This window comes from Hypanus sabinus, chromosome 29 (assembly GCF_030144855.1).
Source record: "Hypanus sabinus isolate sHypSab1 chromosome 29, sHypSab1.hap1, whole genome shotgun sequence".
NCBI classification, from domain to species: Eukaryota; Metazoa; Chordata; class Chondrichthyes; order Myliobatiformes; family Dasyatidae; genus Hypanus; species Hypanus sabinus.
In genome coordinates, this window is record NC_082734.1 from 30,615,809 (window position 1) to 30,687,897 (window position 72,089).

The 72,089-nt window shown below is 43.1% G+C and overlaps 2 protein-coding genes across 2 annotated transcripts; both read right to left on the reverse strand.

Annotated features, from left to right (window-relative positions):
• Nucleotides 1-29,508: 29,508 nt before the first annotated feature.
• LOC132383194 (histone H3) lies at nucleotides 29,509-31,466 on the reverse strand. Its single transcript, XM_059954083.1, has one exon. It carries the CDS (start codon nucleotides 30,872-30,874, stop codon nucleotides 30,464-30,466), a length of 411 nt encoding a protein of 136 aa, XP_059810066.1. The 5' UTR covers nucleotides 30,875-31,466; the 3' UTR covers nucleotides 29,509-30,463.
• Nucleotides 31,467-31,690: 224 nt separating this feature from the next.
• Nucleotides 31,691-32,968, reverse strand: LOC132383192 (histone H1-like). The gene has a single exon (XM_059954080.1). The coding sequence runs from the start codon at nucleotides 32,919-32,921 to the stop codon at nucleotides 32,298-32,300; it is 624 nt and encodes a 207-aa protein (XP_059810063.1). The 5' UTR covers nucleotides 32,922-32,968; the 3' UTR covers nucleotides 31,691-32,297.
• Between the last annotated feature and the right edge of the window lie 39,121 nt (nucleotides 32,969-72,089).

Sequence of the window (72,089 nt, forward strand, 5' to 3'; positions counted from 1 at the left end):
ACTTACCAATCTGTAACTGTGCAACAAGATCACCTACAGTGGCAGAAGGTTGTAAATTTAGTCAGCTCCTTCTGGGGTACTAGCCTACAAATTACCCAGGACATCTTCAAGGAGTGGTATCGCAGAAAGGCATCGTCCATTATTAAGGACCTCCAGCACCCAGGGCATGCCCTTTTCTCACTGTTACCATCAGGTAGGAGGTAGAGAAGCCAAAAGACACACTGGCAACAATTCAGGAACAGCTTCTTCCCCTCTGCCATCCGATTCCTAAATGAACATTGAACCTGTGAACATTACCTCACATTTTTTAATATATATTATTTCTGTTTTTGCACAATTTTAATTTATTCAATATACGTATACTGTAATTAAGTTATTTATTATTTTTTTCTATTCGTCTATATTATGTATTGCATTGAACTGCTGCTAAGTTAACAAATTTCACGACACATGCTGGTGATAATAAACCTGATTTTGATTCTGACCTTATTCCATATACTGCATGCTTTCAAATATAACACCTTCACCCAACAGTGTAGAGGGGAGATGCCTGGGTTAAAGGGGTGAGAGAGGGGTAAGGCACGGGGTAGTAGGTGATTGCTGGAGCCAGGTAAGAGTGGTATAATGGGCAAATAGAACCAGCTGGGAAGGGGCTAGGAAGGGTAGACAAGGTCAGTAGGTGTCTGGGTGATGCACATGAGCAAATGGGAAATGTGAATAAGGGGAGAATAAGGAGAGGAGCCATAGGGGTTGCGAGTCACTTTAAGTTGGAAAGTTCAGTGTTCATACCATCAAGTTTGAGGCCACTTTTGGCTAGGGCTGAGGAATTGTCATTATTCTTGTAGTTTAGAGTCATAGTCTCAGAACACTACAGGTAGACAGGCCCTTTGGCCCATTTAATACCCTGAATCATTAATCTACCTAGTCCTATCAATCCTCACACAGGACATAGCCCTCCATACCCTTCCCATCCATGTACCTATCCAAATTTCTCTTAAATATTGGCATCAACCCCACACCCACCACATTCTCTGGCAGCTCATCCCACAATTTCACCACCTTCTGAGTGAAGAAGTTCCTACTCAAGATCCCTTAAGCATTTCAACTTCATCTTTAACTCATAAACATTAGTCGTACTTTCACCAAACCTCAGCGGAAAAAGTCTGCTTGCAGTTACCCTGTCTATACCCTTCATACTTTTGAATACCTCAATCAATCTTTCCCTCAATTATCTCCGTTCTAAGGAATAAAGTCTTAACCTATTCAATCTTTCTTATAAATCAGGTCCTCCAGTCCTGACAACAACCTTGTAAACTTTGTCTGTACTCTTCCAATCATATTTACATCGTCCCTATAGATAGGTGACCAAAACTGCACAAAATACTCCAAATTAGGCCTCACCAATGTCTTATACAACTTCAACATAACATTCCATCTCCTGTATTCGGTACTTGATTTATGAAGGCCAATTTACCAAAAGCTTTCTTTTTAACCCTATCACCTATATGTCATTTTCAATTAATTATGAACCAGTACTCCCAAATCCTTTTGTTCTATCAGTGCCCAACCATTCACTATGTAAGACCTACCCTATTGGTCCTACCAAAGCGCAATGCCTTGCATGTCTGCATTAAATTCCATCCACCATTTTTCAGCCATTTTCCCAGCTGATCCAGATCCTGCTGCAAGCTCTGGTAGTCTTTCTCACTGCCCACTAAGCCACCAATCATGCAGTTATGTACAAATTTGCTGATCAAAGTAGCCACATTATCATCATTGATATAGGTGACATCATTGATATAGATGACATACAACAATGGATCCAGCGCTGATCCCTGAAGCACATCACTAGTCACAGGCCTCCAGTCAGAGAGGCAACCCTCTACTATCAGTCTCTGGCTTCTCCCACAAAGCCAATTTACTACCTCATTTTGAATGCAAAGTGACTGAACCTTCTTGACCAACTTCGCATGTAAAACCTTGTCAAAGATCTTGCTGAAGTCCATGTAGACAACATCCACTGCCTTGCTAACTTCCTTGAAAAACTTTCTTGGTTTCTAGCTTGCACCCTACCATGCACAAGTCCTTGTTGATTATATCTAATGAGCCCCTGTCTATCCAAATATTTCCATATCCAGTTCCTTAGAACACCTTCCAATAACTTTCCCACTACTGATGTCAGGCTCACCAGGCTATAATTTCCTAGCTTTTTCTTAGACCACTTTCTTAAATAACAGAACGACATTACCTATCCTCCTATCCTCTGACACTTCACCCATAGCTACGGATGTTTTAAATATCTGTGCTAGGGTTCCTGCAATTTCTACACTAGCCTCCCACAGGGTCTGAGGGAATACCTTGTCGGGCCCTGGAAATTCATCCACTCTAATTTGCCTCAAGACAGCAAATGCCTGTGCCTCTGTAATCTGTATAGAGTCCATAACCTCTATGCTGCTTTGCCTCACTTCTATCGATTCTGTCTCCTCAGTAAATAGGGATGCAAAAAAAATCCATTTAAGATCTCTGATCTTCCAGAGGACCAATTTTGTACCTTGCTATCTTTTTTACTCTTAATATATCTGTAGAAGGTCTTTGGATTCTCCTTCAACTTGTCTACTCGAGGAACCTCATGCCTTCATTTAGCCGTCCTGATTTCCCTCTTATGTTCCCTTGCATTTCTAATAAAGTAACTCATTTTTTCCTGCCTATACCTGCTATGCACCTCCTTCTTTTTCTTAACCACAGGGGTCAGTATCTCCTGAAAACCTGTTATCCTTGCATTTTATTCCAACCGGAACATAAAAAATTCTGTACTCTCAAAATTGCACTTTTGAAAACCTCCCACTTACCATGTACACCTCTGCCAGAAAAAAAGCCTGTCCCAATCCACACTTACCAGATCCCTTCTGTTACCATCAAAGATGGCCTTTCTGCAAAGTAGAATTTCTACCTGAGAAGCACACCTGAACTTTTCCATAATTACCTTGAAACTAATGGCATTATGATCGTTAATTGCTAAGTACTCCCCTAAACAAACGTCTGTTACTTGCCCTGTCTCATTCCCTAATATGAGATTAAATATTGCACACTCTCTCATTGGGACTTCTACGTACTGATTAAGGAAACTTTCCTGAACACACTTGACAAACTCTATCCAATCTAGTCCGTTTGCAGTATGGGTTGATATGTGGAAAGTTAAAATCACCTTACATTTCGTGAAACAGGCTGGGATCCCTCTACAAATTTTCTCCTCTAAATTCCGCAGCCTGTTGGTCTATAATATGATTCCATTAACCTGGTCACACCTTTCTTATTTCCACCCACAATGCCTCAAAAGACGAGTTCTCCAGTCTGTCCTGACCGAGCACTGCTGTGACATTTTCCCTACTAGCAATGCCATCCCACCCCCTTTAATTCCTCCTGCTCTGTCATATCTAAAACAATGGAGCTGGAGAATATTGAGCTGTCAGTTCTGCCCCTCCTGCAACCACGAATGGCTACAATGTCATAATTCCATGTGTTGATCCATCCCCTAAGCTCATCCACCTTTCCTACAATACTCCTTGCATTGCAATATAAGCAGCTCAGAACATTAGTCCCACCATTTGATTCCTGACTTTGTATGTAGGCTTAGCAACATCCTTCTCCACTATTTATTCTGGTGCTCCAGTTCCCATTCCCCTGCAGCTCTAGTTTAAACCCACCCTGTGCTGCACTAGCAGACCTTGCTACTGGGATGTTATTGCCCCTCCAGCTCAGGTGCAAACTCTTTCTTCTGTACAGGACCCACCTTTCCTGGAACAGAGCCCAATGAGCCAAGAATCTGAAGCCCTCCCTCCTGCACCATCTCCTTAGGCATGGGTTAAACTACATGATCTTCCTGAATCTGGCCTCACTGGCACAATCCTGAGATCACAACCATGGACTACCAACCAATCCATAAATCTCAGAATTTCAATAACATCTCCAAGAGCATTGGAACTCAGGACCTCTCTGAAGGCAGCGCCCACTCCAGGAGAAGCAACACGAGCCAGCAGCCAATCTGCGGAAAGCAACTGGAATCAAAGGGCAGCGACACAAATCAGGGGCCTCCCTGAGGCAAGTGACTCAAACCAACAGTCCCTCTGAGGGACTTAACTCAAACCGGTGGCCCCTCAGAGGGCAGCGACACAAAGAAGAGGCCTCTCTGAGGCGAGTGACATGAACAGGTGGCCACCTTGAGGGAAGTGACTCGAATCTGTGGCCTTTCTGAGGGAAGTGACTCGAACCAGTGGCCTTTCTGAGGGAAGTGACTCGAACCAGTGGCCTTTCTGAGGGAAGTGACTCGAACCAGTGGCACCGCAGAGGGCAGTGACCTGAATAAGAGGCCTCTCCAAGGGCATGGACGTGAATCAGAGGCCCCTCCAAGGGCAGTGAAATGAACCTGCTGCCACTTCAAGGGAAGTGACTTGAACCTGTGGCCTTGCTGACGGAATTGACACGAACCAGCGGCCACTCTGAGGGTAGAGACCTGAATCAGCGGTCTTTATGAGAGCAGTGACACAAACCTGAGGCCTCTCTGAGCAAAGCAACACGAACCAGTAGTCTCTTTGAGGGTAACAACTCAAACCAGCATCTCCTCCGAGGCCGGTGACATGAGCCAGCGGTCTTGCAGAGAACCAATGAAGTGAAGGCACACATCACTGGAGATGGAACCTTTGAAAGGAGAAAGATGGTTTCTCATCAGCCACCTGGACCGGAAGAGACTGAAATGATCTTGAGTCCCCTTATATCATCATCCAACGAGTGAGTCCAATGAATCCAGCTACAGTGTAGCTGCTACACTGTTATCATAAGATGCAGACTATAATGACCATGACTATGCAGGAATAATAATAATTTGAATAATAATTCATTGGAAGTGGTGTTATTGGTAGGATCAGAATCAGAATCAGAATCAGACTTTAATCGCCAAGTACCTGTACACATACAAGGAATTTACTTCCGGCAGATGTTGTCTCTCTGCTCATAACAGATGATAAATATAAATGAAAATATAGATTATACATACAAGTAGTGCAATCCAATTAATAGTTAGCCAACAATTAACCAGCAGTTCACTGTTCAGCAAAGTGACCGCAGTAGGGAAAAAACTTCTCCAGTGCCTATTAGTCTTAGTCTGGAGGGATCTGAAGCGCCTACCAGACGGAAGCAGTTCAAACAGTCCGTGCGCAGGATGGGAGGAGTCCTTTATGATGTTCCCCGTCCTCTTCTTCAACCTGGAAGAGTACAGGTCCACAATAGAGGGCAGGGAGGCTCCAATGATGCGCTCAGCAGTCCTCACTGTGCGCTGTAGTCTGGTTCTATCCTTTTGGCACATTGGCCTTCATAAATCAAAGTATTGAGTACAGGAGATGGGATTAAGATATTGGTGAGGCCAAATTTGGAGTAGTGTGTGCAGTTTTGGTCACCTTCCTACAGGAAAAGTATACATAAGGTTGAAAAAGTACAGAGAAAATTTACAAGGATGTTTTCAGGTCTGGAGGACCTGAGTTACAAGATCGAATAGGTTAAGATTTTATTCCTTGGAATGTAAGAGTGGTTATAGGTAAGGCTTTTTCTACTGAGATTCTTTCAGCAGGACTGGAAAGGAAAGGGAAAGGGAAAGATAGAAAGGGTTTCGACCCAAAAAGTTGACTCTACTCTATTCCACAGATGCTGCTTGACCTGCTGAGTTTCTCCAGCGTCTGGCAATGGTTTTGATTAAGCATGCACATTTAATTTCATGTAACTCCATGTGCTCCATGTGTCATCACAAATTCACTCAGGTGGTCAACTGTACCTAATGCACAATGGCAGGTCATGCTTACAGCAATTTGCAGCTCTACTGCCTTAACTTTATCATTATCTTGCCTAGGAGTCTTTGTTACATTAAGTTGCATCTGGCCTTTTGATGGAGTTCTCCGCTTGTGTTTCTCAAGAGTTTTCACGATTTGAAAGTTTGCAGTGGCATAATTTTCAATAAGCTCCATCAACAGCCTTTCCGACCCATAGAAATATTTCTTCCCATTTCCTACTGTACTTACGATTGCTATCGTAAGAAGCTTTCCACTTCTTTGACGACATGCCCATGGGTGTTGATAATAAATGATTTATAAAAACAGCCGAAGGCGTCACAATTTCACCACAAAACGTTATGACGTATAGAAAGTACACTTCACGGTCGATTTGTATGATTATCAATCACATCCAAACACTTCGGAGGTCCAAGACCAACTGGCCCCGGACGCACGTAAACCGTGTTGCCGACTTGGCGCCTTCTTGACCTCCCAGACTCAGTTGGTGGCAGAAATATTGCCAAATGTAACTGACCAAAAAACATTTTTCTTAAAGGCAAATGTTTTATGAAAATGACAGTATGTAATTTTCGTGCAGATTATTTTAACATGTAGACAAGCCAGGAAAAAGCCCAAAAGCCAAATGAATTTTATGAAGCCAACCAAACTGGAAAAAGCCATACCTGTATTTCTGGAATTTCGCTCCGAAAAAAAGCCAATTTGTTAACCGTGTCATCCCCCTTCTGCTATTGGCTAAGGAGCAGTGAAAGGGCGGGATTTCAGAACATGCTGCTTGTCTAATGGCCAGAATACACGTCGCTCTGGTTGAATCTCCGCTCCGTTTGACCGACAGATGTATCAACCAATGATATGAGGAAATAAGGTGGTTCTGGACTGTGAATGGTCGAGTGGAAAGGAGCTACGTGCTCCGCCTCTCCCACACCGCCGTTCTACAACTGCGATATTGTTCTGTAAGTTGCTACTGCCGGTGTTGGCCTGCCTCAGTGTATACAAGAACAGACATAGTTCTCTTTCGACAGTTCAGTTGGTTATCCGGAGCGGCGTTGTTTGTGGGGGCTGAGGAGGAATGTTAAAGATGGGAGCGAGCGTGGTTGCTGAAATTAGGACTACAACTCCCAGATGGCCCCGCGGCATGAGGGTTTCGCCGGCTGGTTCTATTTTACCGCACTGCCTGCGGGGTGTTGCAGTTCTCTTCATAAACAGGCGGCCATCGTGTCTGACGGCGAGAGCGCGGCCTTCCAGGGGTTTTAGATTAATATGGAAGTGCAGACGGATGTGGAACTAATTATTCAAAGTATACAGGATGCAGCTGCTGTCAAGTGACATATGTGTCTTGCAAAGGGAAAGGGATTTGCAACCGCCATTTTCCGGGATCATTGTCACAGTGGGGCAAGAGCGAGACAATTCATGTGCACCTTCCTCAGTTTTGTCATCACAATGGGGCTGCAATGGCGGAGGGGGACAGTGTTGCCACGTCCCCATTTCTGGGATTGGTGCAGGAACTGGGGAAAGAGTGGGTGATGGGAAATTACATGCTACATCACCTTCCAGGTCTAGGATAATGGGGCCTGGAGTGGGAGAGGAAGAAATGGAGAGCACAGCCACCCCTCCCCGCCCCCCATTTGGGATCATTGCAAAGTGGAGCGAATTCACTGTTGTACTGTCCCCATTTCAGGGGTCCTTGCATTGTCACTGGGAGCCTGTGGTGTGTGGGCAAGGAATTTAGTGTTGCACTGTCACCATTTCTGGGATCAGTGCACAGGTTAGGGTTCTCCTGTCTCCTTATGATTGAAGCTTTCCATTCCTGGCAACATCCCTGGGAGTAAGGATGAGTGCATTCACCCTATATGTGCTCATCATGATTTAAAATCATCTATAAAATCACTTCTCCTATACTCAGAATCGGATTTAATATCACCAGGATGCATCATGAAATTTGTTGTCTTTGCAGTTGCAGTGCAATACAATACATAATGGGAAAAAAAAAGTGAATTGCAATAAGTATTTCTCCTGCAACTCAGTACTTCAAGTCTTTTCTAAACTGTTTTCAGTTCTGTAACACAACATAGCAACCGAAATGGAACACCAAGTTCTGAAGAAGAGTCTCAGCCCAAATTGTCCGCTGGTTACTCCTCACCATAGATGCCTGGCCGACTGAGATCCTCCAGCATTTTGTGTCTATGTTGATTTGGATTTCTGGCATCTGCCGATTTTCTCATATTTGTGACAATAATCAAATCATGGTATCACCATTGTCCTGCACAACCACGCCATCAACTCCCAACGTTTATACTCAATGCCCTGACTGATGAAAGCCAATGCCAAAAACCTCCTTTACTACCTGTGATTCCACTTTCAGTGAATCATGTATTTGTACAGCTCAGTCCCTCTGTTGCACAACACTGTACTTGGATCTGACCTTGCAATGATCCAAATTAAACTCCATCTGCTATTCCTCGGCCCACATACCCAATATGATCAAGACTGCCCCTGTAATTTTTGATCCTTCTCCACTGTCCGCGACACAACTGGTTAGAACGTTGCTCACGCTCCCCAGTCTCTGCTTCACAATGCTGGGGGATGGATCCAGGTCCTTGGAGTTGGGAATTTGAGGAGGTGCTCTGATTGAGGTTGGACAGGATGTGGAGCAAGCAGAGGATGAGGGAGTGGAACAGGAGGAATGAAACTGACGGTCATAGCCCCTCTCCCCCCCCCCAACCCACACTCTGTGTAATAAATAAAATGAATCTTGCCCTTTCTCCTTTGAACGTATCCCTCCCACCTTAAATGCACTTCCTCTGGTATTAGGCATTTTAACCGTGGGGAAATGTCTGCTCTAACTATGACAGTTGTGGACATTATAGAAATGTTGCTAAACAAGATAAGAGCTCATGTTATTACAGGAAAGATACCAGTGTGAACAACAGATTAGCTGACCAGCAGATGGCTATGAGTGGGGATAAAGGGGGCCTTTTCAGGTCAGTAGCCAGTAATTAGTGGTGTTCAATATGTCCCTATTGAACAGAGATGATGAGGAAATTCTTTAGCCAGAAAGGTGAATCTGTGGAATTCGCAGAAGGTTGCTGGGTTCCTGTTTATCAGGGGTGCCAAATGTTACAGGGTGAAGGCAGGAGAATGGTTGAGAGGGAAAATAAGTTAGCCATGATCAAATACTGGTGCAGACTTGAAGAAGCAAAAGGACTAATTCTCCTCATGTGGTTGATGTAGATTGCTGAGCAGTGGCCTGATAAAGGTTTAAAAATTCATAGAATAACACTGCACTAAAACAGGACCCTTGGCCCAACTTGTGCATGCCAACCCAGATGCCCACCTAAACTAGTCCCATTTGCCTGCATTTGATCCATCCCCTTTGAGACATTGAATTACCTTGAATGTACATCTCAGACAGCAAGGACATACAGCCTGAAAGGCCCCTTTTCCCTGCTGTATGACTCTGACTAAACCCTTCCTATTGCTGTACAAATCCAAATGTATGTTAAACTTGTTTACTACAGGACCACAAAGGAAGTAGTGTTGAGTCTTTAAAAGAACATTAGGTTGTATAAGTACCCAGGGCCTGATGGGATATACACCTGATTATTGATTGAGGCACGGGCTGAGATTGCTGGGGACTTCACTGATATCTTTGTGCCCTCTCTAGCCGCAGGTGAGCTCCCTGAGGACTAGTCAGAAGTTGATGATGTTCTATTATTCAAGAAGGGGAACAGATAATCCTGGAAGCTGTGGACTCACATAAGTGGTAGGCAAATTACTGGTGACGGTTTTTAGCAACAGGATGTAGCATCATAGAGAACTATAGCAAAGAAACAAGCCCTCCATCCTGTCCAGAACATAGCTCTCTGTACACCTCCCATCCATGTACTTCTCTTAAGTGCATCCGCCACTCCTTTGACAGCCCGTTCTTTTCCCACACCACCCTCTAAATGAAATTCCACCTGGTTCCCCTTAAATATTTCACCTTTCACCCTAAACCCGTGACCTACAGTTCTAGGCTCACCCAGCCTTTGGGGGAACAAAATATTTACTCTGTCTATAACCCTTATAATTTTGTATACCTCTTTCAAATCTCCCCACATTCTCCCATGCTCCAGGGAGTAAAGTCCCAACCCATTCATCCTTTCCCTATAACTCAGGTCTTCAAGTCCCTGAAATGCCCTTGTCAATTTTCTTTGCATTTGTTCTAGTGATATATTTCCTGTAGATTGGTGACCAGAACTGCACACAATATTCCAAATTCAGCCTCACCAATGTCTTACTCAGCTTCAACATAACATCCCCTCTCCTGTACTCAGTGCTCAAATTGTGTCAAAAATTCTCTTTATGAACTGTGATATCACTTTGAAGGAATTGCGGATCTCTATTTCCCAATTTCTCTGTTCTACTGTACTCCTCAATGCCCTACCGTTTCCTGTGTAAGTCCTACCCTGGTTTATCCTTCCAAAGTGAAATGCCTCACATTGATCTGCTTTGAATTCCATCTGCCATTTTTCCACGCATTTTTGCAGATCGTCCAGATCACGCTGCAGGCATTATTTTATCTTATTAAGCAGCCTCATATGAATCACCTTGTCAAAGGCCTTCTGAAAACCCAAGAACACAACATCCACCTATTCTCCTTTGTCTATCCTGCTTGTGATTTTCTCAAAAAATTCCAACAGATTTGTCAGGCAAGATTTTCTCTTACAAACCACATTGACTTTAGCCTATTATATTGTGTGCCTCCAAGTACCCCCAAACCAAGTCCTTAACAACGGACTCCAATATCTTACTAACCACTGAGGTCAGGCTATAACTTAATCTCTTCTGCCTCCCTCCCTTCTTGAAGGGTGGAGTGACATTTGCAATTTTCCAGTCCTCCAGAACCATGCCAGATTCAATTGATTCTTGAAAGATCATTACTACTCTCTCCACAATCTCTTCAGCTACCTCTTTCAGAATCCTTGAGTTGTAGTCCATCTAGCCTAGGTGATATCTACCTTTCGGCTTCACAAGCACCTTCTCCCAATAATAGCAATTACACTCACTTTTGTCCCCGACACTATCAAAGCTCCGACATACCACTGGGGTCTTTCACCCCAAAGACTAATGCAAAATACTTAATTTGTTCATCCACCATTTACAGTATGGGAGTCCCAGTCTATATGTGGAAATTACCTACAATCACAGCCTTATTTTTCTAGCAGCTGTCTGCTATTTCTGTACAAATTTGCTCCTCTGAACCCCACTGCCTATTGGAAGGTTTATAATGTAAACCCATTAACCTCATCATCCCTTTCTAAATCTTCAGTTCCACCCATATTTCCTCAGTAGACAAACACTCCAGCCTGTCCTGTCTGAACACTAATGGCTACATCATAATTCCAAGTAATTGTCCATGTTTTAAGTTCATCTGCGTATCTACAAAACTGTAGAAAATCCAGGTGCAGTTTCACTAACATCTTGTATAACTGCACCATAATGTCCCAACTCCTGTGCTCCTCAGCTGACGGGTTAATTTTTGTGCTTTGCAGTTGAGTGAAAATAAGGGTCTGATAATGGGTGGCAGGGCTGATTTGTGATGTGGGGAGCTGAGAAAAGGAGCAGCTGGTTCTCACAGAGGGTCCTGCCACAAATCTTCCGCCTGTCCCATCTGTGGAAGAAGGGTTTGAGGTTGACTCCAAGCCCTTTTGAGTATGAGCAGGAGGTGAGGGTAGTGATCCTGTCGAGAATGCAGTTATTCCCTTTGATATGCTGTTGCCAGCATACAGAAACCGGCCAGGTTCACAGAGTCCTTCTGGGCTCTGTCCTCCATGCATGGCCCCATCCGTCCCTTCAGTATCGGTTATACCTCACCCCTCACTGTATACCGGTGTGGGCATCAAGTGTTCCTGGGTCAGGGACAGCAGCCACCTGTTTTTTATCGATGCACCACAGAAAGACCAGAGGGCATATGTACAAAATTAAGGGAGGGAAGTTTAGGGGAGACATCAGGGATAAGTTTTTTTACACAGAGGGTTGTGAGTGCCTGGAATGACTTGCCAGGGATGGTGGTGGGAGCTAAGACATTAAGGGTATTTAAGAGCCTCTTGGACAGGCATATGGACGAAAGAAAAATGGAGGGTTATGAGGTAGTGTGGGTTTAGTACTTTTTTAAGGATTGTATGGGTCGGCACAACATGGAGGGCTGAAGGGCCTGTACTGTGCTGTAGTGTTCTCTGGTTCTAAAGCTTCCTACGTGGATCTATCACTGTTTGCTAGTGTAACTACTCTATCCTAGACCACAAGAAACTGCAGAGAGTTGGCCACATGACTCAAAAATTCAAAGTTTGAAGTAGTTTTTTTATTAAAGTATATGTATGCCACAATATACCACCCTGAGATTTATTTTCTTGTGGGTGTTCACAACAGAACAGAAAAATACAATAGAATCAATGAAGAACTACACACAAAGACTGAAACAACCAGTGTGCAAAAGAAGACAAGCAGTGAAAATACAAAAATATAAATCATAATAATAAATAATACTGAGAACAAGTTGTAGTGAGTCCATAGGCTGTGGATTCAGCTCGGTATTAGGGTGAGAGAAGTTATCCACACTAGTTCCTGAATTTGTTGGTATGGGAACCTGAGACCTCCCCCCTGTACCTCCTTCCCGATGGCATCAGTGAGAAGAGAGGATGACCTCGATGGTGGGGAGCATCAGGGGATCAGAGGTAGAGAGAGTCAGCAACTTTAAATCCCTTAGTGTCATCATTTCAGAGGGTCTATGCTGGGACCAGCATGTGAGTGTCATTACATAGAACACCTGTACTTTCTTAGAAGTTTGCAGAGATTCCACATGTCATCTAAAACTTTTCCAAACTTCTGTAAATGCACGGTGAAGAGTATAGTGACAGATTGCATCATGGCTTGATATGGAAACACCAATGCTTTTGGGTGGTATAAAACTGCAAAAGAAGCGGATGCAGCCCGGTCCATCACAGGTAAAGCCCTCCCCAACATTGAGCACATTTCACAATTTTATAAAGGGAACATGTAACAAGAAAACAGCATCCATAATCAGGGAGCGCCACTATCCAGGTCACTGGTAATTTTCGATCTCTGGGTTGTTTTAGGAGTTCCGGAATGAGTGAGAAACTTAAGATTCCTCATAAACAAAGATACAGAGCACTTGAAACTGAGGAGCTGAAAAGCAAAGCAGAGATTAAAGAGATTCAATAAATTTAACATAATAAAAAAATGGCATCTCTAAAATATCTACGCAAGGTAACAAAAATTCCTTAGATGGAGATAAACCAATTAAAAGGCTACACAATTATAACAAGTGTATAGTGTGCTAATATTTAGCCAATTTAAAAAAATGAAAAGGTATATATAATGCAATACGTACAACATGCTAGAGGAACTCAGCAGGTCGGGCAGCATCTGTGGAAACAAGCAGTCAACGTTTCGGGCCCAGGCTCTTCATCAGGACTGAAGAAGGAGGGGGCAGGGGCCAGGGGGCAGGGGCCAGGGGCCCTATAAAGAAGGTGGGGGGAGGGTGGGAAGGAGAAGGCTGGTAGGTGCCAGGTGAAAAACCAATCAGAGGAAAGATCAAGGGATGGGGGAGGGGATAGGCAGGAAAAGTGAAGAAGGAATGTAAGAGGAGGCAGAGTGAAACTAGGATGGGGGAAAGGAGAGGGAGGGAATTACCGGAAGTTGGAGTTCAATGTTCATGCCAAGGGGCTGATAACTGTTATACTGCCTTCTGCCGGTAAGTGGAGACAAACTGCCACATACTGTGAAACACAATTGAATTGAATTGACTTTTATTACATCCTTCACAAACATGAGGAGTAAAATATTTACAAAATTTGTAAAAAATTTACAAAATTTTGTTCAATAAGCAATCATAGTAATTTATAATTATTTATAATAAATAGAACAGTCAGTTTAATATAGAAATACACTCAAATCAGCATGGGATAATCAGTCTGATGGCCTGGTGCAGGAAGCTGTCCCGGAGCCTGTTAGTCCTGGCTTTTCTTCTGTGGTACCATTTCCCAGATGAGTTTGCTAAAGATACAAATAGTTAAAAATACAAATTTATATCAATAAAAAAGAAAATACAGTAAAAGTACAATTTTAGTCTTGCATTAATTCAACTAATATCTTACAAAAAGTATTTTTTTAAAAAGCAACCAATTCCAACACTCTCTTCTCACTGCTCCCAGGAAGAAAGAGGCACAGGGACCACAAGTCCCACTCTGTCAGGTTCAGGATCAGTTATTACCCCTACACCATCAGGTAATAGAGGAGATAACTTCACTCACCCCACTGAACTGATTCCACAACCTATGGACTCACTTTGAAGGACTCTACAACTCATATTCTTGATATTTACTAATTATTATTAATTTTCTGTCTGTATTTGCACAGTTTGTTGTCTTTTGCACATTGGTTGTTTGTCCATCTCTATCATGAACCTCCTTTGGATCCTCTCTAACATCAGCATATCCTGATAAGGAGCTCAAAATTGCTCGCATTATTCCAAATGTGGTCTGACCAATTCCTTATAAATGCACTACATCTTTGCACAAGGGTTCCCAAGTCCATTTATATCTCTGATTGCCAAATTTTCTTTCCAATTAGAAAATAGTCTATGCTTTTATTCCTTCTACCATACACATTACTCCATTGATTTCATTTGCAGCTTTTTTGCTTATTCTCTTAATCTGTCCAAGTTCTTCTCCAGATGTCCTGCTTCCTCAACACTACCTAATCTTCCACCTATCTTTGTGTAGTCTGAAAACTTGGACACAAAGCCAACAAGTCCATCATCGGAAGTGGTCCCAGCACCAACCACTGTGGTACACCACTCATCACTGACAGCCAACCAGAAAAGGCCCCTTTTATTTCCTCTCCTGCTATTCACCAACCTTCTGGGCATGCTAATATTTTTTTCCTGTAATAGCATGGGCCTCATCTTGTTCAGCAACTTCATATGTAAGCACCTTGTTAATGGCCTTTTGAAAATCTAAGTAAACAACATCCACTGACTCTCCTTTGTCTATCTTGCCTGTTACTTTCTCAATTCCAACAGATATGTCGGGCAAGATTTCTCCTCAGGGAAACCATTATGACCTGGGTCTATCTTATCATGTGCCTTCAAGTACCCTGACACATCATCCTTAATAATGGACACTAATATCCTGCCAACCTCTGGTCAGGACAACCAGCCTATAAATGTTCTGTTGTTTGCCTGCCTCTCCTTTCTTAAAGAGTGGAGTGACATTTGCAATTTTTCAGTCCAGAATCTAGTGATTCATAAAAGATCACAACTATGCCTCCGCAATCACTTTAGTGGCCTCTTTCAGAATCTCAGTGTGTCCATCTGGTCTAGGTGGCTTGTCCACCTTTAGACCTCTCAGCATCCTAAGCATCTCCTCCTTAGTAATAGCGACTCCATTAATTTCTGCTGCCCTCCTCCCCAGCCCCCCACCCCGCATGCTCAAATATCTGCCTTACTGTTGGTGTCTTCTACAGCAAAGGCTGATGCAAAATACTTACTAAGTTTGTCCGCCGTTTCTTTGACCCCATTACTACCTCTCCATTGTCATTTGCCTGCAGTCCAAAATCCACTCTTGCCTCTTACTCTAAATATATATGAAAAAAACCTTTTGGTAGCCTCTTTTATATTACTGGATAGCTTCCCTTCATATTTCATGTTTTTTCTCATTTTTTTAATAGTTGCATTCTATTGTTTTTTTTCACGAGCTTCCTAATCCTCTACCTATGCACTAATTTTTACTGTGTTGTATTCCTTCCGTTTTGCTTTTATGCCGTCTTTGAATTTCCTTGTCAACCATGGTTACCTCATTCCCCCCTTAGAATACTTGTTGTTTGGGATGAACCAATCCTGCACCTTCCAAATGAATTCCAGCCATTTATTCTCTGCCATCATCCTTGCTAGTGTACACTTTCATTCAATGTTGGGCAGCTCCTCTCTCAAAGGTTCAAAGGTATGTTTAGTATCAGAGTATGGATACAGTATACAACCTGAAATCGATCCTCTTCACAGACATCCATAAAAGTAAGAAACCCCATAGAACAATAGGAACATCATAGCCCCAAAGCGTCCCGCGCCCCTTCGCACAAGCAGCTGCAAAAATATTGACCCTGTCACCCACCAGGCAAGCAACAGCAGAAGACCCAAGGAGTCTTTGATCCAGAGTTCATCAAGCTGCAGTCCACAACCAGCACTTAGGTTTTTCAAACAACAACACACACAAAATGCTGGTGGATCACAGCAGGCCAGGCAGCACCTATAGGGATCTATAAATGCTGCCTGGCCTGCTGTGTTCTACCAGCATTTTCTGTGTGTTGTTGCTTGAATTTCCAGCATCTGCAGATTTCCTCGTGTTTGCTCCTTAGGTTTCTCAAACAGGCTCTCCCAGTGAGGAAGAGACATCACTCCTGTAGCAACGAGAGTGGAGACCAGCAACTCAGTGTAGAGGTGCTACAATCTTCTGCAAGTCCCCTGTCTCAAGTACTGACAGGCTCTCACTCACCGTCCAAAGGTGGTGGGGGGGGGGGTCATTCGAATACAGGGACCTTCCTCCAACAGCCCCCGGTGATTAATAAACACATTGCTCACTGTGTCAGTGTTCCAGTCGTGATGTTTCATTCTCCTATGGCATTTCAGTCAGCGATATCAGCAAGCAACCAGGCCATCCATGGGGATACTTCCCGAATTCCAACCTCCCAGCCCCAGAAGTGCACATCTTCCAGGCTGTTCCTGGAAGTAGCAAAGTGCTAGGCCACACAGTGGGTTTGAAAACCCAGTGCTTGCAAAGAACCATACTTTGAACTGTATATCATGGATTCTGACAGAACCACAACCACCTTTAAAAGAAAGAAAAAGACATAAAGAGAAATAAGCTTTTGTGTACAAACTGGAAGAAGTCACCTGGGTCTGCAGAATCCACTGGCACCATATTTCCTTAGCAAACACGAGGAAATCTGCAGATGCTGGAAATTCAAACAACACACACAAAGTGCTGGTAGAACACAGCAGGCCAGGCAGCATCTATAGGGAGAAGCACTGTCGACGTTTCAGACCGAGACCCTTCGTCAGGACTAACTGAAAGGAAAGATAGTAAGAGATTTGAAAGTAGTGGGGGGAGGGGGGAGAAGGGGAAATGCGAAAAGCGAATGATTTACGAATACTGATACATCTGATTTTATCTTCTCTTGCCCAAACTGCAGGGTGAATTCTATCATATTATGATCACTGCCTAAACGTTCCTTTTCCTTAAGGTCCCTAATCAAATTTGGTTCAAAACACAACTCCCAATCCAGAATTGCCTGTCCTCTGGTGGGCTCAACTACAAGCTCCTCTAAAAAGCCATCTCATAGGCCCTTTACAAATTCCGTCTCTTGGGATTCAACCTGATTTTCCCAATCTACCTGCATACTGAAGTACCCTATGACCATCGTAATATTGCCCTTTTTATACACCGTTTCTATCTTCCATTGATATTTATATTCCACACCTCAGCTGTTGTTTGGTGGATTGTACATAACTCCCATCAGGGTCCTTTTACACTTGCAGTTTTTTAACTCGACCCACAAGGATTTGGCACCTTTTAGACCATAAGACATAGGAGCAGAATTAGGCCATCTGGCCCCATCAAGTCTGCTCTGCCATTCAATCCTGGCTGATCCTTTTTTGTCTCATCAACACCAGTTCCCGTCCTTCTCCCCGTAACCTTTGATGCCGTGTCCAATCAAGAACTTATCAATCTTTGCCTTAAATACACCCAACGACCTGACCTCCTCAGCAGCATGTGGCAACAAGTTGTACAAATTCACCACCCTTTTGATACTATGTCACCTCTCTCTAAGGATTTTATTGCATAATTTTCCAACAGAGCCACACCACCACCTCTGCTTCCCTGCCTGTCCTTTCAATACATTCTGCATTCTTGGATGTTAAGCTCCCAACTATGATCTCCTTTCAGCCATGATTTAGTGATGCCCACAAGGTCACACCGGCTAAACTGCTCCACAAGATCATCTACCTTATTTCATATACTGAGTGTATTTAAATATAACACCTTCAGTCCTGTATGCATCACCCTTTTCAATTTTGCCCCCATATTCACTTCAATTCATCTCATTATCTGTAATTATGCCCTATCATCTTCCTCTCGGTCTGACTACACAATGCATTGACTTGTATATCACCTGCCCCATCCTCAGCCTTATCACTCTGGTTCCCACCCAACTAACAAACTAGTTTAGATCCTTCCCAACAGCTCAAGCAAACTTGCCCACAAGGATTTTGTCCCCCCTCAGGTTCAGGTGTAATGAGTCCTTTTTGTATAGGTCATAGCTTCCCCTGACGATCTTGTCCTACCAAGAGTGGCTGGATGACTTTAGGACTAGGATTAGGCTAGGACTTCCAGACTCAGTAACAGCTTCTTTCCTCTGGCCACGAGACTAATGAATACCCAGTCTCCACTGAGGTCTCATCACTAGGACAGTGAGCTGTTTACTGTACCTCTATCATGTTTGAAACAATGGGACCCCGGAACACTGAGCTGCCATTTCGCCCCCTCGTGCAACCAAGTCCCACTAACAGCTACAATATAGGATGAAGTTTCGGGGTACTTGGAGGCACATAAAGCAGGCCGATGTCAGCATGGTTTCCTTAAGAGTCACTCCACTCTTTAAAAAGTGAAGGAGGCAAAATAAAGGAAATTATAGGCCAGTTAGCTGGACCTCAGTAGTTGGGAAGATGTTGGAGTCCATTATTAAGGATGAGGTTTCAGGGTATTTGAAGGAATGTGATAGAATAGGCCAAAGTTAGCATGGTTTCCTTAAGTGGAAACTGTGCCTAACAAATTTGTTGGAATTCTTTGAGGAGATAACAGGCAGGATAGACAAATGAGAGTCAGTGGATGTTGTTTATTTGGATTTTCAGAAGGCCCTTCAAAAAGGTGCCGCACATGAGGCTGCTAAACAAGATAAGAACCCCCCCCTCCCCCGGTCCCATGATACTTTCCCTTCTCCAGCTCTGTATCACTTTCGCCAATCACCTTTCCAGCTCTCAGCTTCATCCCACCCCCTCCAGTCTTCTCCAATCATTACGCATTTCCCCCTCCCCCCCCACTACTTTCAAATCTCTTAGTATCTTTCCTTTCAATTAGTCCTGACGAAGGGTCTCGGCCCAAAACGTCGACAACGCTTCTCCTTATAGATGCTGCCTGGCCTGCTGTGTTCCACCAGCATTTTGTGTGTGTTGTTTGAATTTCCAGCATCTGCAGATTTCCTCGTGTAAGAACCCATGATATTAAGGAAAGATATTAGCATGGGTAGAATATAGGCTGACTGGTAGCAGGCAGATTGGGAATAAATGGGTGCTTTTCTGATTGGTTGATGGTAACTAGAGGTGTTCTGCACTGGTAGGTATTGGGACTGCTTTTTACATTATATATCAATGATTTGCATGGCAGAATTGGCAGCTTTGTGGCAAGTTTGTGGACGAAGGGACCTGTGCGGGATTCCCTAGAGGCAAATGCAATGTTGGCATTCATTTTGAGAGGACTAGAATATAAGAATAAGGATGTATTGATGAGGCTTTATAAAGTATTGATCTGATAATATTTGGAACATTATGATCAGTTTTGCACTCCCTATCTAAGAAAGAGTGTGCTGGTATTGGAGATAAAATTCAGGAGAGTGATCCTTGGAAGGATGACAAGGCTAATGTGTGAGAAATATTTGAAGGCTCTGGGGCCTGTACTTACTGGAGTTTAGAAAAATGAGAGGGAACTTATTGAAACCTATTGAATATTGAAAGGCCTAGATAGGGTTGACATGGGGAAGGGGGTGTCAAAGACCAGAGAGTACAGTCTTAGAATGCAAAGCAGAATCTCTGTCCCTTTAGAACGGAGATAAGGAGGAATTGCTTTAGCCAGAGGGTGATGCATCTGTGGAATTCATTGCAACAGATGGCTGTGGTGGTCAATTCATTGGTTATATTTAAAGCAGAGATTGGTAGATCCTTAATTAATAAGGGAGTCAAAGGATACAGAGAGAAGGTAGGAGAATGGCATTAAGAGGGATAGTCAGCCATGCAGAGCAGAATCGATGAGATGAGTTGTCTAATTCTGCTCCTATGTTTTGTGGTCTTATAGGTGAGGATAGCTAATGTTTTAGCTTTGTTTAAAAAGGGCTGCATGGATAAGCTAGGGAACAAGTCAGCCAGCCTAATGTCAATGGTTACACAATTGTACCCAAAGAAGGCCAGTGTGCCAAATGTGCCCTTCATCATTCTCTCCATCTGCGATGCTGCCTTCAGTGGATTAAGCATTTGTATTCCTTGATCCCTCTGTTCCATTAAGCTCCTCAGTGCCTGTACATTTGTAGTATATGCAAGTCCTGGTTTGACTTTTCAAAATATATCATCTCACATTTATCTGAATTGAAATCCATTTGCCAGACCTCAGACAATTTCCCTAACTGATTAATATCCACCTGTAATTAACAACTGATCCTAATTTTGTGTCCTCCACAAACTCACTGATCAAGCCTCAAATGTTTGCGTCCAAATCATTTATGTATGTTATGAATAACAAGAGTCCCAACACCAAATCCTGTTGTACACCACTACAAACCAGCCTCCATTCCAAGAAACATGGTTAGACTGTAGGTGACACCAAATTTACTGGCATAATGGACAGGGATGTTTTTCCATGGTACAACGGGATTTCAGTGAACTGATGAGGGCAAGGAATGGCACATGGAATTTAACTCAGAAAAGTGTGAGGTGTTTTATTTTGAAAGCTTACACCAGGGCAGGACTTCCACTGCAATTGTTATGACCCTGGAGAGGATTGTTACAAAACAGGTTACAAAAAAGCACATAGGAATATATGTATATTGTTCCCTGAAATGAATGATTTAGATAGACAGGATGGTGAAGGCAGAGTATGGAAAACTGACGTTCATCGCCAGTGCATCAAGCAAAGGAGTCAGGACCTCATATTACACAAGTATGTTGTCAGTGAGACCACAATGAATATGCAACAGTTCTGGTCACCCAACAATAGGAAAGATGTCAGTGAGCTAGCAATGGTGCAGCAAAGATTCACAACAAACTTTGCTGTGTGAACTCAGAATTGGCTTGCTCACTGAAGGCATGGAATGTATTCTGGAGGTATGAGACCAGTGGTATTCTGCAGAGATCTGTTCTGGTACCCCACCTTTCTGAGAATTTTATCAACAACTTGGATGAAGAAGTGGAAGTGTGGGTTAGTTTGCAGATGACACTAAGGTCAATGGAGTTGTGGATAGTGTAGAAGGTTGTTATAGGTTACAATGGCATATTGACAAGATACAGAGCTGGGCTGAGAAGTGTCAGATGGGGTTCAATCCATAAAAATATGAGGTGATTCACTTTGGAAAACTAATTTTCAAGTCAGAAATCAGGATTAATGTCAGAATTCTTAGTGGTGTGGAGGAACAGAGGGATCTTGGGTTCTATGTCCATAGATCATTCAAAGTTGCCACATGGGCTGATAGGGCTGTTAAGCAAATGCATGGTGTGTGTTGGCTTTCATTAGTTGGAGGACTAAGTTCAAAAGCCACAAAGTAATGTTGTAGCTCTCTAACATCCTGGTTAGAACACACTTGGAATATTGAGATGGCCTCTGGTCGCTTCATTGTAAGTAGCTTTAGAGTTGGTACAGGTTTATCAGGAATATGTCTTATGAGGATAGGTTGAGTGAGCTAGGGCTTTTCTCTTTGGAGTGAAGGAGGATTTGTTATGTTTGCTCTTGATAAAAGACGAACAGTGTAGGTAAAACTCCAGCAATGGGTTCAGCCAGCACAAGTGCATGCAAGTGACCAATTCAGCAACGTCACTTCTGGTTCCGGGGTCAATTGCCCGCAATGCCCATTGAGAACTGAGGTTCTTTATTATGCACATACATACAGTAATAACACTTTAAAGAAGTACCCCTTTAAAGAAATGCTATGTCCAAGAAATAATAACACTTTCCAATAAAGATATTTACATTAACTTCAACTGTAATGAGCAAATGCAGACTTTTATTCACTCAGCTAACTTTCCACCTGTCTCTGTGGTGGATTGATGATCCCTTTTGGTCTGGTATTTGTTTCCACTGATGTATTGCTTTTATTCGCTATATTAATACTAGTGTATATTTGAGAACTCTGATCACTACGTTCATTTCTTTCGTGTCCTTCTGCCTAGATCCTACCTGTTCGTCTCTGTTCCTGTTCTTGCCATGTTCACTCCACACCCTCATAATGGAGCCCTACATCCACGTGATCTGTGAGTCTTTGCACAAGTTCCAACTGATTCTGTCTCATTTATTTCACAGTGCTCTTTCTGTTGGCTGCATATCATAGACAGCAACTTCTCCTGTTTGTCTTGAACTGTTGCTGTTGTTCTGGGTCAGTGTTCCTTTTTTGTTTCTCATCTTCAACTTCGCAGAGGATCATAGAGATATTCTTGATTTCCGCCTTTAATTATAAGTCGACAAGGGGCAGATTTTGAACCAAAGCTGCATGATGTGGAAGCAAGAATGACAACCTCTTCATTATGATCACTGGCATCCTGGACTGTCATGCTGGTGTATCTGGATCAGATGTCTATAGACTGTGGTATTCTTGTGCTTCTCTTGCATAATCTCTCTGGAGCTCTCATGGATGCTGTTACAAGTATCCCAAGTTGCATCAGGTAAGCATCTGAACCCCTCAAAGACATCTGCACAGCCTTCCTTGGGTGTTGCCTGGCGACTTTTGGTCAGTGAAGCCACTACGAAAACTCTTTTCACCAGGATGAGCTTTACACATGCACTCAGACCTAATATTGGCTGTACTCAAATTTCAGCAATCAGTAGCTTTTTTTACTGGTGCCTTCTTTCCAGTATAGCCTGTATTTTTTAAACTTCATTTGACAAATCTTGCTCTTTACTTTGAGAGTCTTGTAATCATTCATGGATAAAAGATTCACCTGGGCTCCATTATCAAGCTTGAATGGAATTACTCTCTCATTCACAGTCACTGGAACAATCCATTCCAATTTACCAGCACCCATAGTCTGCAGAGAATCTACAAAGACTTCTTCTTTTTCTTCAGCAACCGAGTGCACGTTTCTCTTAGTAGCCCCAGCCTTGCAGCACTTTGCAAAAGGATTCCTCTTCCCAAAATTATTGCGGGACTTTCCATCAGCAGGACGCATCTTTGGGATGTGTCTACTTCCTTATTTGCCTTTTTCCTCTGAGGACATTATCTGGGATTCCACAAACTATTTTTTCTTTAACTAGTGAGTCTCTCAAATCTACAAACTCACAGGACTTATTCAGTGTGTATAGCTCAGCAAAGTATTGGTCAAAACTAACACCTTGTTTCTAGTCACAGGAAAAGAACAAATCTTTCAAATGTGATGTTTTCACTTGGGACGAAATAGTCCTCAAATTTTGTCAACAGAGTGTCCAGTGTAAAGTCTGGCTCATCAATTTAAAAGCTGCCCGGTACATCTTCGCCAATTACATGTAGAAAGATAGATGCTTGCAAGTGTTCATCAGCCCCTTTGACTCTGTTCATAGAAACATAGAAAACCTGCAGTACAATACAGGCTCTTCGGCCTACAAAGTTGTGCCGGACATGTCCCTACCTTAGAAATGACCAGGGTTACCCATAGCCCTCTGTTTTTCTCTCCATGTATCTATCCAAATAAAAGTCTCATATCCACCTCCATCACTGTTGCTGGCAGCCCATTCCACGCACTCACCACTCTGCAAAAAAAACTTACCCCTGGTATCTCCTCTGTACCTACTTCCAAGCACCTTAAAACTGTGCCCTCTCATGCTAGCCATTTCAGCCCTGGGAAATAGCCTCTGACTATCCACACGATCAATGCCTTTCATCAACTTATACACCTCTCATCCTCCATCACTCCAAGGAGAAAAGGCCGAGTTTGTCATGGTCCGGTCCTGAGCCCGCATTCCGGGTCTTGATCTGGTCCGCGGACTCCAGACTCCGGGTCTTGCAGCCGTCCCTCCCGCCACCCTTAAGCCAATTAGGATCCTCTTGGCTTAAGGAGGCACACCTGTTGCCTTTTCAGCTGGCAGGTGTTTATAAGGGGATCTGGGACTGAGCCCGGGTGGGGTGGGGGGTTGTCCTGCTCTTGACCTGTTACCCTGCTTTGAACCTGTTTCCCTGGTAGGTGCTGGTCCTGTGGTTCCGTCTGGTTTGCCTTGCTCGCGCTGTCTGACTGTCTATCCCGTTTTGACCTCGTCGTCCTGTGTTACACTGGTTGCCCTGTCCTCCCTGTTCTGACCTGTGCATCATGTTTGTCCTACTGGTACCGTTCGCCCTGGCTTGGAGTACCTGCCGCTAATCAACGAGTTCTGTGAGTCAGTCTTGGAGTCACCCTGACCTAGTCCCTTTCCTACCCCTCGCCCCCATCGGGCAGGTCAGGCCAGATTGCAATTGCCTGGCAGGGGACTCTGCCCCTTTTCCTACCCCTTGCTTCCGACGGGTGGTACTCCACACCTGCCCAGGTTTCCCGCGTCTTACCTCTGTGGCCATGCCTGGGAGGCAGCCCTGCCAAGGAGTTATATGACCCACCCAAAGGACTCTGCCCCTTTCCTACCCCTCGCCTCCGTCAGGTAGGTCAGGCCATATTGCTGTTACCTAGCGGAGGACTCTGCCTTGCCTTGAACTCCGGGATCCCGCCTCGCCAGCCTGAACCCCAGTGTTACCCCTGCACGCCACGTTCCCCTTGCACACAATGGTCTCCCCAACTTGTTCTATCCTCTAGTTATTCCTGTCCTGCCCCTAGTACTTCAGTGCCTGCATCCTACACTTGGGTCCATTCCATGTCCCCTGTGACAGAGTTCACTCAACCTGTTTTCATAAGGGATGCTCCTCAATCCAGGCAACATCCTTGTAAATCTGCTCTGCCCACTTTCTATGGTTTCCACATCCTTCCGGTAGTGTTGGATGCTGAATATATATTGAATCACTGTTTGAAGTGTTTCCAGCTATCAGTTGGATTCCCAGTAACCTGTATAGGTGCGGGAGGACTTGGCTTATCCATGCCCAAATTTTCAGGCTCTTCCCAGAATAACTTTTGGTGATTTGGTGAACAACAGCAGCTTCAGAGCACAATGATAGGAAGGCTTATGGAATGCTTCTTTTTATTAGTCGAGGTATTGAGTTTAAAAGTCAGAAGGTTATGTTGCGCCTTTATAAATACTGGTTCGGCCATATCTGGTGTAGAGTTCTGGTCGCCCCACTGTAGGAACGATGTCACAGCTTTGGAGAGGGTGCAGAAGTGCTTTACCAGAATGCTGCCTGATTTAGAGGACGTGTGCTATCGTGAGAGACTGGATAAAGTTTGATTGCTTTCTCTGGAGCATCGGAGGCTGAGGAGAGGTCTGATGGAGGTTTATAAGATTATGAAAATTTTAGATAGAGTGGACAGAGAGTGTCTGTTTCCCAGGGTTGAAATGTCAAATACCAGGGGGCATACATTGAAGGTAATGGGGGGGTAGATTTTTTACTCAGAGATTCATGGATGCCTGATATGTTGTTAAAGGCAAATACATCAGAGGCTTTGAAGAGTCATTTCAATAGGCATGTGGATATAAGGAAGATGGAGGGATATGGACATGGTGTAGGTAGGAGGGATTAATGTTTGGGTGTTTTGATTTGGCTGGTTTGGCACATTATTGTCAGCTGAATGGCTTGTCCTTGTGCTGTACTGTTCTATGTATATATACATATATGTATAATCACATACATATAGACACGTATATATACACACAAACAAACTTGTCACATAATTGGTCAAAGCTTTGATAACTGGGACATTGAGGAGGATGTGAGAAGGACAGGAGTGGGACAACCTTCAAGGAGGGAGCACAGTGACTGGGTCTCTAGCAATGAGTCTGACCAGAGGGATGAAGAGGACTGCAGTGTCAATCAGAGATTCCACAGTCAGAGTAACAGAGATGAGATTTGTGGCTCCGATCGAGACACCCAGATGGTAGGTGCCAGGGTCAAGGATGTCGGGTCCATGACATTCTCAGGGGAGAGTGTGAGCATCCAGAAGTCTTGGTGCGTATTGGCACTGATGACATAGATAGACATGGTGAGGAGGTCCAGAAGAGAGAGTTTAGGGAGCTAGGTAAAAAGCTGAAAAACAGGGTAGTAATCTCTGGATTGATGCCTATGCTACATGCCAGTGAAGATGATTTGGCAGCTGAGGAACTGGTGCAGAGGCCAGGGGTTCAGACTTGCGGATCATTGAGATCTCTTCTGGGGAAGGCATAACCTGTACAAAAGGGACCCGAAGTGGTGCATTATCCTTGTGGGCAGGTTTGCTAAAGTTCTTCACGAGGGTTTGAACTAATTTGGCAGGGGGATGGGAAGCAGAGTGATTGTACTGAGGATGAGGTAGTTGGCTTACAAGCAAAGGCAATGCGTACTGAGACTCCTAGTATGGAGTGACTGATGATAGGGCAAAATTGCAGTCAATAGGATGAGTTCCATTGTAAAAGTGGACAAAAGAAGGGTGAAGACTGAAGGTGTTTTATTTGAAAGTGCCTACTTTACTGACTAAGGTAGATGAACTTGAACTTGGCATGTATGATGTTGCAGGCATCACTGAATCATAGCTGAAAGAACATCACAGCCGGGAGCTTAACATCCAAGAATACACATTGTATCAAAAAGACAGGCAAGTAGGCAGAGGGGGTAGATGAGACATAGGGTTAGAAGGTGTTGAATGATTGTGGGTAAGGAACTACAAGGGTAAAAAGGCCCTGATAAGAGTTATAAACAGTCCCCCAAACAGTAGCAAACGTGCTATACAAATTACAACTAGTAATAAAAGGAAATGCATGACAAAAGGGCAATGTTATAATGGTCATGGGGATTTCAATGTGCAGGTAGATTGGGAAAATCAGGTTGGTGCTGGATTCCAAGAAGGGAAATTTCTAGAATGCCTGCTGGATAGCTTTTTAGAGCAGCTTGTGGTTGAGCCAACTAGGGGATCAGCTATTCTAGATTGGGTGTTCTGCAATGAACCAGAATTGATTAGAGATTAGAGAGCTTAAGATATAATAACCCTTAGGTGTAAGTGATAATAATATGATCAAATTCACCCTGAAATTTGAGGGGAGGCTAAAGACAGATGTATCAGTATTACCGTGGAGTAAAGGGAATTACAGAGGCATGAGAGAGGAGCTGGCTAAAATTGGTCAGAAAAAAACACTGGCAGGGATGATGGCCGAGCCACAATGATTGAATTTCTGGGAGCAATTCAGAAGGCACAGGATATATATATCCCAAAGAGGAAGAATTATTCCAAAGGTAAGATGGTACAACCATGGCTAGCAAGAGAAGTGAAAGCCAACACAAGTGAATCTCCAGATGCTGGAAATAAAGAAAAACATAAAATGCTGGCAGAACTCTGCAGGCCAGACAGCATCTATGGGAGGAGGTAGTGACAACGTTTTGGGCTGAAACCCTTCATCAGGAGTGCCAGGTAAAGCCAAAGAGAGGGCAATATAATAAAGGAAAAATTAGTGGTAAGTTAGAGGATTGGGAAACTTTTAAAAACAAATTAAAGGCAACTTAAAAAGTCATAAAAAAGGAAAAGGTGAAATATGAAAGTAAGCTAGGCAATAATATTAAAGAGGATACCAAAACTTTCTTCAGATACATAAAGTGTAAACAAGAGGCGAGAGTGGATATCGGACAGCTGGAAAATGATGCTGAAGAGGTAGTAATGGGGGACAAGGAAATGCCAGACAAACTGATTAATTATTTGGCATCGGTCTTCACTGTGGAAGACACTAGCAGTATGCCAGAATTTTGAGTGTCAGGGGTCAGAAGTGTGTGAAGTTGCCATTAATAGACAGAAGGGAAACTGACAGGTAGATAATTCACCTGGACCAGATGGTGTACACCCCAGGGTTCTGAAAAAGCTGAGCGAAGAGATTGAGGAGGCATTAGCAATGATTTTTCAAGGAATCATTAGATTCTGGAATGGTTCTGAAAGACTGGGAAATTACAAATGTCACACCACTCTTCAAAAAGAAAGAGGGGCAGAAGAAAAATTATAGATCAGATCATCTGACTTCAGTAGTTGGGAAAATATTGGAGGCAATTGTTAAGGATTTAGTTTTGGGATACTTGGAGACACATGATAAAATACGCAGTAGCCATCATGTTGTACTCAAGGGAAAATCTTGTCTGACAAACCTGCTGGAATTCTTTGAAGTAACAAGCAGGATTGACAAAGGAGAATTGGTTGATGCTGTGTACTTGGATTTTCAGAAAGCCTTTGACAAGGTGCCACACATGAGGCTGCTTAACAAGTTAAAAGCCCGTGGTGTTATATTAAGGATTCCAGCAATGGCTGATTGGCAGAGGTAAAGAGTGTGAATAAAAGGAGCCTTTTCTGGTCAGCTGCTGTTGACTAGTGGTGTTCCCCGAGAGTCTTTTTATGTTCTATGTCATTGGCGTGGATGACAGAATTCATGCTGTATTGCAAAGTTTGCAGATGATATGAAGATTAGGTGGAGGAGCAGGTAGTTTTGAGGAAGTAGGCTACAGAAGGACATAGACAGATTAGGAAATGGGCGAAGAAGTGACAGATGGCATAGTATTGGAAGTGTATGGTCATGCGCTTTGATAAAAGAAATAAAAGCATAAACTCTTTTCTAAATGGAGAAAATTCAAAAGTCTGGGGTGCAAAGGGACTTGGGTGTCCTTGTGCAGTATTCCCTAAAAGTTAATTTGCAGGTTGAGTTTGTGGCGAGGAAGCCAAATGCAATGTTAGCATTCATTTTGAGAGGACCAGAATATAAGAGTAAGGATGTAATGTTGAGGCTTTATAAAGCAGTGGTGAGGCCCCGCTTAGAGTAGTCTGAGCCAATTTGAGCCCCTTATTGTAAAAAGGATGTGCTGATACTGGTGAGCGTTCAAAGATGGTTCATGAAAATAACTCCAAGATTAAATGGCTCTTCATATGAAATGTGTTTGATGTCTATGAGCCTGTATTTACTGGAATGAGGGGTGACCTAATTGAAAACTTGAATGTTGAAAGGCTTTGATAGAGTGGATGTGAAAAGGATGGTTTCTATGGTTTGGAAGTCTAGGACCAGGACACAGCCTCAGAACAGAGGGGTGTCATTTTAGAAAGGAGTTATTTCTTAAGCCAGAGTGGTGAAGCTGTGGCATCTTTACGTCTAATTCAGGCAGAGGTTGATAGATTCTTGATTGTTGTAGGCATAAAGAGATACAGGGAGAAGGCGGGAGATGGGGCTGAGAGGGAAATGAAACAGACGTGATGAAATGGAGGAGGAGACTCGATGGGCCAAGTTCATAATTCTGATCCTATATCTTATGGTTATGACGGGGAGAGTGAAATTGCACATTTTGGCAGGAAAATATGCAATGAAGCATGTTGTCTAAATGCTGAGAGATAAAAGGGGCTGGAGGGGCAAAGAGAACTTTGCATGAGAGTTTATTCTCATGTGTGAATATAATTAGGAATGTGAACAGAATGTTATCTGATAACTGACCTTCAATATGGAACGCGTACGTCTGCAGGTTTATCCGGAGCGCGGGCTTTTTGCTAGGTTGTGGTTAAACAGTTAGAAATTGGCCGTTGCGGAGATGAATATGAGAAGCCGCCCTCTGTTCTGTCCATCCCTCTGACTGACTCATCCACTTCCCGTCACTCTGACTCAGCCTCCCCATCTCTCACTGTGCGCTTTTCTTTGAAATGTTAACTCTTTATTGGAGGATTAAAGTTCAAAGAAACGGGTGGATTAGGTAATTATCCTTGGGTAATTATTGAGAATTATACCACCGTATTGAAACCGCTCCGAACGTAGATTGATCTATCGGTGTTACATGAAGGGTCTGGAGATGAAATTCTCATTCACTTCTGATGAGTGCAGTAAGCTAATCAGAGAGCTGCCTTGTTCACCAGTGAACAGAGAGCAGAAAGAAAAAGCGCCGAGAGGAACTGTCAGGTCCCCGGATGGCCGGAAAATGTGAAAATCCCGCCGAAAATTATTTATTGATCTGTAGTCAGCAAAATTATGCATTTACTCATTACTTCGATCAAGATTTATTTTACTGTAACATTATTTAACTCGCAAGTTTGAATGTTTCTGGTTATTGAGCGGCCGGGGTCGCCTATGTATAAAGGTCATGAACTTCTTGTTCTTCTCAAACTGCGAACTTGCAACGTGAAAAAAATCGAATTCCAGCATCTGCAGACTGTTGTATTCCCGGGAACATATGGACTCGGCCAGAAATGGGACTGGTCACTATGAACTGCATTTATTAAAGGAGATCTCCAAAACGGTAACAACAGCAAATGGCTGGAAACTTAACCACAATAACCAACTGGGATTTGAGAGAAGCTGTAATGTCTTATTGAACAAAACACCGACAAGGAAAGGACGGAAGGGAATAGCGTGATTAACAAAAGGTTAGTGAACAGGAATTGACAGCCCTTTTCCTGCCGGATTGGTGGCTCTGAAAAGAGCCTTTTGTTGTGCTTGGTGCCGAGGTCGGGTTTAGGCGCGCTCCCCGCGGATACGCCGGGCCAGCTGGATGTCTTTGGGCATGATGGTGACTCGCTTGGCGTGGATGGCGCACAGGTTGGTGTCCTCAAAGAGCCCCACCAGGTAAGCTTCGCTGGCCTCCTGCAGGGCCATGACGGCCGAGCTCTGGAAGCGCAGATCGGTTTTGAAGTCCTGAGCGATCTCCCGGACCAGGCGCTGGAAGGGCAGTTTGCGGATGAGCAGCTCGGTGGATTTCTGGTAGCGCCGGATCTCCCTCAGAGCCACGGTGCCGGGCCGGTAGCGATGGGGCTTCTTCACTCCGCCCGTGGCTGGGGCGCTCTTGCGCGCCGCTTTGGTCGCCAGTTGTTTGCGGGGAGCTTTCCCACCGGTCGATTTTCGCGCTGTTTGCTTGGTGCGGGCCATTCTCCTTCAGCAGTCCGATTGCAGCCTGAAATATCAGGATTGCAGTGTCGGAGCAGACGCTGGGACTGGCTTTTAAAGCGTTGATGAAGGGCCGCCCTGCTCCCTCTGGTTGGTTGGAATGAAGATGTCCATTATAGGGTTTCAGCGGTGTGATTGGCTGCCTTTCCTTAATCAGTTTGACGCTGCCCGGCGGTGGGGGTGGGAATTATTACCAGTTACCAAATATGGAAGCTGGTGACAGAGGGTCACTGTTCAGCCAATCTGACTGCAGAGGTTGGATCACCGGTCAATTTCAAATCGCCCGCCAATTTCTAGAGCAACTGTGACTAGTTTCTTGCAATTAATACAATCGTAAATTATCAAATTCCATATTGATTTAATTTATCGTTTTTAATTCCCTCGTTTTTCAATTCTGCCGGAAACGGGAGGTCAGGCAGAAAGAATTGGAATCTATTTTATTTACTGCATTTCCTAAATTGTTTCGATGAGAAACAAAGCCGCAAAATATACAGGAATCTACACTGAACTGAACTGTCTATAGAAAGATCAATTGCAAACAACTAATTCTTTCTCTTCACGCTCCAAGTCACTGCTCAAAGATAAACCGATTATCACTGTCTCCTTTTAGACACAGCGCCCTGACCCGCCCGAGAGAGACGGTGTCGGAGTAACAGAGCAGAGTCCTCTCATCTTCCAGCTCCGACCCAATACTCCGACCGCTAATTTCCAACGCTTAATCTGAACATAGAATGGAAATACAGCGCTCCGCGCAATCCTCCAGAAGCGCCAATCCTTCACTGAATCAGATTTCATATCACCGGCATATATCGTGAAATTTATTAATTTAGCGACAGCAGTACAATGCAATACATGATAATACAGGAAAAAGTAAATAAGTAATCAATTACAGTAAGTATATTTGTACATATTAAATAGTTCGAGTACAAGTAATGCAAAAACAGTCATAGCATGTTACCGGGTAATTTCATCCCTCTCCAGTCCCACGCCCAGAACCTGCTCCTTCTCCTCACACATAGCAGTTTAGTCATATTAACCATTAACTGGGAAACTTCCATGTTGGCCTTTGAGCTGTGAGACAGGGATTCTCCGGCAGTGCCACCATCTCCCGGCATCAAGTGAGAAAGAAACGGCCCTTTGAACGGAGACTGAAGCGGAACACATCCATGTCCGATTGAGCCTCGGTCCGGATATCCCATACTGTTTTATTTCAGTTACTAGGGAAGGAACAGGGACGGCAACGCCGAATGTCAGCGGGGCACCGGGGATGGCGGGTTTTCTGGAAATAGTTCGTACTGGCATCTAAACCGACCAGGATCTGGAATCGCGCGATTCAGGATCAGCTCTTTTCTGGGAGATGTGGGTGGCTCTTAAAAGAGCCTTTGGTTTCGGGTTTTTTATGTATTTACTTTTTGGCCGCTGTCTTCTTGGATTTCACAGATTTTGCCTTCGGCTTGGGTTTTGCCGGTTTCTTGGTCACCTTGGGGGCTGCGGCCTTCTTCGGGCTCTTGGACTTCTGCGTCGTCTTCTTGGTCGCTGTTTTCTTAGCTGCCGCTTTTTTAACCGCAGTTTTCTTAACCACTTTGCGTTTGGCGGGAGATTTCTTGGCACCTGTTTTCTTGGCCGCAGGTTTCTTGGTCACCGCCTTCCTGGTCTTAGATGCCTTGGTCGCTGGTTTCTTCACTTTTTTCACGACTTTCCCCGCGCCTTCTTTTTTAGGGACCTTCAAGGAGCCGGAGGCACCTTTGCCCTTAGTGTGAATCAGGGAGCCGCGATCCACTTTCCTTTTAATGGTCAACCTGATCTGACTTCTCAGCTTATCAACATTGACGCCGCTGGCCGCCAAACTCTTCTTTATCGCGGCTACGGACATCCCTCGCTGGCTGTGGCAATCGGCCACAATCTTGTCGATCTGGTCGCCCAGTTTGGGACCGGTTGACTTTTTCCGGACGGCCGTCTTCTTCTTCTTGGCAGCCTTGGGTGTGGCGGCGGGTGCCGCCGGTGGAGCCACTTCTGCGGTCTCGGTCATGGTCGGACACTGCACAAACTCTGTCGAAGTGAGTGAGAAATGAAGCGAGAGGCGGCGGTACAGAGCAATTTAAAGGCAGCGAGCGGACGGGGCGGAGACATCCTGCAGTCCTCTCCTGGCCGTTCCGTCTCCCTGTGTTTCTCTCTGCTCAAAAACTCTCCGATTCCAATCAAACTGGGACATCTCCAAGACCCAGACCGCTGTCTGTCTGTGCCCAAGGCCGTATTCTCTACTGCAAAGGAAGTTTGGTCCAAATTAAAGGCAGCGTTTCCCATATTTACCGGTTTCCCTGCTGCACTGCCCTGGATTTCTCCCGCTATCTTCGACATGTTCGCTGTTTTCCGACTGAAATATTGAAATCAACTAAAATCTCGCGGTTAATTCCCACTTTGGGACTCAGCTGGGAAGCTGTGCCATCCCGTAGCAGGCAAATTGTTTTATTTTCTCTAGGTGGGGATGAAAAATCCAGCGATGTGACCGGACTCACAAACACAGTGATACCAGTCTAAGCCGTCAGGCCTCTTAGCACACTCTCCCTGACTCGCCGTTCAGATCTGTACATCCACAGCACCAACTGTTGGTCCGGAGCACAGTTCCCAGCACAGGTTTTCCTCTCCGCTCGACCTGCTCTCCGGATTATCGCGTGTTATTCGTAGATTCCCAGCTGAGTAACACCCCGAGGCCGGCGCTGTTCACAGCCCTGATCCCCTGGTTAGGGTTGGGTTAATCTCCGCTTTACGTGGGCTACATTTTCGGCTCAAACAGGAGACCAAGACCGTTGCGGTCTCCAGCTGTTTGATCAACAATCTGGGATATAATCGACCTCCCTACTTACTTGTTCAATTCCTCAGTTAATCTCCCAAATCTGTTCTAGTCTTTAAAGAGGTAACCCAGAGAATTGATGAGGGTATCACCGACACATCGTGTTAGAGACGCTTCATTCAGAAGAAAAGCATCAATGGAGTATAAATTAGATATAGTCCGCATGGAACTGCAGTCTGGAAGGTTAGATGACATGGGGTCCAGGGAGAGGTAGAAGTGGATAGATACTCGGCTCCACGTTACGAGACAGAGGGTGATGGTCGAAGTTTGTTTACGGGACTGGATCAATGAGCAGTGACGTGTTACAGGGATCGGTGCCGGGCCCATTGCTTTTCATCATTCATATAAAGAGTGTAGAAGACATGGATAGTCAGTTTGAAGATGACACTAAGCTAGGTGGTAGAGTCACAGAGCAACACAGCGCAGATACCATGTAGACATAACCTCGCAAATCCCAGATTAAATGCCCTGACTGACACGTCTTTCACTGCCCGGTCTGCCAGTGATGCCACTTTTCTCAAGTCTGAACAGAGAAATGCCATTTTTATGCAGAGATTGTCTCTTTGGATACATATATTGATCAAATATGTATACTTCTGAATTCCATCATTTAAGTATCAATCATAATACATAGTTCAAGAGTTCATAAGCAATTAACTCTGCATGTTATTTGCCAGTAATACTAGAGAATCAATAAAATAACTTTCCACAATCTGCTGTTTGTGCAACAATCCTGCGTTTGCATCTTTATCTTGATATTCTTGGTCACCTTGGTTCTGAAGCTTGAACAGAAACGTTTTACAAAGTGACGCCCAGCTCTCAAAGATTTGGTTCAGCCTCTGACTGTACAGTGTCTGACAGTACACCAACTCCAGTGAAATGGAGGTGTGCTCAGACGCAGTGTCTTCTACAGCCTCAACCAAAGATGTAATAATATATTCAGTATTCTGTCTTTTAAAATATTTTTTTATGACCACAAGACAGTGCTGGACGTTAAGAACTTAAAGTACCTTAGGGCTACCCCCATCAGTGAGTTGCTTGTCGGCAGAGAAAGTGGAGGAGCTGGACTTGATGTGAGTTGTGCTGCTGACTGAATCAGAGAGGTGTTGGAGAGATTTGGTGCGGTGCTGTCTTGTAGTGAGTAAATCTCTTAGTCACTTTTCTTGCCATCACATTTAGACATTGTTAATGTGGAATGCTGCAAGACAAATTTATTCTTTGGTTTATTGGTAAGTATTTGGGGGAACTGTGTGGGCTCGATCAGGCCTCAAGCTGCAGTGTTGCCTGTTTATCGTCACTCTGGGGAGGTGTCAGAGTTGAACACTCCACTGGAAAGCCAGAGGCAATGTAGCAAGGTGTCCATGCTGGAGTCATTGTTCGCTCAGCAGAAGACAAGTGTGAGGTGGCTCATTTTGGTAGGTCAAGTATGATGGCAGAATATAGCATTAATGGTAAGACTCATGGCAATGTGGAGGGTTAGAGGAATCTTGGGGTCCGAGTCCAGGTTGCACAGGTTTACTATGTGGTTAAGAAGGCATACAGTGCATTGGGCTTCATCAATTGTGGGATTGAATTTAGGAGTGGAGAGGTAATGTTGCAGCTATATAGGACCCTGGTCAGACCCCACTTGGAGTACTGTGCTCAGTTCTCGTCACCTCACTACAAGAAGGATGAGGAAACTATAGAAAGGGTGCAGAGGAGATTTACAAGGATGTTGCCTGGATTGGGGAGCATGCCTTATTAGAATAGGTTGAGTGAACTCAGCCTTTTCTCCTTTGAGAGGCAGAGGATGAGAGGTGACCTGATAGTGTACAAGATGATGAGAAGCATTGATCATGTGGATAGTCAGAGGCTTTTTCCCCTGGGCTGAAAAGGCTAACATGAGAGGGAACAGTATTAAGGTGCTTCAAACTAGGTACAGAGAAGATGTCAGGGGTAAAATTTTTATACAGAGAGTGGTGAGTGTGAGGAATGGGCTGTTGGCATCCATGGTGGAAATGGATACTATAGGGTCTTTTAAGAGACTCCTGGATAGGTACATGGAGCTTAGAAAAATAGAGGGCTATGGGTAACCCCAGGTAATTTCTAAGTAAGTACATGTTCAGGACAGCATTGTTGGCCAAAGGGCCTGTATTGTGCTTTAGATTTTCTATGTTCTATGTTCTAAAATTCATGAATTATATTTTACTGAAATATTATATATGCTATATGTAGCATGTGCTGTGTGTGATTGTTGATACTATGGTTTGCACCTTGGCCCCCAAAGTAACCCTGTTTTGTCTGTAATTCAACGATACACATGAATAAAGCCAATTAAACTTGAACGTGAATCTTAACCTTGCCCTACAGAAACTTCCACAAAAGTGACATTACAGATGGGCAGGATGGTGAAGAAAGTATTTGGTACACTGGCCTTCAAGCAGTGAAGACAATTAGTATAGGAGCTGGAATGTGATGTTCTTTTTATACAAGACGTTGGTGAGTCCAACCTCGAATATTGTGTACTGCTTTGGACAACTCATTCTAGGAAAGAAGTAATCAAATTGTGTGTTCAGGTGCCTTGCCGTTCAGCGTGGGCAATCATGTCTCTCCATCCATCACAGTCCCGGACCCTCTGAATCGTAGTTGTTGCCTCCCCTGTTTCTAACCATGATGTTAATCCATCTATCATTCTCATTCTCTGTCTGTCTCTGCTTCTATTTCCTTCCAGCTTTCCAGTTGTAACTAAATATTCTAATGCCTCTCTTTGCATGATGCGTTCAAAGAATTTTGATTGCTGTTTTCTGATTTTTTTTTAAGTAATGCACGTTTTATTTTTGTTCTCTGTAGAACTTCTTCATCAGTTATCCTATGCATAGCATTCTTCTGAGGAACCACATCTCTGCTGCATTGATTCTTTTTTCCATTGCATTTGTGATGGTCCATGACTCGCAGCCACACATCAATATAGGAAGAATAGTCTAACCTTAAACAAAAAGAAAACTGAAGTAATGGTAACATCAAAGAAACCTGATATCCTAAATTGTAGGATTGGATTGGGAAAAGAAAAGAAATCCTGAAACAAGTTCACAACTTCAAGTACCTTGGATCATGGGTAATTAAGTTACAGAGAGTGTAAAGAAGATGTAAAACAATAATGGTGGCAATCAAGGACTACGTTACAGAGAGAGGTTGGGCAGGCTAGATCTTCTATCCTTGGTGAGTAGTAAACTGGGAATTGACATTACAAAGACATATATATAATCATGAAGAGATGAGTGCATGCAGTCTTCAACCTAGCAATAGAGAATCAAAAAGCCAAAGGGTATAGATTTCACTCACAACAGGCCTTCAGTCATAGAGGAAACCATCTACTACCACTATCTAGCTTCTCCCACAAAGTGGTGTCTATTCCAATTTACTACCTCTTTGAATGCCGATTGACTAAACCTTCCCGACCAACCTTCCATGCAGGACCTTGTCAAATGCTTACTAAAATCCATGTAGACAACATCCAATGTCTTGTCTTCATCAACTTTCCTGATAACGTCCTCAAAAAACCCCCTAAGATTGGTTTGACATGACCTACCGCGCACAAAGCCATGCTGACTACATTATGACATGCACCTTACCATGCCAGCCTCAGGGGTTTACATGCTGTAACTCTCTGGAATATCGATAGCTGGTATGGGCTCTTTAAATATTCAGGGCCTGCCCTGCTTTGGTGTCAAGATTTTAATATTTAAAGAGCACCCGAATTGCGTTTCAGTGCTCAGTCATCAGCGCAACTTCGGATTATCGTCTAACATCTAGTTTAGAACCCTGTCTGCTTCAGTCTCGTATCATATCTCAATTCTAGTATCGAATGCTACTGTACAGCCTGGCCTCACAACATTTCAGTTCAACTTCCCGACCTCATCTACTGACCAGCCTGTCTCCTGCTCAGAGTCCCATCGAGTCCATGCAGATTGGTTGTACAAGACTCCGTCGATGAGAGGTCCCATCATTGGAGCTGAAGTTGCTGCTCTTACTGCGGGGAAGCAGGTCACCTGCAGGTCGAATGTTCGGAGCTGCAGACCATTCAGTGTTGCGAAGACTCTAACAGAAGTAGCCACTACTCCCAACCCTACTGATTCTGGTTTCATACTGAAGGCGGAGATTTCCTTAGGGTAAGAACTGACGAGAGGTGAATGCCTTTGTGGACTCTGGGGCAGCCAGTAATTTCCTGGACTTGGGGACCATCCATCAGCTCAATGTACCTCTGCAGGAGTTGAGCCAGCCCATGGCCATGTCCGCAACAGCTCTGGACAGTTTTCCTCTTGATTCCGGGCAGTTGCTGCATCGACATCAGCATTGCGGATGAGGATAGAGGAACGTGCAGTCAGGGCCGGATTATGCTACAGGCCCCAGACTAGCTTATGTTATAAAGGGGCCCCAAATTTTAAAAATGCATGGAAGTATTAAAAACATAAATTATTTACTTGCATAGTAAAGTAGTTCAATTTTTTCATTTGCTATACAGCCAGATAATACGACAAATGTCTGACACTTCAGTAATAGTATTACTTACATGTATCAATTTCAAATGTCAACAGTAACAAAACTACAATTTAAAAGTTACATTTTCTAGATTTAGCATGAGCAAATTTGTTGATGATACTGTAAATGTCTATCTCACACAGAAGTTCATGATCAATGCTCATCAGAGTGAGATTGTTCAATCTGTGACTCATGGTGCTCGTTAGTGCATTTTTAATCCTTTTCAGTTTTGAGAATGAGCGTTCTCCACTGCAGTTGGTAACCATGAGTGACAAATAGATGCTCAAGGCATTTTCTACATTTGGAAAACATGACTCCAAAGAATTGTCAGTTATCAAACAGTACAACTGTAACTCTACAAGGTCTTGTTTGGCGCCAATATGAGAAGCAAGATCAGCTTTCAGTAGTTCAATAAACTGCACAAATTCTTCATCAAAACTTTCTTCCAGAAATTCCAGATATGATTTAATAAGATTTGATGACCTCTTTACGATCTGTTCAGGTGTAAATGACTGAAGGAATCCAAAAACACCTTTAGATAAGCTTTCTGTCTTTTTGACAGGGCAAACTCTCAATAATGGCAAGAAACGTTTGGCTTTTAAACTTCCAAGAAGGCGTTTGAGATTCAACAAGTGGATCAAGAGTGCTGGAACCACGGAAATCACCATACGCGCGATTTCACTTGTGCCTTCTTCGATTTTGCTGTTAATAATCTTCACGCTTAGTCAAATCCTTGGCTTTTTGCTCAATGTCAGAAAAAGTAGACCCCATAGCTTGAATATATCCACACAAGGATTCATGACGTGCACAAGCTGTGTTCAAGTCTTGGCCAGAAGATTGCAAAGAAGCACTGGTCATTTGAAAACGCTGTAATACTTGATCCCACAATACGACCATTATTTCTGTTTCCAACTTCATGGTTGAAAGTAGTCCATGAGCCTGTTGTCGACACTCTGCCTTCTGATCATTGTTATTTGAAATGTCGTCCAAGACTTGTTTTATTGCAGTAAAGCTGTGTAAAAGTGCTTTTGCTGCCTCTACACGAGCTGACCACCTGGTATCTGACATTCTTTTCACAATGGGCAAATGAGCTCCACCATCAGATAATGCAGCAGAAAGGAAATCCCACCGATAAGTAGAAGCAGAAAGAAATGTTTTCAGGTTTTCTACAAATTGAAAGAAAATTAAGGTTTCTTGACAACATTCAGCAGCACATTTTCCAACCAAATTTAGTGAATGTGCAAAACATGGAATGTAATCCACACACTTATTCAGCTCTTTAATTCGTGCTCGTAAGCCACTATACTTGCCACTCATGTTGCTGGCATTGTCATAACTTTGGCTACGGCAGTCTTTTATATCGATTTCATTTCCCCTTAAAAAGTCAGGGAAACTTTGAGCGAGCCAAAAACTTCACAAATCTTTCAAGTGGTCCAGACGGCAAAACATAGCGCGCAGTCAAAGTCAGCTGGTCCACATCAGATATATCTGGAGCAGAATCACACCGATAATGTGATCCAGTATGTTGGATCCAATCAGATTGATGAGTTGCTCACATGTTGTTTTCAATACATGTTGTTTTACATACCCTTCCTTGGTTTGCATGAGCATTTATCTGCTCTGCCAGAATATGGTCAAACTTGGCCAGTAATTCTAACAACCCTAAGTAATTTCCATTATAAGGACAGCCAACAGTTTCATCACTACCATGAAATGAAAGGCCTCGTTCTGCTAAAAACTTTACAACTTCAATTATTCGCTCTAGAAGTTTGCACCAATACTTCTGTTCGGTCTCTGTTTTTTTCCCCATAAGGTGGGAATCGACACGTTTAACTTTGCTTTTGTGCATCGACAGGGAAATTAAAGTTTGTCTACGAGACTTATTTCAATTGGGAAATACAGGTTGAAATCAGTCTAATCCGATCTTGTATCGGAACCTGAGCTGGTTCAGACTACCTAAAATCAGGAAAAAAGATGAGCAATCATGAACTGGTTTAGCAGCAAGCTTTGGAGGTGCCCAAGCTGTTTGGAGCTCTAGCAGTCAGACCTCATGGATCCAGTTACCAGGTACTGTGTGAGGAAACACACAGCAATTTTCAATAGAATTGACACCAAACCACCCTACTTTTCTGTTCAATTCCTCAATTAATCTCAGTTCCTTGAAGAGTAATTTCGAGTTCCTTGAAGAGGTAACCCAGCATTTTGATGAGGTCATCATAGACACATTGTATTATATCATTCACAAGAAAAGTATCAATGAAACATAAATTAGACAAAGTTCCCATGGAACTGCAGTCTGGAAGGCTAGATGACATGGGAGTCCAGTGAGAGGTAGAAGTGGATATATATAATCGTCTTCATGTTCGGAGACGGTGTGATGCTCGAAGGTTGTTTCGGGACTAGAGAGCAGTGAGCAGTGACGTGTTACAGGGATCGGTGCCAGGCCCATTGCTTTTCATCATTCATATAAAGAAATCGGATGAGAGTGTACATGACATGGATAGCCAGTTTGAAGATGAGACTAAGCTAGGTGGTAGAGTCAGAGAGCAACAAAACGCAGATATAATGTCGACATAACATCTAACTCCCAGATTAAATGTGCTGACTAACACATCTTTCACTGCCCGGTCTGCCAATGAATAATGCTCTTGTTCTCCTCATCCCTCTCTCCAGTGACACTCCCTAGTTCCCCACCATTCCCTGGTTTGACTTTCCAAAATACTTCATCTGAACTGTAATCCATTTGTCAATCCTCAGTTACACTTCAGTAAGTCGACAAGATCTCCCTGCAAACATCTTTACTATCAAAAATACCTCCTCGTTTTGTGTCTTCCACAAACCTTGATTTTTTTTAATATGGCATTTATATTAAAAAAGAATAACAAGTGTGCCAAGACTGACACCCGTGGCACATTAGGCATTCCCAGCCTGGATTCCTCACACACACAAAGCCATGCCAGCTCCTCCCAGTCAGACTCCATCTGTCCAAGTACTGGTAGATTCTGTCCTTCACAATCACCTCCAGTAAATTCCCTCACCTGATGACAGGCTCAGTGGTCTGTAGTTCCCTGGCTTATCCTTGATGCACCTTTTAAACAATTGATTGACAATAACACATTCTAGCTTCAGCAGCTTCACCAGTGGCTAATGATGAAGCAAGTGTCTCCACAAGGGCTCCATAATTTCCTCTCTATTCTCCCACAAAGTCCAAGGAAGCCTGTCAGGTCCTGGGCTTTTACCCATCTTAATGTGCTTAAGGCTACAAATACCTCCTCCTTGGTAATATGAATGTCCTACAAAAGTGTCACTTGTTTCTTTTATCTCTTGAGCTATGATTTTCTCCTTGGTAAACATTGAGGAGAAATAGTCATTACAAATCCCACCCACCTCCTGCAGCTGAAGATCTGGCAAGCTGTGCTGATATCTAAGGAGACCTAATCTCTCCCTAGCCACCACTACAGCTGAAGAACCTCTTGGGAGATTCCTTAACCTTACCTGCCAGATCCACCTCAAACCTTATCTTTACCCTCTGGTTTCCCTCCTAAGAGTATTGTTCATCTTCTAATAGTTATCAAATGATGCTAACCTCCTAAATGAAATGTATATTTCCTTTTGGTCTTGACCTTAACTTCAATATCTCTCGTTAGCCAAGGATGCCAAAGCTTGCTAGGTTACCTTTCATCCAAACATTCTTGGACACTTGCCGTTCCACCTATAAACATTTCCCACTTGACATTCATTCCTTATCTTTCATACAGTCTCTTCAAATTGACCTTGGCTAGATCCAAACTCCACCAGCATGACCCTGCTGCAGTTTGCAGCCCTAACCTGTGGAGCTGACCTAGCCTATCCCATCACTAATTTAAGCTAACAGCGAGACTGAAGAAGGTATCAGAAATTACAAAGGAGTCTTGGCCAATTGTGTAAATCAGCTGAGGAATGATAAACGGTGTTTAATACAGATGAGTGAGGTGTGGTAATTTGTGAAGTCATATCAGAGAAGAACTTTGTTAATACAGTCCAGTCTATCAGAAATATGAGCCTCCCTTCCATTGACTCCAGCTGCATTTTCCACTGCCCCAGGAAATCAGTCATGATAATCAAAGATCCCTCCCACCCCTATCATTCTCTCTTCTTCCCACTTCCACTGGCCAAAAGATTAAAAAAGGAATGAGAATACACACCACCAGGCTCAAGGACAACTTCTGTTCAATGGATCTCTTGTAGGTTAAAAGATGTACCTTGATCTGTCAATTTATCTCAACATGACCCTTGAAACTTGTCTACATAGAATGTAGTACTGCAGTGCACAGGCCCTTCTGCCCACAATATTATGCTGTACTAATTAAACTAATAATTAAATGTTGAACTAAACTAATTTTTATTCCATATACAATGGTGTTATGCCTCCATTCTCTGCACATCCATGTACATCATCTCAGATGCCTGTATTATACTAATCCCCATCACGAACCATGGCAGTACATTTCAACTGTCTGCTCACCACTCTCCATGTCAAATAATTTCCCTGAACCATACATTTGAACTTTCCCATACACATCTTAAATTTTTGTCCAGTCATATTAGATATTCCCTCGCTGGGGATATTGGCTGTCTGCTCTGTTCATGCTTCTCATAATCTAATAAACTCTGGCAGGTCTCCCTGAAGCTCTATCTCCCCGGAGAAAACAACCAAGTTTGTCTAAATTCTCCTTATAGCACATGCCTCTAACCCAGGCAACATCCTGGTAAATGCACTTTGAACTGTTTACAAAACATTCAAATCTTTCCTATAATGCAGCCACCAGAGTTGAATGACGTATTCTGGAGGAGGCCTAACTAGACTATTACACTCTATTCCACAGGAGGCCTAGACTCTACTCCAGATGAGGCCTAACTATACCTTTGGACTCTTTTTCAAAGGAAGCCTAACTAGTCTTAAAGATTCCATTCCTGATGAGGCCTAAACAGTACTCCAGATAAGGCCTAACTAGACTTTTAGACTCTATTCCAGTGGAGGCCTAACTAGAGTTTAAGACTGTTCTCCAGAGGAGGCCTAGACTCTACTCCAGATGAGGCCTAACTATATCTTTGGACTCTTTTTCAAAGGAAGCCTAACTAGTCTTAAAGATTCCATTCCTGATGAGGCCTAAACAGTACTCCAGATAAGGCCTAACTAGACTTTTAGACTCTATTCCAGTGGAGGCCTAACTAGAGTTTAAGACTGTTCTCCAGAGGAGGCCTAGACACTACTCCAGATGAGGCCTAACTGGACTTTTAGACTCTACTCCACAGGAGATCAAGACTCTACTCCAGATGAAGCCTAACTATACTTTTAGTGTCTATTCCAAGGGAGGCCTAGACAATACTCCAGAGGAGGCCTAACTCGACTTTTAGACTAAGTTCCTATATATTATCATTTCAGAGGAGCTGTCCTGGGTCAGCACATAAGTGCCTTTATGAAGAAAGCAATATAGCACCTCTACTTCCTTAGGAGTTTGTGGAGATTCGGCATGACATCTAAAACCTTGACAAATGTCTATAGATATTAAGTGATAAGTGTGAGGTGCTACATTTTGGTAAGAATAATCCAAATAGGACATACATGTTAAATAGTAGGGCATTGAAGAATGCAGTAGAACAGAGTGATCTAGGAATAATGTTGCATAGTTCCCTGAAGGTGGAATCACATGTGGATAGGGTGGTGAAGAAAGCTTTTGGTATGTTGGCCTTTATAAATCAGAGCATTATAGGATTTGGGATGTAATGTTAAAATTGTACAAGGCATTGGTAAGGCCGAATTTGGAGTATTGTGTACTGTTCTGGTCACCGAATTATAGGAAGGATGTCAACAAAATAGAGAGAGTACAGAGAAGATTTACTAGACTGTTACGTGGGTTTCAGCACCTAAGTTACAGGGAAATATTGAACAAGTTAGGTCTTTATTCTTTGGAGCGTAGAAGGTTGGTAGAGGTATTTGAAATTATGAGGGGGATAGATAGAGTTGACATGGATAGGCTTTTTCCATTGAGAGTGGGGAGATTCAAACAAGAGGACATGAGTTGAGAGAGGGCAAAAATTTAAGGGTAACACGAGGGGGGAATTTCTTTAATTAAATTAAATTTCTTTAATTTTACTCAGAGAGTGGTAGCTGTGTGAGCTTCCAGTAGAAGTGGTAGAGGCAGGTTCGGTATTGTCATTTAAAGTAAAATTGGATAGGTATGTGGACAGGAAAGGAATGGAGGGTTATGGGCTGAGTGTGGGTCAGTGGGACGAGGTGAGAGTAAGCGTTCAGCACAGACTAGAAGAGTCGAGATGGCCTGTTCCCATGCTGTAATTGTTATATGGTTATATATGTGTGGTGGAGAGTATATTGACCGGTTGCATCACAGTCTGGTATGGGCCCTTGAATGGAAAATCCTACAAACGTAATGGATACAGCCCAGTCCATGATGGGCAAAGCCCTCTCCTCAATCAAACACATCTACATTGAGCACTGTTATAGGAAAGTAGCATCCATCATCAAGGACCTACACTACCCAGAACTGCTCTCTTCTCACTGTTACCATGAGGAAGGAGATACAGAGGCCTTAGGTCCCACACCACCAGTTTCAGGAACAGCTATTACCCTTCAACAGTCAGGCTCCTGAACTAATGTGGATACATTCTCAAGGATTCTGCAATTCATGTTCACAGCAGTATTATCATTACTTGTTTCTTTTTGTATTTCCATGATTTGTGTGTAGTTTTTCATTAATTTTATGCTATTTCTTTATTCTACTGTGAATGACTGTAAGGAAATTAAGCTCAGGGTATTATCTGGTGACATATACATACTCAGACAATAAAATTAACTTCATACTGTACAAGATGTTGGTAAGATTGCACTTGGGGTATTGTGTAGTTTTGGTCCCCTCGCTACAAGGACCAATGTGATTCAGCTGGAGAGGGTGCAAAACACATTCGCAAGGATGCTACTAGGATTGGAAGGCTCAAGTTATAAGGAGAGGCTGGAATAGGCTGGGATAGGCTGAAATGCAGGGAAGTGAAGGATATATTTAAAAAGATATATTAAATCAAGAGGAGCATATATAAATATAAGTCCCTTTGTAGCATCACGCTGTGTAATATCCTCCAGTCCCTGTGACCCTCTGAAATGTCTGCTGTCCTACATTTGTGGATCATTTGCATCCTCACTTCCTTTTGTCGGATTGGAGGCCTGTGACCAGTGGTGAGCTGTAGGGGTGGATCTGTGCTCTGTTGTTTGTCACAGACATTGATGGTTTGGATAACAATGTACATGACATGATTAATAACATGGTAGAGAACACCAAAGTTGGTGGTGGTCTACTGGACAGTGAAAAAGTTGTCCAAGTGTACAATGAGATATAGACCAATTAGGAATGTGGGTTAGGAAATGACAGATGGGATTGAACTGAGACAAGTGCATGGTGAAGAATTTTGGTCATTTAATTCAGGGCAGGGCTACATAGCAAATGGCAGGCAGGGCTCTGAGTGTTGTAAAACAGGGACAGAGTGGTGATACAGGTAGATAGAGTGGTGAAGAAGACATTCAGTGTGTTTGCCTTCATCAGACAGAGCACTGAGTTTAATACCTTGGATGCCATGTTACAACTGTACAAGATGTTGGTGAGACTCCACTTGCTGGACTGTGTGCAGTTTTGGTCACTGAGCCACAGGAAATATGTATTTCATCTGGAAAGGGAGTAGGAATGATTAACAAGGATGTGACTGGAGGGTTTGAGTTATGTGGAGAGATTGGATAGAATGGGTCTGTTTTTCCTGGGGTGCAGGAGGCTAAGGGGAGACCTTAAAGAGATTTATATAACCATGAGGGATGTAGATAGTGTAGATGGTCACAGTCCTTTCCCCCAGGGTAGGAAATTCCAAAAATAAAGACCATAAGTGTATTGGCAGAGGATAACGTTTTAATGGGACCTGAGGGACAACTCTTTCACACTATTGATGGTGTATGTGGAATAGGCTTCCAGAGGATGTTGTTAAGGTGCATGGATTTCCAATAATTGAAATACATTTGGCCAGGTACATCAATAAGAAAGCTTAAGACAGAGGCCAAAGTCAGGCCATTGGATCTAGGTCAGGTGTGTAACTTGGTCAGCAGGGATGAATGGAACCAAAGGGCGGGCCTATTTCTGTGCTGTGTAAATCCATTTGAGAAGTCAAACCAAGACAGGATGGACACAATAAATGCTAGGGAACTGGGGAGTGTTGTTGAACGGAAAGATCTTGTGAGTTCCTGCACCCTCTGGTAGCTTATTATGAATTATTGTTTATTGCTTATGGAAAATAAATTTTCTTTATGGCCATAAGACTTGGGAGCAGAATTAGGCCATTCGGGCCACTGTGTCTGCTGTGCAATTTGATCATGGCTGATCCATTTCCCTCTCAACCCCTTTCTCCTACCTTCTCCCTTACCCTTTCACACCATGACTTATCAAGAATTTATAAACTTCCACATATCGACCCAATGACTTGGCGTCCACAGTTGCCTGTGGCAATGAACTCCACAGATTCACCACCCTCTGGCTAAAGAAATTCTTCCTCATCTCCCTTCGAAATGGGCGTCCCTCTATTCTGAAGCTGTGCCGTCTGACCTTAGATTCCCCCACTATACAAAACATCCTCTCCACATCCACTCTATCTACGCCTTTCAACATTCAATAGGTTTCAGTGAGACCCCTCATTCTTTTTAAATTCCAATGAGTCAAGGCCCAGAGCTATCAAATGCTCCTCATATGATAAGCCTATCATTCTCAGAATCATTTTTGAGAATCTCCTCTGAACCCTCTCCAATGTCAGCACACCCTTTCTTAAATAAGGAGCTCAAAACTGCTCACAATACTCCAAGTGAGGCATCTGCATTGTGTGATAAAGCCTAAGCATCACACTCCTTGCTTTTATATTCTAGTCCCCTCAAAATCGATACTTCTGGGGTGCTGGAGGGTGACTTGTGTAGCAGCAGAACTCTCAATGGATACGATTAAATATTCTCATTTCAGGCTGATATAGCTAAAAAGCACAACTGCTTTCAATGTTAGCACAGTCAGCAAAGATGTCTTAATGCATTTCAACAAACTACTGCTGCTTAAAACTGATGAAAACAATTCTGATTGTAGACGGATTTAATATATATTTCTGTTTTTTGCATGATTTTAATGTATTCAATATGTGAATGCTGTAATTGATTTACTGATTTTTTTTCTCTTTTTCTTCTATATTATGTATTACATTGAACTGCTGCTGCTGAGTTAGCAAATTTCATGACACGTGCCGGTGATAATAAACCTGATTCTGATTCTGACATTACATTTGTCTTTCTTACCCCCGGCTCAACCTGCAAGTTAACTTTTTAATGAATCCTGTGCAGGGATTCTCAAATCCCTTTGCACCTCAGATTTATGGATTTTCTCCCCATTTATAAAATAGTCTGCACTTTTATTCTTACTATAAAAATGCATGACCATACACTATATTCCATTAGCCACTTCTTTGCCTATGCTCCCGATCTGTCTTAGTTCTTCAACACTAACTGTCCTTCCACCTATTTACATATCATCCACAAACTTGGCCACAGAGTCATCAATTCTGTCACCCAAATCATTGACATAAAATGTAAAATGAAGCAGTCCCAAAACTGGCCGCTGCAGATCACTACCAGCGATCTCGCAGAAAAAGTCCCCTTTATTCCCACTCTTTACCTCCTGCCAATCAGCCAATGCTCTATCTTTGCTATTATCTTTCCTGTAATACCATGAACACTTACCTTGCTAAGCAGCCTCATGTGTGAGACCTTGTCAAAGACTTTGTAAAAATCCAAATTCACCACAAGCGTGATTCTCCTTTGTCTATCCTGCTTGTTATTTCCTCAACGAATTGCAACAAGTTTGACAGGCAAGATTTGCCCTTTGGAAAACCGAGCTGATTTTGCCTCCAAGTACCCTGAAACATACTTAATATTGGATTCTAATATCTTCCCAGCCACCAGTCAAGGTAAATGGCCTATAATTTCCTTTCTTCTGCCTGCCACCCTTCTCAAAGAGTGGAGTCACATTTGCAATTTTCCTGCCCTCCAAAACCATTCCAGAATTTGTAAATGTGGAAAGGTTATTGCTGATGCTTCCACAATCTCTTCAGGCACCTCTTTTAGAACCCTGTGTGTAGTCCACCTGGTCCAGGTGACTTAACTACCTTCAGAGTTTGCAGCTTCACGGGCACCTTCTCCTTAGTAATAACAATAATACTTCTATCCCCTGACACTCTCAGATTTCTGGCATTCTCTCATGTCTTCCACAGTGAAGACTGACATAGAATACTTCTTAATTTTATTCATAATTTCTTTATGTCCCACCCCTATCACTCCAGCATCATTTCCCAGCCGTTCAATACCCATGCGTGTCTCTCTTTTACTCCTTATATACCTGAAAAAAACTTTTTGTATCCTCTTGAATTTTTGGCTAGCCTACCTTCATATTTTATCTTTTCTCCCTTTGTGGTTTTCTTAATTGCCTTTTGTTAGTTTTTAAAAGCTGCCCACCCCTCTAACTCACCAGTAATTTTTGATATGTTTTGCTTTTATGCTGTCTTTGACTTCCCCTGTTAACCGTAGTTGCCTCAACTTCCCTTTAGAATACTTCTTCATCTTTGGGATGTATCTTTCCTGTACCTTCTGGATTTCTTCCCAAACACCAGCCATTGATGTTCTACCGTCATCCCTGATAGTGTCCCCTATCAATCAACTTTGGCCAGCCCCTCTCTCATAACTCTGTAATTCCCTTCCCTCCACTGTAGTATTGATACATCTGATTTTAGCCTCTCTACCTCAGAGTGGTCCATTGTATTATCACTGCCTTCTAAGTGTTCCTTTACCTTAAACTTCCTAATCAATATGTATAAATTGCATTAACACACAATCTAGAATTACCATTCTCCTAGTGGGGTCAACCAGAATTTGCTCTAAAAAGCCATCTCATAGGCATTCTACAAATTCCCTCTCTTAGGATCCAGCACCAGTTGGACTTTCCCATTCCACCCCCATTTTGAAATCCATCATGATTATCGTAATATGGCCTTTTTTTACATGCCTGTTCTACCTCCCATTGTAATTCACATCCCACATTTTAGATACTGTTTGGAAGCTTATACATAACTTCCATCGGAATATTTTTACCTTGCAGTTTCTTAACTCTACCCACAAGGATTCTACATCTTCCAGTCCTATGTTACCTCTTTCTCAGGATTTGATTCTATTTTTAACAGCAGAGCCAAGTCACCTCCTCTGCCTACCTGCCTATCATTTTGATACAGTGGGTATCCTTGGATGTTTTGCTCCCAACTATGATATTCTTTCAGCCAGGACTTGGAGATACCCACAACATCGTACCTGCTAATCTGTAACTGTGCTAAAAGATCATCTACCTTATTCCATATACTGTGTGCATTCAAATATAACACCTTCAGTCCTATATTCATCACCCTTTTTGATTCTGTCTCCCATTGCACTTTATCTCATCCCACTGACTGCAATTATGCCCCATCATCTGCCTGTCCTACCTGACAGTCTCACTATACACTGCACCTACTTGCATACCAACTGACCCATCCTCAACCATATCACTCCGGTTCCCATCCCTTGCCAAATTAATTAAAACACTCTCCAACAGCTTTCGCAAACCTGCCCGTAAAGATATTTGTCCCTCCTCAGGTTCAGGTGTAACCTGTACCTTCCTCAGACGATATCCTAATGATCCAGAAATCTGAAATCCTGCCCCTTGCGCCAATTGCTCAGCCATGCATTCATCTGTCATATCAACCTGCTCTTACCCTCACTGACAGGTGGCACCAGCAGCAATCTGGAGATTACTACATTGGAGATCCTGCTTTTCAGCTTACTGTCTAATTCCCTATATTATCTCTTCAGGACCTCCTCCCATTTCCTATCTATGTCACTGGTACAAATATGGAGAGGGATGAGCTCCACCAGGTTTCAGAATCCCAAGACACGCCGTACGATGAGCAATTACCAAAAAGAACGGTGCAAAAAGCTTGGCGTGACGGTGGCCCAACGACTCCACCAGGAGTTAGGGCACGCACACGCAAACACACACATCTGTTCACTTTAGAATGTCATGGACCTGACCCGTGTCTCTTTCACATCCACAGAATCTGCTTTTTGCTCCTCTAAAACCCTGTCACTACTGCACTCCTCTTCTCTGCCCTTTCCTTCTGAGCCACAGAGCCGGACACAGTGCCAGAAACATGGTCAATGAGGCTTCTCTCTGCCAGGTTGCTCCTCCCATCCTCCCCCCCCCCCCCCCATCCCCAACAGTATCCAAAGCAGTATATTTATTATTGAGGGGTTCTCTACAGCGACTGTCTATTCCCTTTCCCTCTCCTGATAGTCACCCAGGTAACTGTCTCCTGTAACTTAGAGATAAGCTACCTTCATGTATCTCCTATCTATTACCACCTCATTCTCCAGTATCAGGCGAGGGTTATCGAGATGCCTCTCTAGTTCCTTAAAACGATCTCTATCGAGCTGCAGCTTGATGCACTTCATGCAGATATAGTTATTAGGGAGACTTGAGGTCTCACATTTCACACAAGGGACATACCACTACCTCCAAATCCCTTCTCTGCACACTAGCTATGTACTAACTGGAAAAAAAACTTACCAAAAACTTCCTCAATTACTTACTTAGGAACTCCTCCTGTACTTGCCTAGCCTGCTGAGGCAAATACAAACCACTCACACAATGGCTGCTCCACTTACATCTTTCTTTTTATTGGCCCCCATGTTGATTGCAGTCTACCGATTAAAAAAAGCCAAAAAGCTTACTAGGTTTATTTAAACCTCAAACTGCATCACGAATGAATGGTCTCTCATGCTCTGAGAAAAATGCTGAGAGGTACCTGAGCTCTGGTTGAACTTCAGCTGTGTCACCAGCAAACTAACTCTTGCACTGATTGCTAACGGCAGAGAAAAATATGTCATTGATGGCAGGCGGTCTGGTGCCTGTGATGTGTTGGGCTGCTTTGACAACCTGTTGTAGAGCTTTCTTGTCTGCCACAGTGTTGTTTCCATACCATACAGCGACGCAGCTTGTTAGGATGCTCTCTACTGCACATCTGCACTATGTTGTGCATAGTCCAGCCCTTCTCCATGGATTGTCACCTTGTCATGGTGGTGAGCATGGGAGTGTGGTCAAAATGAGGTAGTAACTTCGCAGCAGATAGTCACCTCTCTGACTGGAGGCCCGTGACTAGCAGTGTGCCCCAGAGGTCGAGGCTGGGTCCATTGTTGTTTGTCATCGATGTCAATGATTTGAAAGATTACATGGTGAACTGAATCAGCAAATTTGCAGAAGACGCCGAGATCGGGGGTGGACAAAAAGGCAGACTACCAAAGTCTGCAGTGGAATCTGGAGCAGGTAGACAAATGGGCAGAAAGATGGCGGATTGAATTTAATGCCAATTGTGAGATGTTACATTTTGGAAGGACCAACCAGGGTAGGTCTTCATGGTGAGCAGTCAGGCACTAGGAGTACACTAGAACAGAGGGATCTGAGAATACAAATCCATAATTCTTTGAAAGTGGTGTCATAGTTAGATTGGGTCTTAAACAAAGCTTTTGGCATATTAGCCTTAATAAATCGACATATTGAGTCATAGAGTCATAGAAAAGTACAGCACAGATACAGGCCCTTTGGCCTATCTAATCCATGTTGAACCATATAAACTGCCAACTCCCATCGACCTGCACCATCACTATAGCCCCCCATACTCCTACTATCCATTTACCTATCCAAATTTCTCTTAAATGTTGAAATCGAGCTCACGTGCACCACTTGTGTAGGCAGCTCATTCCACAACCCTCTGAGTGAAGAAGTTTCCCCTTGTATTCCCCTTAAGCTTTTCACCTTTCACCCTTAACCCATGACCTCTGGTTGTAATCCCATCTAACCTCAGTGGAAAAAACCTGCTTGCATTTACCCTGCCCTTACCCCTTATAATTTTGTATACCTCTATCAAATCTCCTCTCAAACTTCTACATTCCAATGAGTAAAATCCTAACATTTAATATTTTCTTATAACTCAGGTCCTCCAGACCCAGTGACATCCTCGTAAATTTTCTCTTTGTTCTTACAACCATAATTACATCTTTTCTGTAGGCAGGTGACCAAAACTGCACATAATATTCCAATTCGACCTCACCAACATCTTATACAACTTCAACATAATATCCCATCTCCTGTACTCAGTACTTTGATTTTTGAATGCCAATGTGCCAAAAGCTTTCTTTATGACCCTACCTATATATGACACCACTTGCAGTGAATTATGGACCTATATTCCCAGATCCCTCTGGTCCACTGCCCTACCACTCACTGTGTAAGACCTATTCTGGTTAGTTCTATCAAAGTGTAACACCTCACACTTGTCTGCATTAAATCCATCTGCTATTTTTAGCCCATTTTTCCACCTGGTCAGATCCCACTGCAAGCCATGATAGCATTCTTCATTGTCCACTACCCCCCCCCCCCCACCCCAATCTTGGTGTCATGCGCACACTTGATGATCTAATTGACCACGTTATGATCCAGATCATTTACCTTTCTTTGCAAATCTTTTTATTATTATTATTATCCAAAATACAAGAGTACGTCGAAGTAAGTAACACAATGTCTCAAAAGAGAAAAGAAACAATATTAAGGATTGAAACATATGGTGACACAAAAATAGAGAAGAAAGAAAAAAACCCTGCTAAAGCAAGAAAAAGGTGAAAAAGAAAGAACCCATTAGGTGTTCAACCCCGGAGCCATGTGTCATACAAAAAGCTTATGAAGATAAACATCAAACCGCCAGTCCAGATCATTTATGTTGATGACAAACAACAGTGCACCCATCACTGATCCCTGCAGTACTACACTAATCATAGGCCTCCAGTCAGAGACACAACCACCTAATGCCACTCTCTGGCTTCTCCCACAAAGTTAGTGTCTAATCTAACTTACTACCTCATCTTGAATGCTGAGTGACTGAACCTTCCTGACCAACCTCCCATGCAGGTTCTCGTCAAATGCCTTGCCAAAGACAATGTAGGCAACATCTACTGGCTTGCCATTATCAACCTTCTTGGTAACTTCCTCAAAAAACTCTATAAGATTGTTTGGACATGACTACAATGAACAAAGCCATGCTGATTATCCTTCAGCAGTCCATGTCTGCTCAAATAGTTATATATCTGGTCCTTAGAATGCCTTTCAATAACTATCTCACTACTGATGTCAGCCTTGACAGCCTATAACTTACTGGATAATTTTTAGAGCCTTTCCTAAACAGCGGAACAACATTGGCCATCCTCCAATCATCTGACACCTCATCTGTCACTAAGGATTATTTAAATATCTTTTCTAGGGATCCGACAATTTCTGAACCTTCTTCCCACAGGATCCACCCTGATTCCATGTCAGACCCTGGGGATTTATCTATACTAATTTGCCTCAGGACAGCAAACACATCGAGGAGCAACTGTGCAGGCGCGTGGACATGAGCGAGTTAGACTGGCGGGAAGAGTGTAAAAGGAGATCATTTTTTTTCTTTGGCAGTTTGATCGAGGAACAAACAGTGGGAAGAGTATAAGAGGAGATAGCTTTATAGAGCGGGCAACAGAGTAAAGGTAGACAGAGTAGGAGGGCTTTGGTTCTACAGTACTTCAGCGATAATGGGTCGAGGAGAGTTAACCTACTTGAAACAGGAAGTATGTCTGTGAGGCCGGTGTTCTGTACTGGGTGCCAGATGTGAGAAGTCTGGAAGACGACCAGCCTCCCGGAAGGCCACACCTGTGCCAGGTGTGTCGAGCCGCTCCTTAGGGACCAGGTTAAGTAACTGGAGATGCAGCTCGATGACCTTTGTCTGGTCGGGGAGAGTGAGGAGGTGACGAAGAGGAACTATAAGCAGGTAGTCACACCAGGGACTCGGGAGACAGATAAGTGGGTAACAGGCAGCAGGGGGAAGGGTAAGAGTGAGATGCTAGAGAGTACCCCTGAGGCTATCCCCCTTAACAAATAAGTACTCCTGTTTGAGTACTGTTGGGAGGGGACAGCCTACCTGGGGGAAGCAACAGTGGCCGTGCCTCTAGTACGGGGTCTGTCCCTGTGACTCAGAAGGTATGGAAAAGAAAAGGGCAGCAGTAATAGAGAACACTATATTTAGGGGGTCAGACGAGGGATTCTGTGGACGCAGGAAAGAAACACAGATGGTAGTTTGCCTCCCAGGTGCTGGGGTCCGGGATATTTCTGATTGCATCGACAATATCCTGGGAAGGTGAACAGTCAGTGATCATGGTACATATTGGTACCAACGACATAGGTAGTGGTCCTGAAAACAGACTACAGGCAGTTAGGAAGGAAGATGAGAAGCAGGACCACAAAGGTAGTAATCTCTGGGTTACTGCCTGTGCCATGCGACAGTGAGTATAGGAATAGAGTGAGGTGGAGGATAAATGCATGGCTGAGAGATTGTAGCAGGAGGCAGGGATTCAGATTTCTGGATCATTGGGACCTCTTTTGGGGCAGACGTGACCTGTACTAAAAGGACGGGTAGCACTTGAATCTGAAGGGGACCAATATCCTAGCGGGAGGTTTGCTAAGGTTGTTGGGGAGAGTTTAAACTAGAATTGCTGGGGGTTGGGAACCAAACTGAAGAGACGGAGGAAGGCTGTTGCCTCACAAATAGAGAAAGCTCGGAGATAGTGCGAGAGGGAGGATAGGCAGGTGATAGAGAAAGGATGTACTCAGACTGATGGTTTGAGATGTGTCTATTATAATGCAAGAAGTGTCATGAACAAAGCAGATGAGCTTAGAGCATAAATCAGTACTTGGAGCTATGATGTTGTGGCCGTTACAGAGACTTGGATGGCTCAGGGGGCAGGAATGGCTACTTAAGAGTGCCAGGGGTTTTCCTTAATCCTGCTCGCTGGGGGCAGGAATGGCTACTTCAGAGTACTTAGATGTTTCAGAAAGGACAAGGAGTGAGGCAAAAGAGGTAGGGACATGGCACTGCTGATTAGAAATAGTGTCACAGCTGCAGAAAAGGAGGGAGTCATGGAGTTATTGTCTACTGAGTCTCTGTGGGTGAAAGTTAGAAACAGGAAGGGGACAATACCTCTATTGGATGTTTTATAGACCACCCAACAGCAACAGGGACATCAAAGAGCAAATAGGGAGACAGATTCTAGAAAGGTGTAATAATAACAGGGTTGTTGTGGTGGGAGATTTTAATTTCCCCAATATTGATTGGCATCTCCATAGAGCAAGGGGTTTAGATGCGGTGGAGTCTGTTAGGTGTGATCAGGAATAATCACTATATGTAGATAAACCTACAAGAGGGGAGGTTATACTTGATTTGGTATTAGGAAATGAACCTGGTCAGGTGTCAGGTCTCTCAGTGGGAGAACATTTTGGAGATAGTGATCACAATTCTATCTCCTTTACCACAACTTTGGGGAGGGATAGGAACAGACGAGGTAGGGAAGTGTTTAATTGGAGTAAGGGGAAATATGAAGCTATCAGGCAGAAACTTGGAAGCATAAATTGGGAACAGATGTTCTCAGGGAAATGTACAGCAGAAATGTGGCAAATGTTCAGAGGATATTTGTGTGGCGTTCTGCATTGGTACGTTCCAATGAGACAGGAAAAGGATGGTAGGATACAGGAATTGTGGTGTACAAAGGCTGTTGAAAATCTAGTCAAGAAGAAAAGAACAGCTTACAAAAGGTTCAAAAAACAAGGTAATGATAGAGATCTAGAAGATGATAAGGCTAGCAGGAAGGAGCTTAAGAATGAAACAAGGAGAGCCAGAAGGGGCCATGAGAAGGCCTTGGTGAGCAGGATTAAGGATCTACAAGTATGTGAAGAGCAAGAGGATAGGATGGGAGAGAATAGGACCAATCAAGTGTGACAGTGGAAAAGTGTGTGTGGAAGTGGAGGAGATAGCAGAGATACTTAATGAATACCTTGCTTCAGTGTTCACTACGGAAAAGGATCTTGGCGATTATAGGGATGACTTATAGTGGATTGAAAAGCTTGAGCATGTAGAAATTAAGAATGAGGATGTGCTGGAGCTTTTGGAAAGTGTCAAGTTGGGTAAGTCTCTGGGACCGGTGAGATGTACCTCGGGCTACTGTGAGAGGCAAGGGAGGAGATTGCTGAGCCTCTGGCGTTGATCTACCAAAGGGGACGGGAGAGGTTCTGGAGGATTGGAGGGTTGCAGATGTTGTTCCCTTATTCATGAAAGGGAGTAGGGATAGCCCAGGAAATTATAGACCAGTGAGTCTTTCTTCAGTGATTGGTAAGTTGATGGAGAAGATCCTGAGAGGCAGGATTTATGAACATTTGGAGAGGCATAATATGATTAGGCATAGTCAGCATGGCTTTGTCAAAGGCAGGTCGTGCGTTATGAGCTTGATTGAATTTTTTGAGGATGTGACTAAACACATTGATGAAGGTAGAGCAATAGATGTAGTGTACGAGAGGTAATTGATAAGTTCGTGGCCTAAGGTAGAAGGAGTCAGTTTTAGAAAATCTATCACATTTATTTTTCAACATAGCTCCCTCCTACATTTACACATTTAGTGGAGCATACGGATCTTGGACCTTCAGGACCTCTGGGGTGATTGATAAGTTTGTGGCTTAAGATAAAAGGAGATGAGTTTTACAGTTCTCATTACATGCACATGCAGGTCAACTCTTTGAGTGATTATGCAGAAAGTTTGAAGGTAATAACTCATCAGTTAATAAATCATCAGGTATGATTGATAGGTTTGTGCCTAAGGTAGAAGGATGTGAGTTATTAACTTCAAACTTTCTGCATAATCACTTAAAGAGTTGACCTGCATGTGCATGTAACGAGAGCTGTATAACTCATTTCCTTCTACCTTAGGCCACAAACTTATCAATCACCCACCTGTGGACTCTTTCTGGAGGTCCAAGATCCGTAGGCTCTACAACCACTGGACTAAGTGTGTAAATGTAGGAGGGAACTATGTTGAAAAATAAATGTGCTAGGTTTTCTAAAATTAACTCCTTCTACCTTAGGCCACAATCTTATCAATTACCCCTCGTATATGGATTTCAGCAAGGTAATTATTAAGGTACCCCATGCAAGGCTTATTGAGAAAGTAAGGAGGCATGGGATCCAAGGGGACCTTGCTTTGTGAATCCAGAATAGGCTTACTCACAGAAGACAAGGAGTGGTTGCAGACAGGTCATATTCTGCATGAAGGTCAGTGACCAGTGATGTGCCTCGGGGATCTGTTCTGGGAGCCCTCCTCTTCATGATTTTTATAAATGACCTGGATGAGGAAGTGGAGGGATGGGTTAGTAAATTTGCTGCTGACACAAAGGTTGGGGGTGTTGTGGATAGTGTGCAGGGCTGTCAGAGGTTACAGCAGGACATTGATAGGATGCAAAACTGAGCTGAGAAGTGGCAGATGAAGTTCAACCCAGATAAATGTGAGGTCATTTCCCCCAGCTCTTTTGGCTCCACATATGGATTACCATTCTAATCTTCCACAGGACCAGTTTTGTCCCTTGCAATCCTTTTGCTCTTAGCACATCTGTAGAATCCCTTCGGATTCTCCTATATCTTGTCTGCTAGGACAACCTCATGCATTCTCTTAGCCCTCCTGATTTCTTTCTTAAGTGTTCTCATGTATGTCTTATATTCCATAAACACCTCATTTTTTTCTTATATGCCTATACTGCTGTGTAGCCCTTTTTTTCTGATCTAGGGTCTCAATATCTCTTGAAAACCAAAGTTCCCTGCACCTGTTATCTTTACCTTTTGCTCTGATAGGCACATACAAGTTTTATACTCTCAAAATTTCATTTTTGAAGGCCTCCCACTTCTCTCACTTACCAAATACAACTTTGCCAGAAAACAACATTTGCCAGATCAATTCTGATACCATGAAAGTTGGCCTTTCTCCAATTTATCATCTCAACACATGTGCCAAGACTATCCTTTTCCATATTTACTTTGAAACTAATGGCATTATGATCACTTCTGTCACCTACACGAGCTTCTGTCACCTGCCCTGTCTAATTCCCTAATAGTAGATAAAGTGTTGCACACTCTCTCATTGAGACTTCTACATACTAGCACAGGAGTTGGGAGATTCTGTTGCATCTGCACACCATGCTGGTGAGACGGCACCAAAAGTATTGACGAGGATTAATAATGAGTCCTGATGGAGGGTTTCAACTCAACAAGTTAGCTGTTTATTTCTTTCCATAGGTGCTGCCTGACCTACTGAGTTTCTCCAGTATTTTCTATGTTTTGCTCCAAATTTCCAGCATATGCAAAATCTCTTGTGTCCATGATTATTCTGTGCAGTCACCATGTCATAGGAAGATTTAAGAGAATGTTCCTTGGACCAGGACATAAGAAATAGGAGCTGGAGTAGGCCATTTGGCCCATTAAGCCTGCTCCTCCATTCATTCAGAACATGGCTGATCTGGCTATGGACTCATCTCTGCCTACCTGCTGCCTTTACCCCTTAACTCTTAATCCCCTACTAAGCAAAATCTATCCAAAGTTGTCTTAAATATATTTACTGACATGGCCTCCACTGCTTCATTGGACAGCAAATTCCACAGATTCACCACTCTCTGGGAAAAGCAGTTACTCTTCATCTCCATCCTAAATCTACACCCCGAATCTTGAGGCCGTGTCCCCTAGTTCTAGTCTCACCTATTAGTGGAAACAACTTTCTTGCCTCTATCTTATCTATCCCTTACATAATTTTATATATTTCTATAAGATCTTCCCCTCATTCTTCTGAATTCCAGCGAGTACAGTCCCAGGCAACTCAATCTCTCCCCATAGCCTAATCCCCCGATCTCTGGAATCAGCCTGGTGAACTTCCTCTGCACTGCCTCCAAAGCCAGTATATCCTTTACAAGCAAAAGACTAGAACTGCATGCAGTACTCCAGGTGTGTTCTCACCAGTACCCTGTACAGTTGCAGCATAACCTCCCTGCTCTTAAGTTCAGTCCCTCTAGTAATGAAGGCCAACATCCCATTTACCTTCTTGATAGTATACTGCACCTGCAAACCAACCTAGAGGACTTGAGTTATAGGGAGAGATGGGCGGGTGAGTTCTTTATTCCTTGGAGGATAGGAGACTAAGTGGATTCCATTCTGTTTTGCGGATGTCTGCGGGGAGTAAGAATTTCAGTATAAAATCTCAATATTAAATGGAACGATTGAACCATTGAATGAGTCGGAGTGATAGTAAATCAGATATGATTGATTGGTGGAGCAGGTTCAATGGGCCAAATAGCCTTTATCATGTCCTTGTGTCTTATGGTCTTTTTTATGTTAATATGCTCTAGAACATCATCGTTACAAATTACATTTCTGACCACAGTGCCTTTCTGTTCAGGAAATACAGATGGGAACTATATATTTCAGTCCACATCCTCTGGTCCCAAAGACAGGTTGACACTTTTGTCCCTAATAGTGGGTGTTTACAGGTCTGTATGCTCTTGGCACAGTGTGGAGAGCTCTATAGGTCTGTGCCCTTGTGTTGAAAGACTTGTGTAAAGCTCTTTATCCTTGTAGTGCATTGCTGACTGTTTCTGTACAGTGTAGTGTGGCGTGTTTTCATTGATTTCTTTCTTGTTGTTTCGTGCGGCATTCACACTTCTAATTGAAGTGTGACCAAGGAGGAAAAGTGTGAGCCTGTCCGTTTGGGAGTTGGGGTTGGCGAGATCTTCATCTGGCATCTTGTCCAAAGCCGTTGTAACATGGGTGGCCCTGATAGAGTCTTTGAAGCATGCAAACCTCCATACAACATCAACGTGTTGACCCAGGTCATGCAGGAGTCTTGTTGGTACAAATGTTCAAAGATACATTTGCTATCAAAGTATACAGCTGTAATGTTCTTTTTCTCCGGGTAGCCATGAATCCATGAAAGACAAGCAAGGCTACATGGTCATCAACCCCCAAATCCCCCCTCTTGCACAAAAAAATGAACAAAAACAGAAGAGACACATCAACCCATAAATCCTCCTCCCCACACAAAAAAAACTAACAAAACAGAATAGGCACATTAACTCCCAAGTCCCTTTCCCCGCACAGAAGAATGAGAAAGATCAGGCGAAAAACGTAAAATATAATAATCTATAACACTCAGAAAAAGCCTATAGTCAAAGTCCATAGCAAAACCCAGAAACCTGGGCAACACTCTCTGGCAGGCTCTCCCCTCTCCAACACAGAGCAATCAAAAGACAGTCAGCCTGTGCTCACTCTCCACAAGTACAAAGAATGGGCAAGAAAGTGGCAAATGAAATACAATGGTTTAAAATGCATGGTCATGCACTTCGGTAGTAGAAATAAATGTGCAAACTATTTTCTAAATGTAACCCCCGGGTCGCCTCAGGCTCGCTCAGCTCATTCTCGTCTAGGGGAAGCAGCCTTCGGCCCCGCCAAACTGGGTAATCAGCTGGTGTGGATGCTGTGTGATGTCCCCGCCTCGCCCAAAAACAGACAGTACACCATAAGCGATTAAATGAGTACAATTTATAAAGGTTACTATAACTAAGTGATTAATAATGATGACAGTATATATGAAGAAAAAAATAAAGAAAAGGCACCAAACTTATCAAAGTCCAAACCACTTCGTGCACAACCGTTGGAGCTCAAATACTGAAGTCTTCTGGCCACCATTCGATCCCCTCCAAACTCCTCGACTCGCAGCTCAGGACCCTCTGAAGTGGTCAACCAAGCACATCTAGCTTCATCTCCTCTCCTCGGAGTACCTCCTGGCCTCGGACCCCCGCTTGGGGTCCGTTCCTCGCCCAGCTTACAGCATTGCGTCCTCTGTCTCAACCCCATCGCGCCGATCTGCCCAAAAGCCCGTCAACAATAGCTTACAGACTCAGAAGAAAGAACATCATTAATCCCCATTTGGTTTACAAAGGAATACAATTCTCGTTATCAGTAAATTTTAACCCAAACAAGCTTCCAGCACTCTCTCGCAACAAAGAAGCATTCCTGCTTTTAACAAAACAAAGAAGCCCTTTCCCAACAAGCTTCCAGCACTCTCTCGCAACAAAGAAGCATTCCTGCTAGTTAACAAAACAAAAAGCCCTTTTGATTACATACACAGTAACAAAGAAAAAAAGAAGAAACCCCCTTTACATAAATAGGGAGAAAGCCCAAAACTTTGAGATGCTCAGGGACTTGCAAGTCCTTGTGCAGAACACCCTAAAGGTTAACTGCAGGTTGAGTCGGTTATGAGGAAGCCAAATGCAATGTTAGCATTCATTTCAAGCGGTCTGCAATACAAGAGCAGGGATGTGAAACTGAGGCTTTATAAGGCACTGGTGAGGCCTCACCTTGAGTATTGTGAACAGTTTTGGGCTCTTCATCTAAGAAAAGATGTGCTGTTATTGGAAAGGGTTAAGAGGAGATTCACAAGAATGATTCTGGGAATGAAAGGGTTATCATATGAGCAATGTTAGATAGCCCTGTGTCTGTATTCACTGGAATTTAGAAGGATTTGAGGTAGATAGCATTGAAACCTTTCGACTGCTGAAAGGCCTAGACAGAATAGATGTGGAAAGGATGTTTCCCATGGTGGGGGAGTCAAGAACAAGTGGGCACAGTCTCAGGATAGAGGGTCATCCATTTAAAACAGATATAGAGAAATTTATTTAGCCAGAGGTGCATCTGTGGAAATTGTTACCACAGGCAGCTGTGGAGGCCAGCTTATTGGGTGAATTTAAGACAGAGATTGATAGGTTCTTGATTGGAAATGGCATCAAAGGTTATAGGGAGAAAGGTGGGGAGTGGCACTAAGGAGGGAGAAAAAGGATCAGGCATGGTTGAATGACAAAGCAGACTGGATAGGCCAAATAGCCTAATTCTGCTCTTGTGGTCTTATGGTCTCATATTCAAATACCCTGAGCTGAACCAGGAAAAAACATGTAACAATTTTTGAAATAATTTTTGTTTACATATATTTGTCACTTCGTAAAAGTCAAGTGTGTCCCACTGGCACAGTTCTGTGGATGTGCAGGTTCTGTGTGACTGGAATAAAAGCATAGAAGAGAACAGCACAAGAATGGGCCATTCAGTCCATAAAGTTATGTCAAACCAGCTCAAAAGCAAATCTAAAAACACCCAAGTACTAATCCCTATTACCTATTCAATCCCTCCATCCTCCCTACGTTCATGTGCCTAGCCAAATGTCTCTTAAAAGCCTCTGATGTATTTGTCTCTTCCACCATACCAGGCAATGTATGCCAGGCATCCCCAACTCCCTGAGTAAATAAGTTACCCTTTACATCACCTTAGAAACTACAATGTGTGCCCTCTGGTATATGAGACATTTCAACCCTGGAAACAGATACTCTCTGTCTGCTGTATCTTTGCATCTCATAATCTTGAAAACCTCTGTCAGATCTCCCTCGACCTCCAGTGCTCCAAAGAAAACAACCTAAGTTTATCCAGCCTCCCATGATAGCACATTCTCTCTAAATCAGGCAACATCCTGGTAAACCTCTTCTGCACCCTCTCCAACGCCTCAACATCTTCCTTAAAGTGTAGTGACCAAAACTGTATGCAATACTCCAGATGCGGCCTAACCAGAGGTTTATAAAGTTGTAACATAACCTCTTGCCTTGACTAATAAAAACAAGTATTCTTAACCACCTTATCGACACGTGTAGCCAAGATACTTGGATCCCAAGATACATCTACTCAGTAACGTTGTTAAGGATCTTGCCCCTAACACTGTACTGTCTCCTTGCATTTGCCCTAACCTCACATTTAACAGGTTAAATTCCATCTGCCATTTCTCTGCCCATATCTGCAAATGATCTATATTGTGCTGTATTCTTTGCCAATCATCTACATTATACACAATTCCAACAATCTTGGTATCATCAACAAACTTACTAACCTACCCTTCTACATTTTCATGCAGACCATTTATATACATCACAAACAGCAGAGGTCCCAGCACAGTTCCCTTCAACCACTACCCTTTGTCTTCTATGGACAAGCCAATTCTGAATCCAAACAGCCGATTCACTGCAGATTCCATGCATTTTAATCTTCCAACTTAGCCTCCCTTCACGGACTTAGTCAAACACCTTTCTAAAATCCATGTACACAACATCCACTGTTCTATCCTCATCAATCTCCCTCAACAACTTGTCAAAAAACTCAGTCAAGTTGGTAAGGCATGACCTGACGTACTCAAACCCAAAGCCATACCAAATTAGGTCATGGGTTTCCAAATGCTCATACATCCTATCACTAAGAATTTTCCGCAGCAATTTCCCTACAGCTGACATGAAACTCACCAGTCTCTCGTTCCCAGGACTTTCTCTTTATGTTCATTTTGCTACAACTGGTTGGTAAGTCCTTACAGTATGATGCTGATGATGTTTATCAGACAGAGTTGCAGTGTAGTACTGGGATTGTCCAGTTCTGGGCCATCAGTGTTGTGTTTTCTTAAATCTCTGTCCTTGAATGAGAGAGTGGCATGTTATATTGGTCTGTGTATTAACTTCAAACTTTCTGCGTAATCAGTCAAAGAGTTGAACTGCATGTCCATGTAACGAGAGCTGTATAATTTATCTCCTTCTACCTTAGGCCACAAACTTATCAATCACCCCGTGTGTGTGTGTGTGTGTGTGTGTGTGTGTGTGTGTGTGTATATATATATTTAAAAAGTGAGGTAGTGCTTATGGGTACAATGTCCATTTAGGAATCATGTGGTGGAGGGGAAGAAGCTATTCCTGAAAATCACTCAGTGTGTGTTTTTAGGCTTCTGTATCTCCTACCTGATGGCAACAATGAGAAATGGGCATTCCCTGGGTGCTGGAGGTCCTTAATAATGGACGCTGCCTTTCTGAGACACTGCTCCTTGAAGATATCCTGGGTACCACAGAGACTAGTACCCAAGATGGAGCCGACTAAATTTACAATCCTCTTCAGCTTCTTTAGGTCCTGTGCAGAAGCCCCCCACTCCCATATCAGACAGTGATGCAGCCTTACTCTCTACAGTACATCTGTAGAAGTTTTTGAGTGTTTTTGTTGACATGTTGTTTCTTCAAACTCTTATTGAAGTATAGTCCCTGTCTTGCTCTCTTTATAACTGCATCGATATGTTGGGTCCAGGTTAGGTTCTCAGAAACTTGAAACTGCTCACTCTCTGCACTTCTGATCCCTCTATGAGGATTGACATGTGTTCCTTCATCTTACCCTTCCTTAAGTTCATAATCAGATCTTTCATCTTACTAACGTTGAGTGCAAAGTTGTTGCTGTGACACCACTCCACTAGTTGGTATATCTCACTCCTGTATGTGCTCTTGTTTCCATCTGAGATTCTACCAACAATGGTTGTATCATCAGCAAATTTATAGATGGTATTTCAGCTATACCTAACCACACAGTTATGGGTATATGGAGAGTAGAGCAGTGGGCTAAACACACACCCCTGAGGTGCACCAGTGTTGATCGTCAGCCAGGAGGAGATGTTATCACCAATCCACACAGATTGTACTCTTCTGGTTAGGAAGTCGAGGAACCAATTGCAGAGGGAGGTACAGAGGCCCAGCTTCTGTAACTTCTCAATCAGGGTTGTGGGAATGATGGTGTTAAATGCTGAGGTATCATCGATGAACAGCATCCTGACATAGGTGTTTGTGTTGTCCAGGTGGCCTAAAGCCATGTGAAGATCCATTGAGATTGTGTCTGCAACTGACCTATTGTGGCAATAGGCAAATTGCAGGGGGTCCAGGTCCTTGTTGAGGAGATCGAGGGCACGTGAAGAGTCACAAATGTAGATGGGAAGGTACTGAGGCAAGGGGGATAGAATGGAGTCAATATCTTGTAAATATATTGTTTGATTTAAGCATTCTTAATTCATGTAAAAAGTATGTGAATGGCATACATCATTATGCCACCACATCACATGTGAGTGTCTCACAAAAGAAACTAGATAGATACATATATCCGAACCTCTAGGATTTTCTTTTGATTAGTTCTTGGAGTTGCAAAACATGACAGAGGTGACGAGAAAGTTTTAAAATTAACTCAAGATGACAACCTGCCTGTTGAAGAGCAGCAATTTTCTTTTCTTTGTAAGAGGAGAAAAATACTTTAGTTTAAAAAAGCATAGCATGAGTTGCTTTGAAAGGGGAGAGAGGCAGTTGAGAAAAAAAATGCAGAAACTGGATAAAATTGATGGTTTCACAAAAGTGAATACTAGATAGTAATAATCATAAATTTAAAAATTTGCAGAAATAGCTGGCTGCATTGGAAAGTTTGACGCATTCCAGTCCACAACAGGTAATTGATTTTGTATACCGAATGAATTGGGCAGTATTTTGAAGCAAATGAAATTGCCAATACAAAGTGAGTGCCAGTTCTACTGAGTGATGCAGATGGAAAGGCATAAAGTTTGCTTAGAAGTTTAACTGCTCCAACCAAACCAGCCAAAATGAGCTTTGCTGATATTGTAAACATAATGCGGGAACATTTAGAACCAAAACCGTTGTTGCTTGCAAAATGTTTTCAGCTTCATAAGTGAAATCAAAAGGAAGGAAAGCCCATTTTAGCTTACAGGACTAAATTTTAAAAGTTGTCCAAGCTTTGTCAGTTGAGTGATGGGCTTAATGATGCACTGAGAGATTATTTCATTTGTGGAATCTTACAAGTAAGATGGCTCCTAACTGTTAAAAGAACAGTTGAAATCGCTTATCAATGAAAACAGCAGACAGAGACACCTGTGAGTTACAGTCAGGAATGAATGTGAGCATGACACCTCACCTGTAACCAGAGAAGGTCTCCTTTCTTCTCTCTTACAGCAGGCTGGGATAAGCTCATCAAAAATGGAGGGCTACGTGGGAGGGAAGGGTTAGATTGATGTTAGGGCAGGTTAAAAGATCAGCACAACTTGATGGGCCATAATGCCTGTACTATGGTGTAATGTTCTATGTTCTAAGTTCACTCTGATCCCTGCTAAACTCAAAATTTTCCTTCTTACATGTAGGTCAGTTAATCTGTCTTCAGTGGTTGGGAAGATGTTGGAATTCATTATTAAAGTTGAGGTTTCACGGTACTTGGAAGCACATGATAAAGTTGGCCAAAGTCAGCATGACTTCCTTATTGAGAAATCTTACCTGGCAAATCTGTTGGAAATTTTTGAGAAAGTAACAGGTAGGATAGATGACAAAGGGTCAGAGGATATTGTTTACTTGGATTTTCAAAAGGCCTTTGTCAAGGTGCCACACATGAGACTGCTTAACAAGAGCCCGTGCTCTTACTGGAAAGGTACTGACATGGATAATAGGTTAGCTGACTGGCAGGACGTAAAGAATAGGAATAAAGGTGACCTTTTTTTGGCTTGGCTAGTGGTGTCCACAGGGGTCAATTCTTTTCAACTTGTATGTCAATAAATTGGATGATGGAACTGGTGACTTTGTGGCCAGGTTTGTAGAAAATACAAAGATAGGTGGAGGAGTAGGTAATGTTGAGGAAACAGGAGTCTGCAGAATGTCTTAGATTAGGAGAATGGGCAAAGAATGTCTGGTGGAATACTGTGTAGGAAGGTGTTTGGTCGTGAACTTTAGTGGAAGGAATAAAGGCATAGATTATTTTCTAAATGGGAAAAAAAATCAGACATCAGAGGTGCAAAGGGGGTTCTCAGGCAGGATTCCCTGCAGATTGAGCCAGTGGTAATGAAGGCAAATGCACTGTTAGCGTTTTGAGAAGACTGGTATAGAAAAGTAAAGATGCTAAGGCTTTATAAGGCATTGGTAACATTGCACTTGGAGTATTGTGAACAGTTGTGGGCCCATTTTCTCAGAAAAGATGTGCTGGTGTTGAAGAGTGTCCATGAGAATGATTCTAGGAATTAAAGTGTTAATGTCTGAGGAGTGTTTGATGGCTCTGGGCCTCTACTCACTGATGCTTAGAAAAATAATGGGGCATCTCATTGAAATATATCGGATATTGAAAGGCCTGTATTCTGTGGATGCGGAGAGGATTTTTCCTATAGTGGGGGAGTTTAGAACTAGAGGGCACAGTATCAGAATACAAGGATGTCTCCTTAGAACAGAAATGAGGGCACAGCCTCAAAATACGTCCCTTTGGAATAGAATCGAGGGAGAATTTCTTATCAGAAAGTGGTGAATCTGTGGAATTCATTGCTACAGATGGCTTTGGAAGCCAAATCAATGGGTATTTTTGAAGGAGAAGTTGATTGGTTCTTGATCAAATGTTATGGGGAGATGCACTCAAACCACAGTTCTGCACGGCAGCGTGCTTCCATGCTTGAAGCTTGCTGACCGGCTGCATTTCAATATGTCCTGCTTCAGCCTGGTCAGGTGCCTTCAGGGCTTTGCATAGCCCTGTGGAGATGAACTCTCACTGGTGTCATGAACTGAAGCATAACAGGAGCCAGAACGTCGAAGAGAATCAGAGCAGCTGTCAGAGGGCTCTGCACTCAGTAGTTAATCAACTGCTCCATCTCTTGATGGTGAGGGAGAGTTTGCTGCTGATTCTTGAGTCAAAGAACTCGAAAAATAAACCAATGCTTCAGGCAGAATGCAACATTGAAATCACGACTGTTGTCTCCTCTGGCTGTAGAAGGAGTGATATCTGTCTCTGCCTTGTTCATCAGAGAGGATGCCAGTGGGATGTCAAAATGCTAAAGTGAACACATAGGTTTTGATAAACTGTACATCATGGTCTCTCCTTGGGGGCTTTGGCATTGCTTCCTTTGTGTGTGGAGGGGATTTATGCTAGAATAAGTGTGTACTTTATGCAAGAATGAGTGGTGGGATAGTTCTTGATACTGCTTCTGCGTGGCGGGGGGACAGGGCTTTGGTGTTCTTATGTTTTTTCTGTCATTCATTCTTTGGGAATTAGAGAATGTCTGCGAAGAGTAAGAATTTCAGGTTGTATATAGTATACGCTCTCTGATATTACAGTAAATGGAACCATTGAATGAGAGCCAGAGGGACGGTAAATCAGCCATGATTGATTGGCAGAGCAGATTCATTGGGCTAAATAGCCTAATTGTGTCCCTATCCTCTAGGCTCACAAATGAAATCACTGACCACGTTGCCTTTCTCTTCAGTAAGTGAGAACTATATATTTCAGTCCGCATCCCCTGGGCCCAAAGACTGGTTGACACTTTGGTACCTAATACTGGGAGTTTACAGGTCTGTTTGCTCACTGCACAGTGTGAAGGGTTTTATGGGTCTATGTCCTTGTGTTGAAGAACTTGGTGTTGTAACATTCTTTACCCTTGTAGTGCACGACTGACTGTTTCTGTACAGTGTAGTGTGGAATGTTTTCATTGATTCCTGTCAATTGCTGATTTGTATGGCATTCACACTTGTAATTGAAGTGTGGCACAGGAAGGACAGACTTGAGTCTATCCATTCTGGAACCAAGGTTGAATCGATCTTCATCTGGCATCTCGTCCAAAGACGTTCCAAGATGGGTAGCCCTGAATTGGCATCACCTGATAGTCCTTGAAGCATGCCAGCCTCCACACATCAATATGTTGATCCAGGTCATGTTGACATTACTAATGTTCAAAGATGCATTTATTATCAAAGTATACAACTCTGAAATTCTTCTTCTCCAGGTAGCATGAAACCACGAAGAAACGAAAGACAGCACAATCACCAACTCCCAAGTCCCCCCTTCCCAAACAAAAAAATGAACAAAAACAGAACAGGCACATCAACACCCAAATCCCTTCCCTGCACAAAAAAAAGAAAAAGATCAGGCGAGAAACACAGAATATAAAAAAACTATAAGATGAAAGCAAAAATCTACTGTCAAAGTCCACATCCAGAACGCAGAAAACCTGGGCAACACTCTCTGGCAGAGTGACAAGTTCTCACCTCTCCAATCCAGCGTAATCAAAAGCCGGGCAGCCAGCGCTCACCCTTCACAATCACAAAGAATGGGCAAGAAAGTGGCAAATGAAATATAACATTTTAAAATGCATGGTCATTCACTTTGATAGTAGAAATAAATGTGCAAACTATTTTATAAATGGGGAAAAATCCCAAAATTCTGAGATGCAAATGGACTTGGGAGGCCTTGTGCAGAACACCCTAAAGGTTAACTTGCAAGTTGAGTCAGTGGTGAGGAAGCCAAAGCCATGTTAGCTTTCATTTCAAGAGGTCTAGCATACAAGAGTAGGATGTGATGTTGAGGCTTTATAAGGCACAGGTGAAGCCTCACCTTGAGTACTGTGAGCAGTTTTGGGCTCCTCATCTAAGAAAAGATGTGCTGACATTGGAGAGGGTTCAGAGGAGGTTCACAAGGATGATTCTGGGAATGAAAGGGTTATCACAGAAAGACTGCTTGATAGCTCTGGGTCTGTGTTCACTGAAGTTTCGAAGGATTTGGTGGGGATCTCATTGAAATCTTTCAAATGTTGAAAGGCCTAAATAGAGTAGATGTGGAAAGGGAGTTGTCCAGGGTGGGGAGTTTAGGACAAGAGGGCACAGCCTTAGGACAGAGGAGTGTCCATTTGAAACAGAGATGCGGAGAAATTTCTTCAGCTAGAGGGTGGTGAATTTGTGGAATTTGTTACCATAGGCATCTATAGACCAGGTCATTGGTGTATTTAAAACAGATATTGATAGGTTCTTGATTGGAACTGGCATCAAAGGTTAGGGGAGAATGCCAAGCAGTGGTACTAAGGAAGGGAGAAAAGGATCAGCCATGATTGAACAGCATAGCAGACTCAATGGGCCAAATGGCCTAATTCTGCTCCTGTGTCTTATGGTCTAATATGCAAATACCCTGAGCTGAACCAGGAAAGAACACGTGACAATTTAAAAAATAAATAATATTTGTTTACAATTGTTTGTCACTTTGTAAAGCACTGTTCTGTGGGTGTGCAGGCGATTGTGTGACTGAAATAAAAACATGGAACAGTACAGCACAGGAATCAGCCATTCAACCCACAATGTTGTGCCAAAAGCATATCAAAAAATACTCAATCCCTCTTACCTGTGCTAAATCCATATCCCTCTACCTTCCTTACCTCCATGTGCCTATCCAAACAGCCTCTAATGTATTTGTCTCTACTACCATGCCAGGCATCCCCAGTTCTCTGAATAAGTAACTTATTCCTCACATCCTCTTTGAACCTAGCCCCTCTCACCTTCAATGTGTGCCCTCTAGTATTAGACATTTCAGCTCTGAGAAACAGATACTCTCTGTCTGCTCTATCTATGCCTCGCATAATCGTGAAAACCTCCATCAGATCTCCCTCGACCTAGAGCGCTGCAAAGAAAACAACTGTTTATCCTGTGATAGCACATTCCTTCTCAACCAGGCAGTGTCCTGGTAAACAACTTCTGCACCCTTTCCAAAGCCTTCTTATACTGTGGTGACCAGAACTGTATGCAATACTCCAGATGTGTTCTATAAAGTTGTGTTACGTACCCCGTAACTGGGTCACTTACCAGCAAAGATAGAGAGGTCCGTTGAAGTCTGATGGTACTATTTTTAACAGTATTTATTGGTAAAAATACACAAAAATAATATCAATGCAAACATACAGATAATATACATCATCAATACTAACTCTAATAGTGTGGGTATGATAATAATCAATAAGTAATAAGCTCTATCGTTGTCTAGGGGATAATATATTGTCCGATAGAAATATAAAAGTCATTAGCTCATTCAGGCTGCAGCCTTTGGTTGGAGTCAAGAGAGACAGATGTTTTGCCAGCTGTTCCTTTTTATGATGTCGATCCTTCGAGAGTTCGGTTTTTGTAGTCGGTCCTTTAGCTAAGCCGTTCCGTGGAAGCCCGCCAATTCCTAGGTCAAGGAAAAGGACACACGCGAGCCCCACCGGCTGTCGCTATTAAACGCTGTCACGGGATTTCTAGCATTTCTCCGGTTGCGTCTCAAGGGGCTGTTCCCCAGACTCTCTTTTATCCTGACTCACAGGGTCTCAGATGTCAATCAGGTTGGGATGATGCAATCCCTCCACCCACCCCCCTCTGTTCATTCCCTGAGGGCTTCCATGAAGTACAGTACTCAATACACAAATCCGTCTCCAAGAGACAATGGCCATTTCCCGTGGCTTTGTATCGCTGAGGGGCCAAGGCATTCCAAACCCCTTGTGGATTCTGCGTGTCTTTCTCTCATTTCCTGGGTCTCCTGACCTGAATTAATAGTGATCTTGTGATTCTCAAAAAGGAGGGGGCTACTTTGTACCCTTCAGCCCCTCAGAGTTGGAGCACAGGCGTAACACCCCCTTTCTTCAATGCGTTTTTACCATCAGTAAAAACGAAGTAATACAGAGTCTTACAGGATTTTAGAATCTAACACAATATAAAAGTTTTTTTCTCTACAGAGTAATACAGTTATACATTCAATTCAGCATCTAAACAGTTAACGATTACATTGTCACTTTCTTTAATACCTTAACATCTTGCACCTTACTAAAGACTTGCAGCATCAGACTCCAATTTAATAACCATCTATTTTTTTATTTCTTATTTTCTTTAGCAAACAAAAGCTAAAGAGTTGTCTTTGTTATTCACATGCTTTGTCGAAATCCCTTAAAACCGGCTTCTGCTATTTAAAAATGGTGTCCCATTAACCCTCGCCTCTTTTCCGGTTAATTCCCTCGTAGTGAGCTTGTGCACCCTGGCAAAATAGGCTTTCACCCGCTCCTGTCATAGGGGTTATTTTATCAACAATGTGTTCGAAACT

What these genes read in the sequence shown, in the direction of transcription:
- LOC132383194 (XM_059954083.1), bottom strand. Translation starts at nt 30,874, where the DNA reads ATGGCCCGCACCAAGCAAACAGCGCGAAAATCGACCGGTGGGAAAGCT.
- LOC132383192 (XM_059954080.1), bottom strand. Translation starts at nt 32,921, where the DNA reads ATGACCGAGACCGCAGAAGTGGCTCCACCGGCGGCACCCGCCGCCACA.